The sequence below is a fragment of the Mobula birostris genome, chromosome 9 (genome assembly GCF_030028105.1).
Source record: "Mobula birostris isolate sMobBir1 chromosome 9, sMobBir1.hap1, whole genome shotgun sequence".
Lineage (NCBI taxonomy): Eukaryota > Metazoa > Chordata > Chondrichthyes > Myliobatiformes > Myliobatidae > Mobula > Mobula birostris.
This window is the reverse complement of record NC_092378.1, coordinates 2471790-2532737: the sequence shown is the minus strand read 5'-3', so window position 1 is coordinate 2532737 and position 60948 is coordinate 2471790. Positions and strand designations below refer to the sequence as shown.

The following is a 60948-nucleotide window of genomic DNA, read 5'->3' as shown; positions in this document are numbered from 1 at the left end:
TATGACCATTCGATCAATCTGTGTATATAAGCTAACTTATGTATTTATATTGATTGTGATTTTTATTATTATTGTGTTCTTTATCTTATTATTTTTTGCTGCATCAGATCTGGAGTAACAATTATTTCGTTCTCCTTTACACTTGTGTACAGGAAAAGACATTAAACAATCTTGAATCTTGAATTCTGAATACTAAAAGTTTGGATTGCATATCACCAGGCTCAAGGACAGCTTCTATCTCACAGTTATAAGGCTCTTCCACAGACCTCTTGTACGATAAAGATGAAGTCTTGACCTCCCAATCTACTTCGGTGTGACCCTATTGTCTATCTGCACTGTAACTGTAATACATTATTCTACATTCTGTGTTCCTTTTGTTCTGTGTTAATGTGCTTGTATTTGAATGATCTGCCTGAGTGGCTTGTAAATGAAAGCTTTTCACTGTATTTGGTACATGCAACAATAATAAACCAATTCCAATTACCACAACGTTGGAATATGCCAGCTAGGGCATGGATTTCGAGGCCTAGTGTTTCGGGTTCCACCCTTGGTTAGTCCAGACCTCAACAGACATCCCACCCTGCAAAAACTCATCTCAGGGAGGTAGCACCATCAATTTGCGGGAGACTCCTGGGAGAGGTGGGATGTCTGCAATAGAGTAGCTCCTTAGCAGCCAGCCAGCTAGTTTAAATAACATTAGCTATGCTAATGAACGAATGACACCTGTTAAACTCACCTCAACATGTCTTTTACAGTCTTAACCCACCATGGGCAATAGAAAAGTCACTGTTGCAAACAGTGCAGCAAGCAACACTGTCATTATTTTTGACCCCTATTAGGGAGGTGTAACCTTAGGGTAGTCTGGGGTGACATACATTTTATATTTTCTTTTTTTGGAACACTCTGCCATGGTGTGTGCTCTCTCTCTCTCGTGATCGCTCTCTCGCTCTCTCTCGTCGCTCTCGTTCTCTCTCTCATCGCTCTTGCGCTTGCTCTCTCACTCTCTCACACTCTCCCTCTCTCGCTCTCTGGCTCACTCTCAAAAAAATTGATTTCCGTGATATTGTATATAATTTGCGGGCATCAGGGAGCCACTATTAATATGCGGGAGACTCCCGGAACTTCCAGGAGAGGTGGAATGTCTGCCTCAAGGCCGCGTGTGCTGGGATCAACGCCGAGGACTGAGGCCCTAGAGTTGAATTAGACATTCACATGTCAAGGTCCGTGGGCTAGAGGAGAGTCAGCGAATCTCTGCAAGTCCGCTGGGGAAGTAGAATGCCAACGTCTGCGAATCTGAGTCTAAGTATGTTTCCTCTGGAGGCTGGAGCCGAACAAGATGACCTTTCCTGGAGCTGGAAAACTGTGTATGTGCGTGCGTTGGAACAGGCTTGTTTTGTTGTTGTTCTGCCAAGCATTGTGGCCTTAACAGGTTGGGTGCCCGAGTGTGTGGCAACACCTGTGGAATTCCCCCAAACACAAACGATGCATTTCACTGTACGTTTCGATATACCCCTGATAAATAAACCTGAATCTTGAGACAGCCAAGGTATTCATGACTTCCTTCTGTGTGACACACCCGCCACGCAGGAGTGAGTTAGATCGGCTGGTTAGGTAGTGTCGTAACAACAGCCATACATTCAATGTCAGCAAGACCAAGGAATTGGCTGTGGGCCTCAGACAGGGGAAGTCAGGAGATCACACACAGTGCTCATTGAGGGGTCAGCAGTGGAAAGGGTGAGCAGGTTCAAGTTCCTGGGGCACCAACATCTCCAAAGATCTATCCTGGGCTCAATACATTGATACAATCATGGAGGAGGCTCTACGTTGTGAGGAGCTTGAAGAGATTTATCGTCACCAAAGACTCCTACAGGAGCTCAGTGAAGAGCACTCAGACTGGTTGCATCGTCGCCTGGTAAGGAAGCTCAAATGCACGATATTGCAAGAGGCTGCAGAAGGTTTGTAGACTCACCCTGCCCGATCACGGGCACAATCCTTCTCACCATTAAAGACATCTTCAAGAGGGAGCACCTCAACAAGGCAACATCCATCACTCTGGACCCTCACCAGCCAGGACATGCCCTCTTCTCATTTCTACCACTGAGGGGGAGGTACAGGAGCCTAAAGACCCCCATTCAATTGTCCAAGAACAGCTTCTGAACAGACAGAAGCTCTATATATTCCTTTTTGTAATTCAGTCATTTTATATCTTTGCACTGTAATGCTGACACAAAACAACACACACCATATTATATCGTCAGTGAAAATGAATCAGATTTTGACTTTAGAGTACACTTTATTTTCAGAGCTTCACCACCATCCCAGGAGCTGAGAGATGGTCCCACTACAATCTCACCACATTTGTGTACTCACCCGAACAGAGCTCAAGGAGGAGGACCAATACCTCATACTTCATCTAGGTAGCCTCCAAACTAATGGTGTGAACAGTGATAGCTCCTTCCAGTTTTTGAAATTATTTTTTAATTTTTTCCTCTTCCTCTTCCCTCTTCTTCTATTCCCCACTCTGGCCTCTTACCTCTTCTCCTCACCTGCCCCTGGTGTCCCTATTTCTTCCCTTTCCCCCATGGAGCACTCTCCTCTCTTATCAGATTCCTTCTTCTCCAACCCTTTACTTTTCTCACCCACTTGACGGTGGTTCACCAACAAGAGAAAATCTGCAGATGCTGGAAATCCGAGCAACACACACAAAATGCAGGAGGATCTCAGCAGGCCAGGCAGCATCTATGGAAAAAAGCGCAGTCAACGTTTTGGCCAGAAACGTTGATTGTACCTTTTTCCATAGACGCTGCCTGGCCTGCTGAGTTCCTCCAGCATTTTGTGTGCCTTGCACCTGACTTCACCAATTACTTTCTGGCTTGTACTCCCTCTCCTCCCACCACCTTTTTATCCTGGCATCTTCCCCCTTCCTTCTGAGTCCTAATGAAGGGCCTCGGTCTGAAACATCGACTGGTTATTCATTTCCACAGATGCTGCCTGAACTGCTGAGTTCCTCCAGCGTTTTGTTGCTCTAGATTTCCAGTATCTACGGAATCGCTTGTATTAATGATAAAGTAATCCTCTTTGTGGAGCACAGAGTGGATTACGTGTTTTAAAGTTAATTCTCAAGGTGCTCACAACTGGACTCATTAATCCCTGCCTTGGGTACATAAAATGCACATTCCACCCAAAGGGAGTGCAGCAAGAGGACCATGGGCCAGGCTGCAGTGCTTCCCCCCCGGAGGAAGGACACCTATATCTTGGAACTACACATATGGTACAGGTAATCTTTCAAAGAGCTTACGAGCCACTTTGTTCAAGTTCAAGTTTTAGTTTACTGTCATTCAGCCGTACACATGTATACGGCCAAACGAAACAACGTTTCTCCAGACCAAGGTGCACAACGCATTACCTATAGCTCACACACAACACATAAAGTAATATTACCACAAATAAATTAACAAGTAATAAGGTGCATTGGTTCTCTTTTTGAGTACAGTATGAGACTCTGAATTATACGGAAAGGTGCTGGAAAAGGGCCAGTAACATCATGAAGGATCCCACCTTCTCTGCTCATTGACTGTTTGTCCCACTCCCATCAGGGAGGAGGCTACGTAGCATCCACGCCAGGACAACCAGACTTAAAAACAGTTACATTCCTCAAGCAGTGAGGCTGATCAACACCTCCACCCACTAACCCACCCCTCCACACCCCCAACCACCACTACTTTATCATTTCCTGTCAGTCACCTTATGTACAGACACTCCTGTGCCTAGCGTCACTTTATGGACATACTATCAATGTATATATATATATATAAGCTATTTTATGTAGTCATATTCATTGTGGGATTTTTACTATTATTGTCTTCTTTATGCTTATTGTGTTTTCAGTGCTGTTTTGGATCTGGAGTAACAATTATCTCATTCTCCTTTACACTTGTGTACTGTAAATGACATTAAACAGTCTTGAATTTGAAACAGAAGATATGAAACACTTCAGGACACACTGATTTGCCATTGTGCTTTTCTATTTGACAAGAAATCCTTGCATACGTACACCTGCCCTGTACAGGATACGGGAAATGTAGTTGTTGTGTTCTCTGTTGGGACTTTAACAGTTACAGTCACCCATTAGTCAGACAGCATCTCCGGAGGGGCATTTGGAGTACATTAATCTGGAGTATTATGTACAGTTCTGGTCACCTAACCTACAGAAAAGAAATGTTTATTTATTTAGAGATATAGTGAGGAACAGGCCCTTCTGGCCCAATAGGTCACGCTGCCAGCAACCTGTCGATTTAACACATTGGTCAATTTACAAGGACCAGTTACCTACTGCCCTGTCCATCTTTGGAATGTGGGAGGAAGTGGGAACGTCCAAAGGAGGAAACCCACACGCAGATGGAAAGAACATGCAACCTTGCTTACAGACGACACCAGAACTGAGCTCTGAATTCTGAAGCCCCAAACTGTAATAGTGTTGTGCTATTCACCACAGTTGCTTCATGCCCATGGCATTCCTTCTATTGATTGAAAGAGTACAGAGAAATTTACAAGGGTATGGCTTAGACTTGGGAACCCGAGTTATGGGGAACAGTTGAACTGGTTAGGACTTTATTCCCTGGAGTGTAGGGGAATGAGGGGAGATTTGATAGAGGTACTGTATACAAAATCATGAGGGGTGTAGATAGGGTAAATGCAAGCAGGCTTATTCTACTGAGGTTGGGTGAGATTAGAACGAGAGGTCATGGGTTAAAGGTGAAGGGTGAAATGTTTAAGGGAACCTGAGGTGCAACTTCTTCACTCAGAGGGTGGTGTGAGTGCGAGGTGCCAGCAGAAGTGGTAGACGCAGATTTGATGTCAACATTTAAGAGAAATTTGGATAAGTACATGGATGGGAGGGGTATGGAGGCCCATGGACTGGGTGCAGCTCGATGGGACTCTGCAAAGTAACAGTTCAACATGGACTAGATGGGCCAAAGTGCGTGTTTCAGTGCTGTAGTGTTCTGTGGCTCTAAATGTCTCCAGTATTTCTGGACATAATTGATAGTCATTTCTGAGTTTTATTTTTATACATTGAGATCACAATTGATCAACAAGGAAAGGTGATTACATACAACTTGTATAACTGCACTGGAAGAGAGATAAGGTGTTGTTTCAGACTATCAGCAGGATTAATTTATCTGCTTCCTCCAGGCGGAAGCCCGGAGGAAATCAGTGCTGCCAGCACATTACTGTTTCTGCTCGCCTGGCTGCAGAGATTGTCAGTCAACTCCAAGTGGGATTTGAAGGTCAGTGACAGACATAAGTGTTGGGAAGTTCCAAGAGGCAGTTACAAGAGCAATTCCCTTATCATTAGTATCTAACGTCTTCACATGGACCTTCAAACAAATTAGTAACAGCATGGGTGATTTTACAGGATTCATGATAATTCGCAGCATAATTCATAGGATCATTCACAAAGTTCAAAGTACATTTATTAACAAAGTACATACAGTGGATTGCAGTTAATTGGGACATATTGGAACCAGTACATTTTGGCCTATGTAAGTGGCTGTCCCAAATAGCTGAAGTTTCATGAAAACAGTTAAAAATGTATAAAAAAGACAAACTGAGTAACAACTTAAGTACTTACTTGAAATACAGAACAAATTAGGGCACTATCGATGCTACTACAGTACTATAAAACTGTGTATTAGTTCCAAATTTTTACCAACAATAGACCGCCGAGTTCTTTTAATTGACTGTAGATGAACAAAATCAACACCGACACCCAGCGTAGATAATGGACTGCTTTCACACAGCACATCCTCCAAATCTTCATCTTCACTGTAACATTCAAGATGATTGTCAATACCTTCAAATTCTTCACAGTGCCTTAACTTGTGAAGTAGTGAAGTCGCCTCATTTTCAATCTCAGCTGTTTCTGGCATCGTTAAGCTTTGAATGCTTGAAACTGGCAGCGAGCAGAACAGTATTGTCTTACTGCTCATTTCTCTCCAGCTATCAGTGACAAAAATCACTGTTTTTTTTTAACACAAACACGTAACTGATCCGATTTAAAAGCTGTTTTCTTTAAGCACGGTGTAGTGTCCAAAGACCATAAAAGTGCATGTGACTGACACCAGCTGGAAACTTCAGCAGCAGTCTCCTGTCCCAATTAAGTGGCATAAATGAAACTGAATCGAAGTGCTTGGATTTTCTCGCAGTTAGCAATAAGGCTATTTTACATGCCATTTTCTGAAATGAATGATGATTATTTATTTATCTTGTATGAAGGAATCCACATATAGTTTGATAATGATTTAGTCAACTCTACCGTCAGTGCAAGCACAGCAGACTATCTGCATTTGTGGGGTAAAGTAGGCAGGAAAACAGATATGGCCATTGAAACATAGACACAGAATTAGTCATTTGGCCTATCGAGTCTGCTCCACCATTCAATTATGGATCAAGATCATGGACCATGAGACACAGGAGCAGAACTCAGCCATTCAGCCCATCAACTTTTCTCCAGCCGTTCTACCAGGGCTGATTTATTATCTCTTTCAACCCATTCTCCTGGCTTCTCCCCATATCTGACCAATTCTCTCCTGACGAATCAAGAATCTACCATCCTCCACTTTAAATATACTCAATGACTTGGCCTCCGTGGCCATCTGTGGCAATGAATTCCACAGTTTCACTGCCATCTGACTAAAGAAATTCCTCCGCTTTTCACGAATGGGGTTAAGAGAGATAGTAAATTAGCCATGGTGGAATGGCAGTGCAGACTCAATGGGCTGAATGGCCTAATTCTATTCCTATAGGTTATTGGTCTTCTAGCCAAGGTTGTCTAGACGAGTCTCTTTTTGAGGAAATTACAAGCAGGGTAGACAAAGGAGATGTAGTAGATGTGGTGTACTTGGATTTTCAGAAGGATTTGACAAGGTGCCACACAAGAGGCTGTTTAGCAAGATAAGAGCCCATGGAATTACAGGGAAGTTACTAGCATGGGTGGAGCATTGGCTGGTTGGCAGAAAACAGAGGGTGGGAATAAAGGGATCCTATTCTGGCTGGCTGCCAGTTACCAGTGGAGTTCCACAGGGGTTGGTGTTGGGACCGCTGCTTTTTACGATGTAGGTCAATGATTTGGACTACGATATTAGTGGATTTGTGGCTAAATTTGCCGATGATACAAAGATAGCTGGAGGAGTGGGTAGGTTGAGGAAACAGAGCCTGCAGAGATAGTTAGATAGTTCAGGGGAATGAGTGAAGAAGTGGAAAATGAAATACAATGTTGGAAAGTGTATGGTCATGCACTTCGGTGGAAGAAATAAACGGGCAGACTATTATTTATATGGGGAGAGAATTCAAATGCAGAGATGCAAAGGGACTTGGGAGTCCTTGTGCAGGATACCCTAAAGGTTAACCTTCAGGTTGAGCTGGTGATTCAGAAGGCAAATGCAATGCTGGCATTCATTTCTAGAGGTATAGAATATAAGAGCAGGGATGTGATGTTGAGACCACACTTGGAGTATTGTGTGCAGTTTTGGGCTCCTTATTTTAGAAAGGATATACTAACATCTGAGAAGGTTCAGAGAAGGTTCACGAGAATGATTCCAGGAATGAAAGGGTTACCGTGTGAGGAACGTCTGGCAGCTCTTGGGCTGTATTCCCTGGAGTTCAGAAGAATGAGGGGGGATCTCATAGAAACATTCCGAATGTTAAAAGACCTGAACAGATTAGATATGTCAAAGTTATTTCCCATGGTAGGGGAGTCTAGGACAAGAGGGCACGATTTCAGGATTGAAGGACATCCATTTAGAACTGAGATGTAGAGAAATTACTTTAGTCAGAGGGTGGTAAATCTGTGGAATTTGTTGCCACAAGCAGCAGTGGAGGCCAAGTCATTGGGTGCATTTAAGGCAGAGATAGATAGGTTCTTGTTTAGCCAGGGCATCAGAGGGTATGGGGAGAAGACAGGGGAGTGGGGATGACTGGAAGAATTGAATCAGCCTATGATTGAAAGGTGGAACAGACTCGATGGGCCGAATGTCCTACTTCTGCTCCTTTGCCTTGTGGTTTTATGGTCTTATGGTCTCTATGGGAGATAGGCAGATCACGAATATCAAAAAGTCAATGTTTGGAGCTGAGCTTCGCCAAGTGGATGGAGATAGTGAGTGAGGGATACCCACTTGTCCATCATCACCAACTCACTGCAACCTCTGCTGCTGGTTAACTCACTCAGTGGAGCTTTCGTGGTCTCCATGCCACCCTTAAATTGGAGGTGCAACCCCTCATATTCTGTCCGGGTAGCCTCCAACCAGATGGGATGAACAATAATTTCTCCAAATTTGGCTAAATTTTAACTGTCCCTCTTCCCTCTTGTCCATTTCCCTACTTTTCCTTATACCCTCCTCTTCTCCTCACCTTTCCATCACCTCCCCCTGGTGCCCCTCCACCTTCCCTTTCTCCCATGGTCTATTCTCCTCTCATCAGATTTCTTCTACTTCTCTAGCCCTTTGCCTTTTCCACCTCCTAGCTTTCTTCATCCCCTTCCCCCACCCACCCGGCTTCAGCTATCACCGTCTGGCTTGTCTTCATTCCCTTTCCCCTCCTTTTCTATTCTGGCAGCTTCCCCCTTCCTTTCCGGTCCTGATGAAGGGTCTCAAACTGAAACGTCGGCAGTTTTTTTTCCACTCCGTAGATGCTGCCTGACCTGCTGAGTTCCTCCAACATTCTGTGTGTGTTGCTCTGGATTTCCAGCATCTACAGAATCTCTTGTGTTTAAGACTTTTCTTCTAATTGGCTTTTTGGATATTGTATCAAACTCCAGCTTTCTGTCGATCAATAGGATCATGTTCCCCTGGAGCACGATTAATTACTGAAGATGAAGTGTGCAAAAGACTCGAATGATGAAATAACTGAGAAACATTGCAAGATATATATTCTCAGCAAGCGGACCTGATAGCAGAACACACCTCTGACAGGCGCTACTGGCACAGGACGACTAGTTCGAAGATGGTGGAGAGGTGTTAAATTGGACTCTAGTACCCAGAGACCAGTGCTGTTAACGGGGAGGCAGCAGACACAATAGATAACCATTGGAAATCAGTTCAAGAAATGAAACAAAATGTATTTACTTATTATTTATTTAGCTATACAGTGTGGAATTGGCCCTTCGAGCCCACATCACCCAGCAACCTCCCAACTTAGCCCCAGTCTAATCGTGGAACAATTTACAATGACTAATTAACCTACTAACCGGTATGTTTTTTGGACTGTGGGAGGTGTTAGAGTGGGTTTCTTTTGGGTAGATGATTTGTTAACACTTAAATCACTTTGGCCATCAGACTTCTATTTTAACTGTTTGACAAAGGACTGTGGATTGAGTCCACCACAATGGGCTTCCTAAAAGGTGTAAATACCAGATGCTTCTGTTAGTTTGACCTGATACTGTAGTTTCGAAGGCAGTATCACCTATACATTATAAATATTAATTGTCTTCTATGTTAGCACGGGAAATGCCAAATAAATGTATCATAGACTTAACTTACATTCCTAAAGGCTGTGGATACCAACCCAGACATGCTCGCGTCAGGAGGAAAGGATGGTGTGATATTTTGTATGTAGCTTCATTAGAAAGCATTGTCTATGCATTGTCTATAACTTTTAAGTAGCTATTGCCTTTGTGTTTAGCATATAAATATCGAGCCCACATTTAGCTAGCAGACCTTTCTGCGGAAAGCGTCTCCGTACGTAAGATGCCTACTGTACCTTGTTGTGTCGAATAAAGAAGCTGCTTTGTATCTACCAGTGACTGTCTCTCCGGTAATTTCATCCACGCTACAACAGGAGGAACCTGTAGCAACCGGCGAGAACTCCTGCAGTCCATGGGGAGGATGTACTGACTCCTTACAGAAGTCACCCTAAGCAGTAATAGTGTTGCAGTGATCACTGCACTACTGTATAATGCAGAGTTTAAAAATGTCATTTACAGTGTTCTTGTTCATGAATCTAACCAAGGGTAAAACCAGGCCAGGATACAGGAATAGCATTTCTACATTTCTGCAAAAGAAGTCAGCAGTCTCTACATCCACTCCAGAATGGGTGGAGTCTCAGAAAATGAACATCAGAAATCTGCAGACAATGGAAATCTGAAATAAAAACAGAAAATGCCAGGAACACTCAATAGGTCAGGCAGCATCTGTGGTGACAGAAACAGAGTTAAATTTCATGTCATTAGAGCATAGAACAGAACAGCAGAGGAACAGACCCCGGCCCGCATCTCCTCCATTTCCCGCACTTCGGCTCTCACCCCATCCTCCCGCCACCACAACAGGGACAGAGTTCCCCTTGTCCTCACCTACCATCCCACCAGTCTCCAGATCCAGAACATTATCCTCCGCAACTTCCGCCACCTTCAACAGGACCCCACCACTAGGCACATCTTTCCCTCTCCACCCCTCTCTGCTTTCCGCAGGGATCGGTCCCTCCGTGACTCCCTGATCCACACGTCCCTCCCCACGGATCTCCCACCCGGCACTTATCCCTGTAAACACAAGTGCTACACCTGTCCCTACACCTCCTCTCTTGCCACAATTCAGGGCCCCAATCAGTCCTCCCAGGTGAGGTAACACCTCACTTCTGAGTCTGTTGGGGTCATCTATTGCATCCGGTGCTCCCGGTGCGGCCTCCTCTACATCGGTGAAACCCGACGCAGATTGGGGGACCGCTTCATCGAGCACCTCCGCTCTGTCCGCCGAAACAGACAGGATCTCCCAGTAACCACCCACTTCAACTTTGCTTCCCATTCCCATTCAGATATGTCCACACATGGCCTCCTCTACTGCCATGATGGGGCTAAACTCAGGTTGGAGGAGCAACACCTCATATACCGTCTAGGCAGACTCCAGCCCCTTGGTATGAACATAGAATTCTCCAACTTCAGGTAATTCCTTCCCCCTCCCTTCCCCTATCCCTATGTCACTTTGCCCCCTCCCCCAGCTGCCTATAACCTCCCTCGTGGTTCTGCCTCCTTCTACTACCCATTGTGTTTTCCCCTATTCTTTCTTCACCTTTCCTGCCTATCCCTTCCCTGCTTCCCCTCCTCCACCCCTTTATCTTTCCCCTTACTGGTTTTTCACCTGGAACCTACCAGCCTTCTCCTTCCCACCCTCCCCCCACCTTCTTTATAGGGCCTCTGCCCCTTCCCCCTACAGTCCTGACGAAGGGTTCCGACCCGAAACGTCGACCGATCGTTTCCACGGATGCTGCCTGACCTGCTGAGTTCCTCCAGCGTGTTGTGAGTGTTGCTTTGACCCCGGCATCTGCAGATTATTTTGTGTCCCGGCCCACAATGCTGTGCTGAACCAATTAAATTAGTAATCAATTGGCATCTAAACTAATCCCTTCTACCTACACAATGTCCACATCCTTCCATCCCCTCACATTCAGGTGCCTGTATAAACATCTCTTAAAAGTTCCTAATTTAGATTCAACTTTATTGTCATTGTGCTGAGTACAGATACAAAGCCAATGAAATGCAATTAGCATCTCACTAGAAATGCAAAGAATAATGTTATTTACAAAATAATATATCTGCTCCTACCACCACCCCAGGCAGCACATCCCAGACATCCACTGCTCTGTGTGTGAAAACATTTCCCCCTCACATCTCCTTTGAAATTACCCCCTTTCATCTTAAATGCAAGCCCTCTGGTATTAGACATTTCAACCCTGGGAAAAATCAATTAAAAACTGATATCCAGACAGAAATTCCTGGGAGCCAGTGTAAGCTACAATGAAAGGGATCTAGAGTGTGAGTGTGCTACATGAGATTCCTCGTTCATCGTGTGTGTTTTCTTGTCTTTCTGATGTTTCTTTCATACCTGTTGTATTTGGGTGCCACAGTAATGCTGCCGATGATGCGACACAAGTTCAGGATTCAATTCACAAGAGTTTGCATGTTTCTTGCGTCACCGCGTGGGTTTCCTCCCACAGTCCAAGGACGTACTGGTTGATAGGTTAATTCATTTATCCTTCAGGTAAAGTTATTTGCTATCCTTTAAACTTGGGCGCCATGGTAGTATAGCAGTTAACACACCGCTAATCCAGCACAGGGCATTCTGGAGTTCAGAGTTAAATTCCAGTGTTGTTCTATAAAAAGTCTACATACATTCTCCCTGTAGAATGCATGGGGTTTCTCCGTGTCTTCCGGTTTCCTGCCATAGTCGAAAGACATACCATAAGACCATACGACATAGGAGCAAATTAGGCCATTGAGGCCAAGGGGGAGTCTGCTCTGCCATTTTATCATGGCTGATCACGAATCTCATTCAACCCTATACACTACCTTCTCACCATAACCCTTGATCCCCCCTCAGGACTTGGCCTCGACCGCAGTCTGTGGCAGAACATTCCACAGGTTCACTACTCACTGGCTAAAAAAATTCCTCCTTTCCTCTGTTCTAAAAGTTTGCCCCCCTCAGTTTTGAGGCTGTTCCCTCTGAGTTCTGGATGCCTCACGTCCTCTCCACATTCACCTTATCTACATTCGGTAGGTTTCAATGAGATCCCCCCTCATTCTTCTAAATTCCGGTGAGTACAGGCCCAAAGCTGCCAAACGCTCTTCATATGTTAACCCCTTCATTCCCAGAACTATCTTTGTGAACATCTGGACTCTCTCTACTGACAACACATCTTTTCTGAGATATGGGGCCCAAAACTGTTGAAAATATTCCATGTGCGGCCTGACTGTTGTTTTAAAAAGGCTCAACTTTTTCCCTTTGGTTTTGTATTCTATTCCCCTTGCCAGTATCTTTCCTGTAATTCCATAGGATTTTATCTTGCTAACCAGCTTCATGTGAGGCACCTTATTAAATGCCTTTTTAAAATCTAAGTAATTGACATCCACCGCCTCTCCTTTGTCCACCCTGCTTGCTACTTTCTCAGAGTACTCATTTGTCAGGTTTGTCAGGCAAGATTTCCCTCTACAGGAACCATGGTGACTTTGACTTATTTTATCATTAGTCTCCAAGTAACCTGAAACCTCAAGCTAAATAATAGACTCCAACACTTTCCCAAACACTGAGGTTAGGATAACTGGCCTACAGTTTCCTCTCTTTTGTCTTCCTCCCTTTTGAAAGAGTGATGTGACATTTGAAATCTTCCAGTCCACCGGGACCATGCCAGAATCAAGTGATTCTTGAAAGATCATGATCAGTGCATCCGCTATCTCTTCAGCAACCTCTCTCAGGACTCTGGGATGTAGCCCATCTGGTCCAGGTGACTTATTCACCTTAAGACCTTTGAGTTTGCCTGCACTTTTTCCTTTGTAATAGCAATGGCACTCACTCCTGCTCCCTGACACTCTCAGACCTCTGGCACACTGCTAGTGTCTCCCAGAGTGAAAACAGATGCAAAGTACCCATTAAGTTCATCTGCCATTTCTTTGTCCCCCATTACTACCTCACCAGCATCATTTTCCAATGGTCCAATATCAACTATCACCTCCCTTTTACTCTGTATATAACTGAAAAACTTCTGGCATCCTGCTTTATATTATTGGCTAGTTTGCCCTCATATTTCACCTTTTCCCTTCTTTTAGCTTTTTTTGTTGCCTTTTGGTGGATTTTTAAAACTTCCCAATTATCCAACTTCCTACTCACTTTTACTGCCTTATTTGCTCTTTCCTTGGCTTTTATGCTGTCCTTAACTTCCCTTGTTGGCCACGGTTGTCAAGCCCTGCCACTTAAGAACTTCTTCTGTGGGACATATCTATCCTGCACCTTATGAATTATTCCCAGAAACTTTAGCCACCTCTGTTCTGCCTTCATCCACACCAGTATCCTCCTCCAATCCACCTGGGTAAGCTCCTCTCTCATGCCTCTGTAATTCCCATTATCCCATTGCGATACTGATACATGTGAGTTATGCTTCTCCATCTCACATTGCCTCTCAAATACCGGGTAGGTTAATTGTTCATTGTAAAAATTGCCACCTACCACCCCACCAGCCTACACGTCTATTACATAATTCTCTGAAACTTCCGCTAACTCCAATGAGTTCACATCTTTCCCTCCTCCCACAGTCTGCTTTCCACAAGGGTCACTCCCTAAGCGGCTACCTTGTCCATTTGTCCCTCTCCACTGATCTCCCTCCTGGCACTTAACCTTGCAACCTGAACAAGTGCTACACTTCCTCCCTCACTACTATTCAGAGCCTTATACAGTCCTTCTAGGTGAGGTATGTTGGGGTTAGTTACTGTGTCCGGTGCTCCCGGTGTGGCCTCCTGTATATCGGTGAGACCTGATGTAGACTGGGAGACAGTTTCGCCGCCTCAAAAATCGGGATCTCCCAATGGCCACCCATTTTAATTCCACTTCCCATTCCAATATGTCACCTCCACTGTCGTGATGAAGCCACGCTTATGCTGGAGGAACAATACCTTATATTCCATTAGGGTAGCCTCCAACCTGATGGCGTGAACGTCGATTTCTCAAACTTCTGGTAATGCCCCCCACAACCACTCTCCTTCAGCATTCCTCATCCCCTTTTCCCTCTCTCATCTTATCTCCTTGCCCACCCATTGCCTCCCTCTGGTGCTACCCCTCCCTCTTTTCTTTCTTCCAGCACCTTCTGTCCTCTCCTATTAGATTCCTCCTTCTCCAGCCCTGTAACTCTTTCACCAACCAACTTCCCAGCTCTTCACTTCATCCCCTCTCCCTTCAGATTTCACTCATCACCTTGTGCTTCTCTCTACCCTCCCCCCACCTTTTAAATCTATTCCTCAGCTTTTTTTTCTCCAGTCCTGCCAATACTATACTCTTTTCCTATAAGCTGCCTGGCCTGCTGAGTTCCTCCAGCATTTTGTATACTCCATCTATGCCTCTCATAATCTTATAAACCTAAATCAGATCTATCAGTTTATCATTGATAAACTTTAACTCTGTTTCCCTCTTCATAGCTGCTGGCTGACCTGCTGAGTGCTTCCATTGTTTTCTAAGCAGTATAAAATTCTAAAGGGATTGGACAGGCTAGATGCAGGAAGATTGTTCCCGATGTTGGGGAAGTCCAGAACGCGGGGCCACAGTTTAAGGATAAAGGGGAAGCCTTTTAGGACCGAGATGAGTAAAAACTTCTTCACACAGAGAGTGGTGAATCTGTGGAATTCTCTGCCACAGGAAACAGTTGAGACCAGTTCATTGGCTATATTTAAGAGGGAGTTAGATATGGCCCTTGTGGCTAAAGGGATCAGGGGGTATGGGGGGAAGGCAGGTACAGGGTTCTGAGTTGGATGATCAGCCATGATCATACTGAATGACGGTGCAGGCTGGAAGGGCCAAATGGCCTACTTCTGCACCTATTTTCTATGTTTCTATGTTTCTGGATGGGATCTCAGTTTAACGTCCTGAAGATTGTCACAGGTTACAATGGGACATTGACAGGATGCAGAGCTGGGCTGAGAAGTGGCAGATGGAGTTCAAACTGGAAAAGTGTGAAGTGATTCACTTTGGAAGGTCAAACAAAGGCAGAATACAGGGTTAATGGCAGTATTCTTGGCAGTGTGGAGGAACAGAGGGATCTTGGTATTCATGCCCATAGATCCCTCAAAGTTGCCACGTAAATTGACAGGGTGGTTAAGAAGGCTGTGGGGTGTTGCCCTCATTAGTCAGGGAATTGAGTTTAAGAGCTATGAGGTAATGTTAGAGTACTATAAAACCCTAGTTAGACCACACCTGGAATATTGTGTTCAGTTCTGCACACCTCATTATAGGGCGTGCAGAGACAATCCAAAGGAAGATATTTTGAATGAGCTAGATCTTTTCTTTTTGACCAGGAAGATGAGAGGTAACTTGATAGAAGTGTTCAAGATGTTAAGAGGTATTGATAGGGTAGAAAGGCAGAGACTTTCTTCCTAGGGCAGCAATGGCAAATACAAGTGTGCAAAACTTTATGAGCAAAGTATAGAAGGGATGTCAGAAGCAGCTTTTGTTTACAAAGAGAGTAGTAGGTACATGGAAGACATTGCCAGGGTTGGTGCTAGAGGCAGAAACATCAGGAACATTGAAGAAACTTTTAGACGGGCCTGTAGATGATAGAAAAATGGGGTGGGGTTCATTTGAGAGGGCAGGGTTAAATAGATCTAGGAGTAGGTTAAAGGGATGGCAGAGTATTATGGGCTGAGGGCCTGTATTGTTCTGTGTACTCTATCTATTAACTGCTCAGTAAAAGGTCATTTCCTGGAGGAGGGGTGCTCCTCAGTACTGCAGTGGAAGCCGTTCAAAGACACGAGAGATGCAACTGGGTCACAGGTCACAGGTCACTGCTCACAGGAGAGTTTATTAACCTGGAAGCCTCTTTGTTCCAGAAAATTCATCAAGGAATGTCCCAGCGGGCTGATCACCCTCCATGAGTTCCGGAGACACTTTTGTGATGGGACAGTGGGTCCTGGATCTTCAGAGTACGCTGAGCAAATCTTCAGAACCTTGGATGATAACAGGGTGAGACGTACATGCACTGTGGGTCTGGGTCTTTCTGCTTTCGTTCTCTTCCAAACCTGTATGACTTCTCCACGATGGGATCCATTACTCAGTGAATTGTCTCCGTAACACGGCTGAGGCCCAGCCTTGGCCACCGATTCAAGTTCAGATTTATTCACTACGTCAACATTGAAACATAGAGTGACGAGCAGTGTCTGTGTGAACAACCAACACACCAGGGATGTGCAGGGGGCAGGGGGCAGTTCACAGGCATTGCCACAGGCCCCATGGTAGTGCAGCAGTTAGTGTGACACTGTCACAGCTCAGGGCAAAGAGGCTGGACACCAGTCCTGGCATCGCCTGTACATTCCTTTCCTGATGTGCGTACATTTCCTCTGGGTGTCCTGGTTACCTCCCACAGTCCAATTACATACCCATACCGCTCAGCAGGTCATCAAGTCATTGTACGTCATCCTGTGGTTAGGCTGCGGTTAAGTAGGTGCAGCCACTCGTTAGCTTGGAAGGGTCTGTCTAAATAAAAGTGAGAGCACAATGCTCCACAGAAAAACGCAAGCAGCAGAAACAAGATGAAAACAAGACTAGATCTTTTTCCAACAGTCCGAACCACTCCCTCATACACTGACACGTCACAGATCACTCATACACACTCATACACACCCCCTCGCTCACTGACACCCCTCACACACTGACACGTCACACGTACCCACCCCTCGCACACTGAAATGTCACACGTTCCCGCTCGGGGGCAGGTCGTCCTTGATAATGTGGATGATCGTCGCAATGAAGATGGTGAACAAAGTTGGGGCAATCACACATCCCTGTTTTACTCCTGATCTAACTTGAAAAGGCTCTCAGTAATGTTGCTGACCATGACTGTGGCAAGCATGACATTGTGGAGGAGTCTCAGGATTCGAATGTACTTTTCAGGTCATCCACAGGTGGATAGGACATCCCATAGGAGTTCTCTTGATACCAAGTCAAAGGCTTTGGTGAGGTCAATGAATGCCATGTACAAAGGTTGAAGTTGTTCACGACATTTTTCTTGTAGTTGTCGCCTCGCACACTGACATGTCACTCGTACCCACCCCCTTGCACACTGGCACATCACATACCCACCCCCTCGCACACTGAAATGTCACACGTACCCACCCCATCACACACTGACATGTCACACCTACCCGCTCTCTCGCCTCGCACACTGACTCGTCACTCGTACCCACTCACTCGCACACTGAAATGTCACTCGTACCCACCCCCTCGCACACTGAAATGTCACTCATACCCTCCCTCTCACACACTGACCCACCACACACCACACATCACATGGGAACAGACAGTGAAATCCATTGTCTGTATCAACGACCAACACAGGCCCATTTTATACCGGGGCAGCTCGTGAGTGTCGTCATGTTTCTGCCGTCAACATTGCGTGCCCACGTCACAAACCCTGACCCATACGTCTGTGGAATGTGGGTGGAACCGGTGTGAACTCACACAGTCGTGGGGAGAAGGTACAAACTCCTTACAGATAGCGGTGGAAATTGAACCCTGAATGTTGGCACCGTAAATCTTTACTCTAGTTGCGGTGCTATCATTTGCCCCACATTCCCTCGTTCTTCCTTTCCTTCTCCCCGTCAGCGCCGCACTTAGTGAGACACTACCACAGCTCAGGATGTCAGTGTGTGGAGTTTAATCTTGGCACCTCTGCCTGCCATTGCACAGTCACCCATTCTGGCTTCGTCAGGAAATGTAGGGGAGGCTTGACTCAAGCACTGAGCAGCAGTAAATGAGATTTTATCAGAATCAGGCTTACTATCACATGCGATACATAATAATAAAACTATAAATGATATAAAATTACAATAAGTTTCTACAGTGTCCATAAAAAGTATTCACCCCCCCCCCCCCGGAAGTTTTCATGTTTTATTGTTTTACAACATTGAATCACAGTGGATTTAATTTGGCTTTTTTGACACTGATCAACAGAAAAATAATCTTTTGTGTCAAAGTAAAAACAGATCTCTACAAAGTGATTTAAATTAATTACAAATATAAAACACAAAATAATTGATTGCATAAATATTTACCCCCTTCAAGTCAGTATTTATTAGATGCTCCTTTGGCAGCAATTACAGCATAAAGTCCTGACGAAGGGTCTCGGCCTGAAACGTCGACTGTACCTCTTCCTAGAGATGCTGCGTTCACCAGCAACTTTGATGTGTGTTGACAGCATAGAGTCTGTGTGGATTGGTCTCTGTCAGCTTTGCACCTCCGGACACTACAATTTTTTCTATTTCTTCTTTACAAAACTGCTCAAGCTCTGTCAGATTGCATGGGGATTGTGACTGAACATCCTTTTTCAAGTCCAGCCACAAATTCTCAATTAGATTGAGGTCTGGACTCTGACTTGGCCAGTCCAGGACATTAACTTTGTTGTTTTTAAGCCATTCCTGTGTAGCGTTGGTTTTATGCTTGGGGTCATTGTCTTTCTGGAAAATAAACCTTCTCCCAAGCCGTAATTCTCTCGCAGACTGCGTCAGGTTTTCCTCCAGGGCTTCCTTGAATTTTGCTGCATTCATTTTACCCTCTACCTTCACAAGCCTTTCAGGGCCTGCTGCTTATGCCAAACGTAGTGTTCAGTCTGATGGCCAAAAAGCTTATTTTTGGTTTCATCAGAGCATAGAACTTTCTTCCAGCTGACTTCAGAGTCTCTCACATGCCTTCTAGTGGAAACCTCTAGCTGAGATTTCACGTGAGTTTTTTTTAACACAGCTTTCACTTTGCCACTCTCCCAGAAAGCTGCAACGGGTGAAGCACCCGGGCCACACTTGTATGCACAGTCTCTCCCATCTCAGCCACTGAAGCTTGTAACTCCTCCAGAGTTGTCATAGGTCTCTTGGTGGCCTCCCTCACTAGTCCCCTTCTTGCACAGTCACTCAGTTTTTGAGGACAGCCTGCTCTAGGCAGATTTACAGCTGTACCATATTCTTTCCATTTCTTGATTATTGACTTAACTGTACTCCGAGGGATATTCAGTGACTTGGAAATGTTCTTGTATCCATCTCCTGACTTGTGCTTTTCAATAACCTTTTCGCTGAGTTGCTTAGAGTGTTCTTTTGTCTTCGTGGTATAATTTTTGCCAGGATACTGACTCACCAGCAGTTGGACCTTCCAGATACAGGTGTATTTGTACTACAATCAATTGAAACACCTTGACTGCACACAGTTTTATATATAGATAGGACACTTTAATTAATTATGTGACTTCTAAAACCAATTGACTGCACCAGTGATAGTTTGGCCTGTCTTATTAAAGGGGTGAATACTTATGCAATCAATTATTTTGTGTTTTATATTTGCAATTAATTTAGATCACTTTGTAGAGATCTGTTTTTACTTTGACATGAAAGAGTCTTTTTCTGTTGATCAGTGTCAAAAAAAATAATAAATAGTACAAAAAAGGGAAAAAATAGTGAGGTAGAGTTGTAGGCTTCATGGGTTCATTGTCCATTCAGAGATTTGATGGTGGAGGGGAAGAAGCTGTTCCTGAAACACTCAGTGTGTGTCTTCAAGCTCCAGTACCTCCTCCTTGATGGTAGCAATGAGAAGAGGACATGTCCCAGGTGGTGGGTCATAAACTGCAACAAAACACTGAAGCAGGATCCTTCATTGTGTTAGTCTAATGCAATAACCAATGCCTCAAATGAACAGCTCAGGTTACTAAGTACAGAAGCTCACTAAAACAAGCAATAAACTCATCCCCTAATACCAGGAACACTAATTACTCGCCTCTCTGGGATCTTCTCTTTAAGAACGAGGATTCAGCGCTAAGCCATTAACCCTCTTGCACAAAGTTCCTCCGGGCTCCTTCCAGTGTCACTTACTCTAATTGACTTAATGCTTGCATTAAACTAAGAATTGTACGGAGGCACTTGGAACAAGATTACAAAGTGTTTATCTGAGCAGAAGGCAGGTCACTATGGGAGGTGAGCCAAAGTGTGGGAACACTGTGGGAACTCGCTCACAAGGAATACAGTATTTGCACTGTCTCCTTCTTCTTCTCTGCGAGTCAGAGCCTGGAAACCAGCCATTCACCCCTTCCTCTGTGACACTGGGTCTGTTCCACACCAGCTCCTTCCCACTTCCTCCCTTGACCGACATCACTAGCTCTTTCTCTTCACCTCTGCCACATTTCACCAGCTCCAGGTATTCAGACAGAAAGGAGAATCCAGAGCAACACCGACAAAATGCTGGAGGAACTCAGCAGGTCAGGCAGCATCTGTGGAAGAGAGTAAATAGTCGATGTTTAGGCTGAGACCCTTCATGAGGACAAATCACTCCCTTCTGTCCCACCCGTCTTGGTTTCCCCTTATCCCTGTGACCACATGCCCACTTCTCTTCCTCCGTCTACACCCTCACGCCCTGCCAAACACCAACACTACTGTCTGGTCCCCCTCTCTTCCTTGGTCCACTGTGTCCCCTGCTATCAGATTCCTTCAAATTCAGTCATTATCTCTTTTACCTATCACCTCCCAGTTTTTCACTTCATCCCCTCTCCCCAACCCACCTACCCATCACCTGCCAAGTTGTACTCCTCCCCCTCCTCCCACCATTTTACTCTGACTTCTTCCCCCTTCCTTTCCAGTCCTGAAAGGTCCCAGCTCAAAACATTGACTTTATTTCTCTCTACAGATGCTGCCTGACCAGCTGAATTCCTCTAGCATTGTGTGCAAAGTTCTCAATATACTATATTTTAATGTTCTTTTTTCTTGGTCACTCCATCGTTTTGTGTCTTTTGCTTCTGGAATCCAACCGCCTCATTCCAGGCACCTGCTCCCTCTACCCGTCTCTAAACTCTGACATTCTCTCACAAAACTTTTCCTTCCCTCTCTCCCCTCCTGAAAAGCACTTTCGTCGTCGTGGCTATCCCTCGAGGTCGAGGACGATGGTCTTTGTTCTGTTGATCTACCTATGGGCTCTCAAGTGGCTTATGAGTCCAATCTTGGCTTTGAAAGTTCTTCCACATTCAGGACGGGTAGTTCCAGATGGCAGATCGGGCTTTGGTTGTTGCTGCCTCTCTTTCCATTTTCTTCTCTTTTCTTCTAATTCTGCACATCTGTTGGCTTCGAAAATTGCTGTTCCTTCTCGGATGATGGCTTGCAAGTTTCCTGTCCTTGGCATTGGTTTCCCAATTGTTGATGTCGATGTTACATTTCTTCATGTTGGCTTTTAAGACGTCTTTGAATCTCTTCTGTTGTCCACCTCTTTTACGTTTGCCTTCTTTAAACTGGGAGTAGAAGATTTGTTTTGGCAGACGTTCCTCTTTCATCCGACAACATGACCTCTCCATCTTAGTTGGTTCTTGATGATGTAGGCTTCAATGCTTGTTGTTTTTGCTTCATTTAGCACACTGACGTTGGTTCTTCTATCTTCCCAGCTGATATTTAAGATGTTTCGAAGACAACGTTGATGGAACTTTTCAAGTGCCTTCAGATGTCGTCGGTATGTTGTCCAGGTTTCTGATGCATACAGGAGCGTTGGGATTACCACTGCTTTGTACACTAACATTTTGGTGTCTGTTCGGATGTCACGATCATGAAAGACTCTTGTTCGGAGATGTCCAAAAGCTGTTCCAGCGCATTTAAGACGATGTTGGATCTCGTCATTAAGGTTGATATTGGAGGAGAGGTGACTTCCAAGATATGGAAAGTGGTCCACGTTTTCCAGGGTTATTTCGCCAAGTTGAATTGATGGTTTTATCCGATTTGTTTCAATTGGTGACGGTTGATAGATGATCTGAGTCTTCTTGGAATTGATGGTAAGTCCAAGTTTGTGTATGCACGGTTCAAGGCAGTCAGGATCTGTTGTAGGTGGTCTTCTGAGAGAGCTGCAACACTGTTGTCATCTGCGTATTGGAACTCGATGAGGGAACTCGTGGATGTCCTCGTTTTGGACTTGAGATGGGTAAGATTGAAAAGTCTGCCATCTGTACTGAAGACAATTTCGATTCCTGGGGGTAGGTCGTCCTCGATAATGTGAATGATTGTCGCAATGAAGATGGTGAACAAAGTTGGGGCAATCACGCACCCCTGTTTTACTCCTGATCTAACTGAAAAGACTCACAGTTACTGTTGCTGACCATGACTGCGGCAAGCATGCCATCATGGAGGAGTCTCAGGATTCGAATGTACTTTTCAGGTCATCCATAGGTGGATAGGACATCCCCTAGGAGTTCCCTTGATACCGAGTCAAAGGCTTTGGTGAGGTCAATGAATGCCATGTACAAAGGTTGAAGTTGTTCACGACATTTTTCTTGTAGTTGTCACACCGCGAAGATCATGTCGATTGCTCCACGTGATGGTCTAAAACCAGCTTGTGTATTAGGTCAGACCATGGTCCTGAAGTGACCCTTTGACCCATCATTTCCAGGCTGACCATTGTACTAGATATGATCTTCTATGCCTTGATGATTCAGACATTTCCCCAGCTGGTTTACTGAGGCTCTGCCTCCTCTATATGCCTTGAGGCACAGGACCAGAGCAATACTTGTGGTTCAATTCCTGCTGCTGTACGTACTCCCCGTGACCATGTGGATCTCCTCTGGTTGCTCCGGTTTCTTCCCACATTCCAAAGACGCACAGGTCAGGGTTAGTGAATTGTGGGCATCCTACGTTAGCACAGAAGCACGGTGACATGTTAGTGAGTTGTGGCCATCCTACGTTGGCACAGAAGCACGGTGACATGTTAGTGAGTTGTGGGCGTCCTACGTTGGCACAGAAGCATGGTGATATGTTGGTGAGTTGTGGGCGTCCTACATTGGCACAGAAGCATGTTGATATGTTAGTGAGTTGTGGGCATCCTATGTTGGTACAGAAGCACAGTGATATGTTAGTGAGTTGTGGGCATCCTATGTTGGCACAGAAGCACGGTTTGACATTTGCGGACTGCCCCAAGCACATCCTCGAACTGACGGTCATTGATGCAAGTGTCACATTTTACTGTATGTTTTGAGATTTTGATGTACTGTGACAAATAAAGCTTTTAAAAAATCTTTAAATATTCAGCCAGTAGGTCCCTGGATCCAACCATTGAAAAATGCCCTCTTCAGATTGCTATTAAACGTCCCACCTCTCACCTTAAACCCATGCCCCCTTTTCCAAGACATCCCACCCTGGGAAGAAGATTCTTATTGTTTACCCTTTCTAACCCCCTCAATCTTATACACCTGTAGCAGATCACCCCTCAAGCTTCTTCACTCCGGAAAAAGCCAACCCAATCTATCCAATTTATCCTTCTAACTTAATTGTTCCAATCCTGGCAATATCCAAATGAAGTTACTCTGGAGGAAGCACAGAGACCAACACAGTCCAAAGACACGCTGGGTTAGCCCACAATTGTCACCATGGCTCCGGCACCAACTCACCAACCCTAATCCAAACTAGTGCGTCTTTGGAATGCGGGAGGTAATGGGAACACCCGGAGGAAACTCACGCAGTCACGGGGAGAACATACAAACTCCTTACAGACAGCAGCAGGAACTGAACCTCGGTCACTGACAACGGGCACTGCAAGGTGTTACGCTGACTACTACAGCAGTGTGTTGAGGCATTTCACAATGTTTCACTACACAGTACAGTGCGAGTGATAAATAAAATTAATCTTAATTTACCTGCCAATTTCTTATCCCACCCTCCCCCACCCACCTGGCTTCACCTATCACCTTCTAGCTTGTCCTCATTTCCCTCCCCCTCCTTTTTATTCTGGCACATTCCCCTTTCCTTTCCAGTCCTACTGAAGGGTCTAGGTCTGTTCACTATCTTCTACATCTCTACCAAGTCACCTCAGCCTGCTCCAAGAGCTCACACAACCTATCCTCATAATACATGCTCTCTAATCCAGGTAGCATACTAGAGCAGTAGATGTAGTGTATATGGATTTCAGCAAGGCATTTGACAAGGTACCCCATGCCAGGCTTATTGAGAAAGTAAGGAGGCATGGGATCCAAGGGGACATTGCTTTGTGGATCCGGAACTAGCTTGCCCACAGAAGGTAAAGAGTGGTTGTAGACTGGTCATATTCTGCATGGAGGCTGGTGACTCAGGGATCTGTTCTGGGACCCTTACTCTTCGTGATTTTTATAAATGACCTGGATGAGGAAGTGGAGGGATGGGTTAGTAAATTTGCTGATGACACAAAGGTTGGAGGTGTTGTGGATAGTGTGGAGGGCTGTCAGAGGTTACAGCAGCATATTGATAGGATGCAAAACTGGGCTGAGAAGTGGCAGATGGAGTTCAACCCAGATAAGTGTGAAGTGGTTCATTTTGGTAGGTCAAATATGATAGCAGAATATAGTATTAATGGTAAGACTCTTGGCAGTATGGAGGATCAGAGGGATCTTGGGGTCTGAGTCCATAGGATGCTCAAAGCTGCTGCGCAGGTTGACTCTGTGGTTAAGAAGGCATACGGTGTATTGGCCTTCATCAATCGTGGAATTGAATTTAGGAGCCAAGAGGTAATGTTGCAGCCAGCTATATTGGACTCTGGTCAGATCCCACTTGGAGTACTGTGCTCAGTTCTGGTCACCTCACTACAAGAAGGATGGATTGGGGAGCATGCCTTATGAAAACAGGTTGAGTGAACTCGGCCTTTTCTCCCTGGAGCGACGGGGGATGAGAGGTGACCTGATAGAGGTGTATAAGCTGATGAGAAGCATTGATCATGTGGATAGTCAGAGGCTTTTTCCCAGAGCTGAAATGGTTGCCACAAGAGGACACAGGCTTTAAGGTGCTGGGGAGTAGATACAGAGGAGATGTCAGGGGTAAGTTTTTTACACAGAGAGTGGTGAGTGCAGAGAATGGGCTGCCAGCAACGATGGTGGAGGTGGAAACAACAGAGTCTTTTAAGAGAATTTTGGATAGGTACATGAAGCTTAGAAAAATAGAGGGCTATAGGTCAGCCTAGTTAACATCAAAGGGAGGAACATGTTTGGCACAACATCGTGGGCCGAAGGACCTGTATTATGCTGTAGGTTTTCTATGTTTCTTTGTCCTCTCACCCTCTCTGAAACTTCCACATCTTTTCTTTAAATCAGTGACTAAAACTGAGCACAATATTGCAAGTGTGGTCTGACCAGAACTTGAAGAGCTGCAGTATAACAGCCGACTGTTTCTCCAGCATTTTGTGTGTTCCAGCATCTGGGGTGCTTATCAGCCAATGTTGTGTTGTGTTGTGTCTGTGCTGAAGGATGGGTTGGTGGACTACCGCGAGTATATGACGGCTGTCAGTCTGCTGACCCAGGGCACGGCCCGGGAGAAGCTGAAGTGGTCCTTTAAGCTCTACGACAAAAACAAGGATGGAGCCATCAGCTGGTCGGAGATGCTGGAGATCATGCAGGTCGGCCTCTGGGTCTCAGCTCACGGCAGAGGGGGGGCAAAAGGGCCAGGAGGGGAGTAATTGTGGCAGTGAGGGAGGGGAATCAGAGTCACATGAAGGCTAGTATGAGGGTAGAGGAGGAGGCGAGAGCAAGGGACGCAAAGAGTGAGGGGGAGGCAGGGGTGAAGGCAAGGGGGAGGTGGGTGCGAGGGGGAGGCAGGGGTGAGGGGGGAGGCGGGCAAGAGAGAGTGAGGGGTGAAGGAGAGGGGAGGGTGGGTGGAGGGTGAGGGGGAAGCAAGGGCATGGGCAGTCAGAGTGCCAGGAGGTGGAGAGGGCATGGGTGGGAAGAGGGCAAAGGCAGGGGTGGGCAGAGAGTGAGGGGGAGGTGAGGGCATGGCAGAGAGTGGGGCAATGGGGAGGGATCGAGGGGAGGTGGGGCAAGGGTGGGTGGATGGGGAAGGAGAGGTGAGTGTGAGGATGAGTGGAGAGGGAGGGTAGGTGGAGGGTGGGCAGAGGGTGTCCAGCAGCTCCTCCCTGAGTCATAGATCCAACCTGCAAGGAAAAAGGCCATTCGGCACGACTGATCCCGACTGACCACAATGGCCATTCAGCTTGTCCCCCTCCTTCCGATATGTATTCCTGGGCAAGAGCTTTTGAAATATTGTTAATGTACCGGCATCAATTGCTTCCCCTGGCAGCTCATTCCTCTGTGTGATGCGGTTCTCCTTGGGTCCCTATTCAATCTCTCTCCTATGCCCTCTGGTTCTCGCACTCCCTACCTTGGAAAAAGACTGCGTACATGCCCCCCGTCTATACCCACTTCCCCAATGACTTTCTATATCTCTATAAGATCATGTCTCAGTCTCCCACACTCCAAGCAAAATTATCCCAGCCTGTCCATCCTCTCTCCATAACTAGTCCTGGCAACATCCTTGCAAATCTATATGCACTATTTCCAGTTGAATAGCATCTTTCCTGTACCAGGATCTCCAATCACAATAGTCTGAACACAGTGCAGCCTCACCATCATCCTGTACAACAGCACTGTGACTTTCCAGACTCTCTACTCAGTCCCTGACTGTTGAAGTCCTGCACTAGTGGACAGGGTGATGAATCGGCTTTTGGGGAACCATGTACCAGAACTCTATGGTCCCTCTGTTTTACATAAGACAGTAAGATCAAAAGACATAGGAGCAGAATTATGACCATTCAGCCCATTGAGTCAGATATTGTGACTCATTTATTATCCCTCTCAACCCCATTCTCCTGCCTTCTCTCTGTAACCTTTGACGACCTGACTAATCAAGAACCTATCAACCTCCACCTTAAATATACTCAATGACTTGGCCTGCACAGCCGTCTGTGGCAATGAATTCCACAGATTCATCACCCTCTGGCTAAAGAAATTCCTCTTCAACTCTGATCTAAAGGGATGTTCCTTCTTTCTGAGGCTGTCTACTGCTGAGTTGCTGAGGCCTCTGTCAGTCAGGGTTAACCACGGATGTTGCAAGCCAGGGCAGTAAAACATGGAGAGCAAGCTGTTGCCCATGTAACAAGCTCCCCCTCTCCACACATCTGATGAACCCAAAGGAACAGCAGAGACCACAGTTGGCATCAGCCGTGTCGCAGGAGTTGCCGGTCAGCATTGAACTCAATGTAGGACTGCCTTGGGGGACTCCAGCTCCAGATTTTTTCCTCTGGGTTCACTCCCGAAGCCATGAGGGAGTATGGCTGCAAGTCAGCAGAGGTTAGAGATCAGAGTTTTCCTTCTAGATAAGCTGCCAACATGGCTGATGACCTCCATCTGCCCGAAGCAACTGGTTTTACGGCACCAGTAACCCACCTTTGCCCCTTCTCCTGTTTGCAGAAACGGTTCCCCCAGGCTTAGTAGCTAAGCCACAAGTGAAAGCCAGGAGCTGGACTTGGTGCCAGAGGCTATTTGAGGTGACATTATTGGGAGCATTTAATAGGTAGTGGGACCATTACTACACCCAGCTACAACACCTTAAGAAACCTCTGGTCCTACACTCACCCACTATAGAAATCATTCTCATATAGCACTCCCCAAGGGTCCTGCTATTTACCGTGAAGGACCTACCCTAGAAAGATTCAAAGAATATTTATTATCAATGTATGCAGTGTACAACCCTGAAATTCATCTTCCCACAGACAGCCACGAAAGAAAGAAACACCATGGAACCCACTCAAAGAAAACATCAAACACCAAACGTGCAAAAAAAGTACGAATCATGCAAACGGCAAAAAGTGAGTGAATAACACACAGAATATTAAATATCAAACTGCAGAATCTTTGAAACAACACACACAAACAATGCTGGTGAACACAGCAGGCCAGGCAGCATCTCTAGGAAGAGGTACAGTCGATGTTTTGGGCCGAGACCCTTCGTCAGGACTAACTGAAAGAAGAGATAGTAAGAGATTTGAAAGTGGGAGGGGAAGGGGGAGATCCAAAATGATAGGAGAAGACAGGAGGGGGAGGGATGGAGCTAAAAGCTGGAAAATTGATTGGCAAAAGGGATACGAGGCTGGAGAAGGGAGAGGGTCATGGGATGGGAAGCCTAGGGAGATATACTGCATCCGGTGCTCCCGATGCGGCCTTCTATGTATTGGTGAGATCCGATGCAGACTGGGAGATCATTTCGCTGAACACCTACAGTCTGTCCGCCAGAGAAAGCAGGATCTCCCAGTGGCCACACATTTTAATTCCACATCCCATTACCATTCTGACATGTCTATCCACGGCCTCCTCTACTGTCAAAATGAAGCCACACTCAGGTTGGAGGAACAACCCCTTGTATTCCGTCTAGGTAGCCTCCAACCTGATGGCATGAACATCGACTTCTCTAACTTCTGCTAATGCCCCACCTCCCCCTCGTACCCCATCAGTTATCTATCTATCTATCTATCTATCTATCTATCTATCTATCTATTTATTTATTTATTTATTTATTTATTTATTTATTTATTTATTTTCTTTCCCCCTTTTTTACTCTCTTTTTTTCTCCCTCTGTTCCTCTCACTATACCCCTTGCCCATCCTCTGGGCATTTCCCCCCCTCCCCCTTTCTTTCATCCCAGACCTCCTGTCCCATGATCCTCTCATATCCCTTTTGCCAATCACCTGTCCAGCTCTTGGCTCCATCCCTCCCCCTCCTGTCTTCTCCTGTCATCTTGGATCTCCCCCTCCCCCTCCCACTTTCAAATATCTTACTATCTCTTCTTTCAGTTAGTCCTGATGAAGGGTCTTGGCCCGAAACGTCGACTGTACCTCTTCCTAGAGATGCTGCCTGGCCTGCTGCGTTCACCAGCAATTTTTTGTGTGTGTTGCGTGAATTTCCAGCATCTGCAGATTTCCTCGTGTTCAAGTCTTTGAAACAGTTGAGTTCAGTTCAATTCAACCCTGCGCTGTTTGTTAACTGCAGGCAGCAGAGTCCTTCTGCATCAAAGTGCCCCAATCAAATCATGCAAAATAACAATAAAAAAGGAGTACTCAGAAACCAGAAACATATTTACCATGAACTGCAGAGTCCTCTAAAAATGAGTCCAAACCACAAACTGCACTGATTAAACCTCGCCCAAGACTCCTGCACCTCCCACCAGCAGCAGTTAGCGAGAGGGAGAGGGAGACTGGTCAAAAACAGGTAGTCAGTCCCGAATAACTGCTCGCCCTCTGCTCGTCCTCGTTGGTTTCAATCTTGCTGAACACTTCAATCGGTGATTAATGGAGCCGAGCATGGGATCGCACTCTGTCATTAGGCCACATGTTTGACTTCCCAAAATACAACACCTCACACTTACCTGAATCAAACTCCATTTGCCATGGTTCAGCTCAGTATCCAGCTGACCAAGTTCCACCCGTTATTTTTGATAGTCTTCACTTAGTAAGATCTATGGGAGCCTGCTGTACTAGGCTCTGTGGGAACCTGCTCTACTGCGTTCTGTGGGAACCTGCTGTGCTGGGTTCTGTGGGAACCTGCTGTACTGGGTTCTGTGGGAACCTGCGCTACTGCGTTCTGTGGGAACCTGCTGTGCTGGGTTCTGTGGGAACCTGCTGTACTGGGCTCTGTGGGAGCCTGCTGTACTGGGTATCACAGGAGAAAGGCCTCAGCTTCTGCTGGTCTCTGCTGGTCTCAGTGGACACTAGTTAGATAAATACAGCAAAGTCAAAGCCTCAAATCTCTTGAGTAACTGTTCATTTCAATCTCATTGAAACTTATTGAGTATCAAAAGGCCTAGATAGAGTGAACGTGGAGAGGATATTTTCTACAGTGGGGTAGTCTAGGACAATAGGGCACAGAGTCAGAATAGAGGGATGTCACTTAGAACAGAGATGAGGAGGAATTTCTTTAGCCAGAGGGTGGGGAATCTGTGGAATTCATTACCACAGACGGTTGTAGAGGCCAAGTCATTGGGTATATTTAAAGTGGAGGTTGATAGGTTCTTGATTAGACAGGGTGTCAAAGGTTACAGGGAGAAGGCAGGAGAATGGGGTTGAGAGGGATAATAAATCAGCCATGATGGAATGGTGGAGCAGAATTGATGGGCCAAATGGCCAAATTCTGCTCCTAGGTTTTATGGTCTGATCTTGACCTTGGGGAACAGTTTGTTAACTTGTGTGTAGAGGCTGTTTCTGTCTGTGCAGACGATTTACAAGATGAGCCTTGCAGTCTCACTCACCAAAGTCGAACCACAAACCCCTGAAGAGTGCACTGACCGTATCTTCAGACGCCTGGACAAGGACAGAGATGGTGAGTGCTGGGAAACGGTCATAGAATCATAGAGAAGCACAGCACAGAAATGCGCCCTTCAGCCCATCTAGTCCATGCCAAAACCATTTAAACTGCCTACTCCCATCACTCTGCACCGGGACCATAGACCTCCATACCGTTACCATCCATGTACCTATCCAAACTTCTCTTAAACATTGAAACTTTGTCTACATCTAACCAAAACTGCCTCATCAATGTCTTATAGAACTGCAACACAACCTACTCAGTACATTGATTTATGAAAGCCAAAGTTCCAAAAGTGTTCTTTATGACCCTGTCAACATGTGATACCACTTTCAATAAATTATGGACCTGTAGTTCCAGATCTCTTTGTTCTACCACACTCCTCAGTGCCCTACTGCTCACTGTGTAAGACCTACTCTGGTTGGTCCTACCACAGTGCAACACCTTGCACTTGTCTGCATTAAATTCCATCTGCCATTTTTAGCCCAGTTTTCCAGCTGATGCATACCCCTCTGCAAGCCATGATAGTCTTCCTCACTGTCCACTACACCCCTGATCTTGGTGTCATCTGCAAATTTGCTAATCCATTATCATCCTGACCATTTATATAGATGAAAAACAGGATTGACACAGCACCGATCCCTGTGGCACACCACTAGTCACAGCCTCCAGTCAGAGAGGCAACCCTCTACCAACACGCCACTCAAGACACACAAAATGCTGGAGGAACTCAGCAGGCCAGGCAGTATCCATGGAAAAAAGTACAGTTGAAGTTTTGGGCCGAGACCCTTCGGCAGGAATGGAGCAAAAAAAGCTGAATAGATTTGAAAGGTGGGGGAGGGGAGGGAGAAACGCCAGGCGACAGGTGAAACTTGGAGGAGGAGGGATGAAGCAAAGAGCTGGGAAGTTGATTGGTGAAAGAGACAAAAGGCCATGGAAGAAAGTGGGGGGGGGGAGGAGCACCGAAGCGAGGTGGTGGGCAGGCAAGGAGATAGCATGAGAGAGGGACAAGGACATGGGAAATGGTGAAGGTGGGGGGGGGGCATGGAGGCATTACTGGAAGTTAGAGAAGTTGATGTTCATGCCATCAGGTTGGAGGCTACCCAAACGGAATATAAGGTGTTGTTCCTCCATCCTAAGTGTGGCTTTATCCCAACAGTGGAGGAGGCCATGGATGGCCATATTGGAATGGGAATGGGAAGTGGAATTAAAATGGGTGGCCACTGGGAAATGCTGCTTGTTCTGGTGGATGGAGTGTAGTGCTTGGCGAAGTGGTCTCGCAATCCATATTGGGTCTCACCCATATACAGGGGGCCACACCGAGAGCTTCAAACAGAGTATGTAACCACAACAGACTGACAGGTGAAGTGTCACCTCACCTGAAAGGACTGTTTGGGACCCTAAATGGTAGTGGGAGAGGAGGTGTAAGGGCAGGTGAAGCTCTTGTTCCGCTTGCAAGGTTAAGTGCCAGGAGGGAGATCGGTGGGGAGGGATGAATGGACAAGGGAGTCGCATAGAGAGGGATCCCTGCAGAAAGCAGAAGGAAAGATGATTACTCTTCAACTACCACACTTCGGTTTCCCCATCAGAGCCAAGCTCTAATCCAATTTAACACCTCATCTTGAATGCCATACAACTGAGTTTTTTTGACCAATCTCCCATGTGGAACCTTGACAAATGCCTTGCTAAAGTCCACGTAGATAATACCCACTGCCTTGCCTTCACAAACTAGAGAAAATCTGTAGATGCTGGAAATCAAAGCAACACACCCAAGATGTTAGAGGAAATCAGCAGGCCAGGCAGCATCTATGGAAAAAGTAGAGTTTCTCCAGCATTTTATGTCACACTGTGGGAGGGGTGGTGTACTGAGGGAGGGTCACACAGTGGGAGGGGTGGTACTGAGGGAGGGTCACACTGTGGGAGGGGTGGTACCGAGGGAGTCACACTGTGGGAGGGGTGGTACTGAGGGAGGGTCACACTGTGGGAGGGGCGGTACTGAGGGAGGGTCACACTGAGGGAGGGGTGGTACTGAGGGAGGGTCACACTGTGGGAGGGGTGGTACTGAGGGAGGGTCACACTGTGGGAGGGGTGGTACTGAGGGAGAGTCACACTGTGGGAGGGGTGGTATACTGAGGGAGGGTCACACTGTGGGAGGGGTGGTACTGAGGGAGGGTCACACTGTGGGAGGGGTGATACTGAGGGAGAGTCACACTGTGGGAGGGGAGGTATCGAAGGAGGGTCACACTGTGGGAGGGGTGGTACTGAGGGAGAGTCACACTGTGGGAGGGGTGGTGTACTGAGGGAGGGTCACACTGTGGGAGGGGTGGTACTGAGGGAGAGTCACACTGTGGGAGGGGTGGTGTACTGAGGGAGGGTCACACTGTGGGAGGGGTGGTACTGAGGGAGGGCCACACTGTGGGAGGGGTGGTGTACTGAAGGAGGGTCACACTGTGGGAGGGGTGGTACTGAGGGAGGGCCACACTGTGGGAGGGTTGGTACTGAGGGAGGGTCACACTGTGGGAGGGGTGGTTCTGAGGGAGGGTCACACTGTGAGAGGGATGGTGCTGAGGGAGGGCCACACTGTGGGAGGGGTGGTACAGAGGAAAGGTCTCACTGTGGGAGGGGTGGTACTGGGGGAGAGTCTCACTGTGGGAGGGGTGGTACTGGGGGAGAGTCACACTGTGGGAGGGGTGGTACTTGGGGAGAGTCACACTGAGGGAGGGGTGGTCTTCAGATGTGGTATGAAACAGGCGTCTCAGCTGCCCTCATGTGGAGGCTCCCACTGAAGGGAAGGCAGCCCTGGGGTCGGTGTTTGCCCCTCAGTCACAGTGTCTGAGGGGGATTACTGTGGGTGGGGGGGGGACTGCTGTTATTTAGCACAGTCCAACAGCCACAATCCCACATTAGCTGTGAAGCTCACTTGGGTTAACTGGACACTGGAGAGGGTGCAGTGGAGATTCCCCTGGGTGTTACCTGCAGGTCAATTATGAGGAGAAACTGGAGCCGAGGAGGTTAAGAAACAGAGTCACAGAATAGGGAAACAGGCCCTTCAGTCCAGCTTGTCTGTACTAACCCAGGTACCACACCAGAAGAGGTGTATAAATGTACAGGGTAAGCTGCAGGAAGCATTTCCCTGCATAGGAGGCAGATAAAAGTGGAGGACACAGCTTTAGGATGGGGTGGAAGAGATTTGAGAGGTGACGATCTGGAACACTCTGCTGGAGTGTGTGGGGAAGCAGGGTCACTGATGGTATCTCAGTAGTGCCTGTTCGAGCACTGGAAACACCAGGTACAAGTCATCTTCAAGTTTACTGTCATCTAAGTCTAATCTAAATCTAAATCTAAATCTGACTGTAGATGTACCTAACTAATTGAAACAACATTCCTCAGACCATGGTGCACTCCAAAACATGTATCGCACAAAGCAAAATATTACCACAAGTAAGTTAATGAAATATAATTCAACATGTACTGCGCAGCACAGGCAAACAGTAAACAGCTCGCTGTCCCAGTGACGAGACCCGGAGGTGGCAGGGCATTCACTAGTCTCACAGCCTGGAATGGTAGAGAAACCATGGGCCAAGTATTGGGAGATGGGATTAATATGGGTGGCTGCCCACTGCTCAGAATGATTAGGAGGCTGTGAAAAGTGCTCTAAAAATGCATATCTTGTTGAGTCATACAGCACTTCAGCACAGAAACACGTCTTTCAGCCTATTTATAATATGCCAGCCTTATCTTTAGCCTAGTCCCATCTACCTGCATCTGCAGCATAGCCCTCCATACCCCTCCTGTCCAGGTACTGTTCCTATCCAAACTTCTCTTAAAAGTTACAATTCAACCCACATCCACCAATTAATTCTGTTGGCAGCTCGTTCTTGACTCGCACCCACCTCTGAGTAAAGAAATTCCCTCTCAGGTTCCCCTTTAGATACTTCAGTCTTTCATAACACATGGGAGCAGAATTAGGCCATTCAGCCCATCGAGTCTGCTCCTCCATTTCATCCTGGCTGATTTACTATCCCACTCAACCCCATTCTCCTGCCTTCTCCCCATGACCTTTGCTGCCCTGACTAATCAAGAATCTATCAGTCTCCACTTTAAATACACCCAGTGACTGGCCTCCACAGCCACCTGTGGCACAGATTCACCATCCTCTGGCTAAAGAAGTTCCTCATTTCTGTTCTAAGTCCCTCTATTCTGGGACTGTGCCTTCTGATCCTAGACTTCCCTACTATAGGAAACATCCTTGAGTATCCTCTCCACATCCACTCTATCTGCATACTTCAATAGTCAATAGGTTTCAATGAGATCCCCCCACTTATTCTTCCAAATTCTAGCAAGTACAGGCCCAGAGCCACCAAACACTCCTCAACTGTTAACCCTTTCGTTCCCCAGATCATTCTCGTGCTCCTCCTCCGGTGTTGTCCAATCCGAGCTTTATGACTCAATAAGTTCATACTTTACTATAAGCACCTTTCACGAGCTTATGGTACACAAACAGGCCATTCAGCCCACGCTACACGTCCTTTCTTAGGTATGGGGCCCAAAGCCCATAACCAGGTGCATAATTGTAGGGAAGTGTACGGTTATGAACCTTAGTAGAAGGAATAAAGGGGTAGAATATTTTCTAAATGGGGAGAAAATTTAAAAATCAGAGGCGCAAAGGGACTTGGGAGTCCTCGTGCAGGATTCCCTGAAGGTTAACTTGCAGGTTGAGTCTGTGGTGAGGAAGGCAAATGCATTCATTTTGAGAGGACTAAAATATAAAAGCAAGATGTGATGCTGAGGCTTTGTAAGGCACTGATCAGACCACACTTGGAGAATTGAGAGCGGTTTTGGGCCCTTTATCTTAGAAAATGCGTGCTGTTATTGGAGAGGGTCTGGAAGAGATTCATCAGAATGATTCAGGTAATTAAAGGGTTAACATATGAGGAGCATTTGATAGCTCTGGGTCTATACTTGCTGGAGTTTACAAGAATGCGGGGAGGGTACTTCATTGAAACCTATCAAATATTGAAGGGCTGAGATAGAGGGGATGTGGAGAGGATGCTTCCTGTAGCAAGGGAGTCTAGGACCAGAGGGCACAGCCTCAGACTAAAGGAATGTCCCTTTAGAACAGAGATGAGAATGAGTTTCTGCAGCCAGAGGGTGGTGAATTTGTGGAATTCATTGCCACAGATGGCTGCGGAGACCATATCATTTGGTACATTTAAAGCAGAGGGTGATAGGTTCTTGTTTAGTAACAATGTCAAAGGTTACGGGGGAAGACAGGAGAAGAGGATTGATAGAGTTAATAAATCACCCATGATGGAATGGTGGAGCAGACTCAATGGGCCAAATGGCCTAATGCAGCTCCTATGCCATATGATATTAAACTGCTCACAATACTCCAAATGGGGTCAGGTCAATGCTTTATAAAGGCTGCAGTCAGCAGTATAAAAGTTTGGTGGTACATTGGAACTCTAAGGGGCAGTCACCTTGATGTTCTCGAACTCCTCAGCTGTCATCAGCCAGCAGGAATTTATTGAGGGAGCGCTGGGCGATGCGTGGGTCCGGGCAATGCTGGAATGTGATCCAAACACCATCGAGGTTCCTCGAAGCGCATAACCCCCAACGTCTGACCTGATCCGAACACCAACGAGTTCCTCGAAGATCATAACCCCCAACGTCTGACCTGATCCAAACACCATCGAGGTTCCTCGAAGCTCATAACCCCAACGTCTGAGCTGGTCCGAACACCAACGAGTTCCTCGAAGCTCATAACCCCAATATCTGACCTGATCCAAACACCATCGAGGTTCCTCGAAGCTCATAACCCCAACGTCTGAGCTGATCCGAACACCAACGAGTTCCTCGAAGCTCATAACCCCAACGTCTGACCTGATCCAAACACCATCGAGGTTCCTCAAAGCTCATAACCCCAGCATCTGAGCTGGGCCGCAGCACTAATGCAAATGAAGTCCTGATGAATTCATGCGGAAGACCCCGCTCACTGCTCCTGTCCTGATGGAATGAGAATCAAATTTAATATTTGATTAATTTTATATCTAATGCAAAACATAATCATAAAAATCTATGTTAATTGAATTGAATTGACTTTATTTCTTACATCCTTCGCATACAAGGAGTAAAAATCTTTATGTTATGTCTCCAACTAAATGTGCAATCATAGTAATTTATAATAATTTATAATAAATAGAACAGTCAATGTAACATAGAAATACACTCAAATCAGCGTGAGTTCATCAGTCTGATGGCCTGGTGGAAGAAACTGTCCCGGAGCCTGTTGGTCCTGGCTTTTATGCTGTGGTACCATTTCCCAGATGGTAGCCGCTGGAATAGATTGTGTTTGGGGTGACTCGGGTCCCTACTGATCGTACAGGCCCTTTTTTCCCACCTGTCTTTGTAAATGTCCTGAATCATGGGAAGTTCACAACTACAGATGCGCTGGTCTGTCCACAGTGATGCAGCCAGTCAGGATGCTCTCAATTGTGCCCCTGTAGAAAGTTCGTAGGAATTGTGGAACCATACCAAACTTCCTAAAATTACAAAAATTCAAAAATTCCAAACTTTAATTAAATAATACAAAATAGTGAGGTATAGTTCATGGGTTCATTGCCCATTCAGCAATCTGACGGCAGAGAGGAAGAAACTGTTTCTGAAATGTTGAGTCTGTGTCTTCAGGCTCATGTACCTCCTTGCTGAGGGCAAATATGAGAAGAGGACATGCCCTGGGTGATTGGGGGTCCCTAATAATGGATGCCGCCTTTTCGAGGCATTGCCTTTTGAAGATGTCCTTGATGCTGGACAGGCTCGTGCCCATGATGGAGCTGGCTGAGTTTACAACTTTCTAAAACATGTTCCGATCCTGTGCAGTAGCCCCCCTATACCAGATGGTGATGCAACCAGTTAGAATGCTCTCCACAGTACATCTGTAGAAATTTGCCACTGTCTTTGGCGTCGTACCAATCTCCTCAAATGCCTGATGAAGCAGACGCTCTTGACAGCGAGCAGACACATAGAGAGCTCACAAGGACAGTGAGTGATAGGGGGCAGACTTCAACATGATATATAGCCTCACACCCTCATCTCCTCCGAGAACAAACATCTCCAGCCCTGACACTTTGCAGTAAAGATTCCTCTCAAGGTTAACAGAAATCAACAGGTTTTCTGAACACTAGGTCATAGAGCACTACAGCAGAGAAACAGGCCCCTCAGGCCATCTAGTCCACGCCAAACTGTTGTTCTGCCTAATCCACTGATCTCCACCTGGACCATAGCCCTCCATGCCTCTGCCATCCATGTCATTATCATCATCAGGTGCTGTGCCCAGTTTGAGCTTTGACTGCCATGGCCCACACACTCCTGTTTCGGGTCAAGTGGATCAATTCGTTGGTATTCATTTCCAGTTCTCTGGCTGCTGTCTCCATTATCATTTGTCTTTGCCTTCCTCTTGCTTTCTTCCCTCCAATCTTTCCCATAATTACCATGCATTCTAACTCCTCTTTCCTAATCACATGTCCAATGAAGTCACATTGCCCTTTCATGATCTCATACATTATTTCTCTTTTTGTGTTTTCCCTGTTCATGACATCCTCGTTAGATATTCGTTTCATCCATGATATTCTTTGCATCCTCCTCAAAAACCACATCTCTGCTGCTACAATTCATTTCCTCGTGTTACTAGATATTGTCCAACATTCTGATCCATATAGCATAACTGGATAGATGTAACATTTCAGTGCTCTGAGACGTGTTGTCATGCCTAGTTTAGTGTTGGTCAGTATACTCTTCATTCTCGTAAAGGTGTCTTTTGCCATCCCTATTCTTTTTTTGATGTCCATGTCGCACCTGCCATAGAACCATAGAACCATAGAAACTACAGCGCAGAAACAGGCCTTTTGGCCCTTCTTGGCTGTGCCGAACCATTTTCTGCCTAGTCCCACTGACCTGCACACGGACTATATCCCTCCATACACCCCCCATCCATGTATCTGTCCAATTTATTCTTAAATGTTAAAAAAGAACCCGCATTTACCACCTCGTCTGGCAGCTCATCCCATACTCCCACCACTCTCTGTGTGAAGAAGCCCCCCTAATGTTCCCTTTAAACTTTCCCCCCCTACCCTCAACCCATGTCCTCTGGTTTTTTTCTCCCTTTGCCTCAGTGGAAAAAGCCTGCTTGCATTCACTCTATCTATACCCATCATAATTTTATATACCTCTATCAAATCTCCCCTCATTCTTCTACGCTCCAGGGAATAAAGTCCTAACCTATTCAACCTTTCTCTGTAACTGAGTTTCTCAAGTCCTGGCAACATCCTTGTAAACCTTCTCTGCACTCTTTCAACCTTATTTATATTCTTCCTGTAATTTGGTGACCAAAACTGAACACAATACTCCAGATTCGGCCTCACCAATGCCTTATACAACCTCATCATAACATTCCAGCTCTTATACTCAATACTTTGATTAATAAAGGGCAACGTACCAAAAGCTCTCTTTACGTCACTATCTACCTGTGACGCCACTTTTAGGGAATTTTGTATCTGTATTCCCAGATCCCTCTGTTCCACTGCACTCCTCAGTGCCTTACCATTAACCCTGTATGTTCTACGTTGGTTTGTCCTTCCAACGTGCAATACCTCACACTTGTCAGTATTAAACTCCATCTGCCATTTTTCAGCCCATTTTTCCAGCTGGTCCAAGTCCCTCTGCAGGCTCTGAAAACCGTCCTCATTGTCTACTACACCTCCAATCTTTGTATCATCAGCAAATTTGCTGATCCAATTTACGACATTATCATCCAGATCATTGATATAGATGACAAATAACAATGGACCCAGCACTGATCCCTGTGGCACACCACTAGTCACAGGCCTCCACTCGGAGAAGCAATTCTCTACTTCCACTCTTTGGCTTCTTCCATTGAGCCAATGTCTGATCCAATTTACCACCTCTCCATGTATACCTAGTGACTGAATTTTCCTAACTAACCTCCCATGCGGGACCTTGTCAAAGGCCTTACTGAAGTCCATGTAGACAATATCCACTGCCTTCCCTTCATCCACTTTCCTGGTAACCTCCTCAAAAAACTCCAATAGATTGGTCAAACATGACCTACCACGCACAAAGCCATGTTGACTCTCCCTAATAAGTCCCTGTCTATCCAAATACTTGTAGATTCTGTCTCTTAGTACTCCCTCCAATAACTTACCTACTACCGACATTAAACTTACCGGCCTATAATTTCCCGGATTACTTTTCGATCCTTTTTTAAACAACGGAACAACATGAGCCACTCTCCAATCCTCCGGCACCTCACCTGTAGACAGCGACATTTTAAATATTTCTGCCAGGGCCCCTGCAATTTCAACACCAGTCTCCTTCAAGGTCTGAGGGAACACCCTGTCAGGTCCCGGGGATTTATCCACTTTAATTTTCCTCAAGACAGCAAGGACCTCCTCCTTTTCGATCTGTACAGTTTCCATGATCTCACTACTTGTTTCACTTAGGGATGAGGTCCTGAAAGGAGAATATAGGGAACTAGGAAGGGAGTTGAGAAAAAGGACCGCAAAGGTAGTAATCTCGGGATTACTGCCTGTGCCACGCGACAGTGAGAGTAGGAATGCGATGAGGTGGAGGATAAATGCATGGCTGAGGGATTGGAGCAGGGGGCAGGGATTCAAGTTTTTGGATCATTGGGACCTCTTTTGGCACAGGCGTGACCTGTACAAAAAGGACGGGTTGCACTTGAATCCTAGGGGGACCAATATCCTGGCAGGGAGATTAGCGAGGGCTACTGAGGTGACTTTAAACTAGAATGGTTGGGGGGTGGGAATCAAATTAAAGAGGCTAGGCGTGAGGAGGTTAGTTCACTACAGGGGGATGGGAACCAGTGCAGAGAGACAGAGGGGTGTAAAGTGAGGGTAGAAACAAAAAGTACTATGGAGAAAAGTAAAAGTGGCAGGCCGACAAATCCAGGGCAAGCATTAAAAAGGGCCACTTTTCAACATAATTGTATAAGGGCTAAGAGAGTTGTAAAAGAGCGCCTGAAGGCTTTGTGTGTCAATGCAAGGAGCATTCGTAATAAGGTGGATGAATTGAAAGTGCAGATTGTTATTAATGATTATGATATAGTTGGGATCACAGAGACATGGCTCCAGGGTGACCAGGGATGGGAGCTCAACGTTCAGGGATATTCAATATTCAGGAGGGATAGACATGAAGGAAGGGGAGGTGGGGTGGCGTTGCTGGTTAAAGAAGAGATTAACGCAATAGAAAGGAAGGACATAAGCAGGGAAGATGTGGAATCGATATGGGTAGAGCTGCGTAACACTAAGGGGCAGAAGACGCTGGTGGGAGTTGTGTACAGGCCACCTAACAGTAGTAGTGAGGTCGGAGATGGTATTAAACAGGAAATTAGAAATGTGTGCAATAAAGGAACAGCAGTTATAATGGGTGACTTCAATCTACATGTAGATTGAGTGAACCAAATTGGTAAAGGTGCTGAGGAAGAGGATTTCTTGGAATGTATGCGGGATGGTTTTTTGAACCAACATGTCGAGGAACCAACTAGAGAGCAGGCTATTCTGGACTGGGTTTTGAGCAATGAGGAAGGGTTAATTAGCAATCTTGTCGTGAGAGGCCCCTTGGGTAAGAGTGACCATAATATGGTGGAATTCTTCATTAAGATGGAGAGTGACATAGTTAATTCAGAAACAAAGGTTCTGAACTTAAAGAGGGGTAACTTTGAAGGTATGAGACGTGAATTAGCTAAGATAGACTGGCAAATGACACTTAAAGGATTGACGGTGGATATGCAATGGCAAGCATTTAAAGGTTGCATGGATGAACTACAACAATTGTTCATCCCAGTTTGGCAAAAGAATAAATCAAGGAAGGTAGTGCACCCGTGGCTGACAAGAGAAATTAGGGATAGTATCAATTCCAAAGAAGAAGCATACAAATTAGCCAGAGAAAGTGGCTCACCTGAGGACTGGGAGAAATTCAGAGTTCAGCAGAGGAGGACAAAGGGCTTAATTAGGAAGGGGAAAAAAGATTATGAGAGAAAACTGGCAGGAAACATAAAAACGGACTGTAAAAGCTTTTATAGATATGTAAAAAGGAAAAGACTGGTAAAGACAAATGTAGGTCCCCTGCAGACAGAAACAGGTGAATTGATTATGGGGAGCAAGGACATGGCAGACCAATTGAATAATTACTTTGGTTCTGTCTTCACTAAGGAGGACATAAATAATCTTCCAGAAATAGTAGGGGACAGAGGGTCCAGTGAGATGGAGGAACTGAACGAAATACATGTTAGTAGGGAAGTGGTGTTAAGTAAATTGAAGGGATTGAAGGCAGATAAATCCCCAGGGCCAGATGGTCTGCATCCCAGGGTGCTTAAGGAAGTAGCCCAAGAAATAGTGGATGCATTAGTGATAATTTTTCAAAACTCGTTAGATTCTGGACTAGTTCCTGAGGATTGGAGGGTGGCTAATGTAACTCCACTTTTTAAAAAATGAGGGAGAGAGAAACCGGGGAATTATAGACCGGTTAGCCTAACGTCGGTGGTGGGGAAACTGCTGGAGTCAATTATCAAGGATGTGATAACAGCACATTTGGAAAGCGGTGAAATGATCGGACAAAGTCAGCATGGATTTGTGAAAGGAAAATCATGTCTGACGAATCTCATAGAATTTTTTGAGGATGTAACTAGTAGAGTGGATAGGGGAGAACCAGTGGATGTGGTATATTTGGATTTTCAGAAGGCTTTTGACAAGGTCCCACACAGGAGATTAGTGTGCAAACTTAAAGCACACGGTATTGGGGGTAAGGTATTGGTGTGGGTGGAGAGTTGGTTAGCAGACAGGAAGCAAAGAGTGGGAATAAACGGGACCTTTTCAGAATGGCAGGCGGTGACAAGTGGGGTACCGCAAGGCTCAGTGCTGGGACCCCAGTTGTTTACAATATATATTAATGACTTGGATGAGGGAATTAAATGCAGCATCTCCAAGTTTGTGGATGACACGAAGCTGGGTGGCAGTGTTAGCTGTGAGGAGGATGCTAAGAGGATGCAGAGTGACTTGGATAGGTTGGGTGAGTGGGCAAATTCATGGCAGATGCAATTTAATGTGGATAAATGTGAAGTTATCCACTTTGGTGGCAAAAATAGGAAAACAGATTATTATCTGAATGGTGGCCGATTAGGAAAAGGGGAGGCGCAACGAGACCTGGGTGTCATTATACACCAGTCATTGTAAGTGGGCATGCAGGTACAGCAGGTGGTGAAAAAGGCGAATGGTATGCTGGCATTTATAGCGAGAGGATTCGAGTACAGGAGCAGGGAGGTACTACTGCAGTTGTACAAGGCCTTGGTGAGACCACACCTGGAGTATTGTGTGCAGTTTTGGTCCCCTAATCTGAGGAAAGACATCCTTGCCATAGAGGGAGTACAAAGAAGGTTCACCAGATTGATTCCTGGGATGGCAGGACTTTCATATGAAGAAAGACTGGATGAACTGGGCTTGTACTCGTTGGAATTTAGAAGATTGAGGGGGGATCTGATTGAAACGTATAAGATCCTAAAGGGATTGGACAGGCTAGATGCAGGAAGATTGTTCCCGATGTTGGGGAAGTCCAGAACGAGGGGTCACAGTTTGAGGATAGAGGGGAAGCCTTTTAGGACCGAGATTAGGAAAAACTTCTTCACACAGAGAGTGGTGAATCTGTGGAATTCTCTGCCACAGGAAACAGTTGAGGCCAGTTCATTGGCTATATTTAAGAGGGAGTTAGATATGGCCCTTGTGGCTACGGGGGTCAGGGGGTATGGAGGGAAGGCTGGGGCGGTGTTCTGAGTTGGATGATCAGCCATGATCATAATAAATGGCGGTGCAGGCTCGAAGGGCCGAATGGCCTACTCCTGCACCTATTTTCTATGTTTCTATGTTTAATTCCATAGACTTCATGCCAGTTTCCTTAGTAAATACAGATGCAAAAAACCTATTTAAGATCTCCCCCATTTCCTTTGGTTCCGCACATAGCCGACCACTCTGATCTTCAAGAGGACCAACTTTATCCCTTACAATCCTTTTGCTCTTAATAGACCTGTAAAAGCTCTTTGGATTATCCTTCACTTTGACTGCCAAGGCAACCTCATGTCTTCTTTTAGCCCTCCTGATTTCTTTCTTAAGTATTTTCTTGCACTTCTTATACTCCTCAAGCACCTTATTTACTCCCTGCTTCCTATACATGTCACACAACTCCCTCTTCTTCTTTATCAGAGTTGCAATATCCCTTGAGAACCAAGGTTCCTTATTCCTATTCACTTTGCCTTTAATCCTGACAGAAACATACAAATTCTGCACTCTCAAAATTTCTCCTTTGAAGGCTTCCCACCTACCGATCACATCCTTGCCAGAGAACAACCTGTCCCAATCCACGCTTTTTAGATCCTTTCTCATTTCTTCAGATTTGGCCTTCGTCCAGTTAAGAACCTCACCCCTAGGACCAGATCTATGCTTGTCCATGATCAAGTTGAAACTAATGGTGTTATGATCACTGGAACCAAAGTGCTCCCCCACACAGACTTCTATCACTTGTCCTAACTTGTTTCCTAACAGGAGATCCAATATTGCATCCCCTCTAGTTGGTCCCTCTATGTATTGATTTAGAAAACTTTCCTGAACACATTTTACAAACTCTAAACCATCTAGACCCCTAACAGTATGGGAGTCCCAATCAATATATGGACAATTAAAATCCCCTACCACCACAACTTTATGCTTCCTGCAGTTGCCTGCTATCTCTCTGCAGATTTGCTCTTCCAATTCTCGTTGACTATTGGGTGGTCTGTAATACAATCCCACTAATGTGGCCATACCTTTCCTGTTTCTCAGCTCCACTCATAAGGACTCAGTAGACAAGCCCTCTAATCTGTCCTGCCTGAGCACTGCTGTAATATTTTCTTTAACAAGCAATGCTACTCCCCCACCTTTCATTCCTCTGCCTCGATCACATCTGAAACATTGGAACCCTGTAATATTAAGCTGCCAGTCCTGCCCCTCCTGTAGCCAAGTTTCACTAATTGCTATAACGTCATAATTCCACGTGTCAATCCACGCCCTCAACTCATCCGCCTTCCCTGCAATACCCCTAGCATTGAAATATATACACCTCAGAAGATTTTTGCCACCACTCACAACCTTTCTATTAGCAGATTTGCTTGAACTTTTAACATCATTTATTTTCACCCCAGCCACACTGTCAGCTCTGGTACTGTGGTTCCCATCCCCCTGCAAATCTAGTTTAAAGCCTCCCCAATAGCATTAACAAACCTCCCTGAAAGGATATTGGTCCCCCTGTAGTTCAAGTGTTCCCCGTCTCTCTTGTGCAGGTCCCACCTGCCCTAGAAGAGGTCCCAATGATCCTGAAATCTGAAACCTTGCTCCCTACACCAGTTCCTCGGCCACTTGTTCATCCTCCAGAGCATCTTATTCCTACCCTCACTGGCACGTAGCACAGGTAGCAATCCTGAGATTACCACCCTCGAGGTCCTGCTTTTCAACTTCCTACCAAGCTCTCTATACTCACTCTCCAGGACCTCCTCACTCTTCCTTGCTATGTCATTGGTACCGATGTGCACCACGACATCTGGCTGGTCACCCTCCCACTTCAGAATGTCATGCAGGCGATCAGAGACATCCTTGACCCTGGCACCCAGGAGGCAACAAACCATCCTGGATTCTCTGTCACAACCACAGAACCTCCTATCTGCACCTCTAACTATCGAGTCCCCTATCACTACCGCTCTCCTCTTTTCCCCCTTCCCTTCCGCACTGCAGAGCCAGACTCAGTGCCAGAGATCCAGCTACTGCAGCTAGTCCCAGGTAAGTCATCCCCCCCAACAGTATCCAATGCGGTATACTTGTTGTTGAGGGGAATTGCCACAGGGGAACCCTGCTCTGCCAGCCCTTTCCCCTTCCCTTGCCTGACAGTGACCCAATTTCCTGTCCTCTGCTCCTTTGGCGTAACTACCTCCCTGTAGCTACTATCTATAATCTCCTCATTCTCATCTGATGTCACCCAGCTTCCTAAGTAGCAAAAGTTCTGTACTTGTTTTATGTCTTCCCCGTTTATTCTCAGCCTGCAGATAGGATTCTCCTTCTTTTTGGATATCACCATACATTCTGTCTTTTTGCAATTGATATATAGATCCATTTTTGCACTTCCTTCAACAATTATTACAATTAAGTTTTGTAGTTCTACCTCCGTACTTGCAATTAACACAGTGTCATCTGCATATCTGAAATTACTGATGTTTTCACTGCCAACTTTGATTCCCAAGATGTCTAATTTTTTGTAATATTGTTTCACGGTACACATTAAATAAATCAGGGGAGAAAACACACCCTTGTCTAACGTCTCTCTTGATTTTCATAAACTGACTCACTTCTCCATCTATTCTTACAGTGGCAGTTTGTTCCCAGCACAGATTTCCGATTAGGCAGAGGTCTTTCAAATCTAGATCTAGTTTCCTGTAATATTTCAAATAACTTATTGTGTTTCACTTTATCAAATGCTTTTGTGTAGTCGATAAAACAAACAGACAAGTCTTTTTGCACTTGAACAGCTCATCCATGTACTTATCCAAAATTCGCCTTGTAGAGTGGAATGCGTTATTTTTTGTCAAATCAAATCAACGAGGGTTCTGCTGGGGAGAGCACTCCTTTGTGTTGCTTGAGGTGTTTAATCCGTGTCCCTTAATACATATCTCTGTCAATTGTGTGAAAATTAATAAAACTGTGTGCTAAACCATCCTGGAGTCAGATGGAGTCATTAACAACATTGTTTGGAAGATTACCATCATGGTTCTGTCCCGTACTCTCACACAGTTCTGTGTCATAATCTCTCTCTCTCACACCGCTATGTGCTGTACTCTCATCCTGGAGTCAGATGGAGTCGTTAACAACATCAGATCGAAGATTACCATCAGGGTTCTGTCCCGTATTGTGCCGTGGGCCTAAGGCCCACCGTTGAGACAGGGACGCAGAACTCTGATTGCTTTTCAGTGAAGTGTGACAGAGTGCAGCACTCTCAGGGATGTGTTACCCCGCTCTCCTTACCTTCGTCTGGAAGCCTGCGAGAAGCCAGCACTTTAATTTAGTTACTTTTGTTCATTTAGAGCTACAGCATGGAACAGGCCCTCTGGCCCAATGAGCCCAGTAGCCCATCTATTTAACCGTAGCCTAATCACAGGACAATTTACAATGACCAGTTACCATACTAACCGGTTCATCTTTGGGATGTGGGAGGAAACCAGGGCACCCGGAGGAAACCCACGCATTCATGGGGAGAACATACAGACTCTCTCCAAGCAGTGCTGGAATTGAACTCTGATCTCCGGAATGCCCGGAGCTGCAATAGTACGACACGACCATGGTGTCCAAGGGCACCCAGGCGATGTTGTGAGCTGGTAGGCATGTGGATCCACCAGAAATGGGACAGTATTTGATCCAATCTTTGGGAACGTATCTGGGCAGGGGAAGGGAGTGAGAGAATGTTATCACCAAATTTTGAAGTTTTCAAGTGGTTGCACCGCACTTGGAATATTGCGTTCATTTCTGGCTGCCTCATTGGAAGGATGTGGGAGCTTAGAGAGATTTACCAGGACCTGCCTGGATTAGATAGCATGTTTTAAGAGGATAGCTTTTCTCTTTGGGGTGAAGGAGGATAGAGGTGGCTTTGTTAGAGGTGGACAAGATGATAGAGGCACAGATTGAGTGGACAGGCAGAGACTTTTTCCCAGGGGGAAATGGATAAGACAAGAGGGGATAAACTTAAGGTGATTGGAGGAATGTCAGAGGAAAGTGTTTTTTAAAACACGGAGTGGTGGATGTGGTGAACACTTTGCCAGGGGTGGTGATAGAGACAGATACATCAGGGACATTTAAGAAATTCTTAGACAAGCACATGGATGATAGAGAAATGGATGGCTAATGGGAGGGAAGAGTTAGATTGATCTTTGACTAGGTTAAAAAGTCCAACGAAGTGGGCCTTCGGTGGGGGGTTGGGTCTATCTTCTCACCAACTGGAGGGACATTAGAAAGGGGCTGGTCAAATTCACATAATGTAGAGTGCCAAGCTGCCTGCACAGAATGGTGTTAGGTCACATTACTAAATCTGATAAACACTGCAAGTTCACAGATGCGCAGGGTTATCTTTAGTAACTCTAAACAAGTCGTGGTGAAGAAGTCACAACTGTATGGAAACAGCCCACTCAACTTCCTTCCCATCAAATGTGCACGACACTGGGCGTCAGCTGTAGCAGAGCGTAGAGAGTCCCAAGTGAGGTGGGGATGTGGCTTGGCTTCCTGCTCACCAGAGGGGACTGCTGGAGTTTGACACTGGTGTGCGGTTTGGTGTAGCTTCCTGTCACAATACAGTATACAAAAACTACAGTGAACTGTCAGTCATTGGCAGCAGTCTACCATCACAGCATGACTTGTATGCATCCAGGATAAAGCATCTGGCAGGAAAAATGATTGTGGACACGACCCACCCTGAAAACTGCCTTTTCCAAAAGCTCCCTTCTGGAAAGTGCTGAAGGGCTATGAAAACAAAAACTTCTCACCATCTTAAAACTGGCAGTTAATCTGATCACTCATTCTAGTTAGTCCGCAACCCCACCTCCCCTATTTATAACATCCATCAAACCACTTTTAGAATACTGGATACATCGTAAATTCAATCTGATATTTCTGTTTATATACATTTTATTCCATATCCGTATGGTAACATCTAAATTTATTTTTATGTAATTCTATATAATTGTTGAAAGTTGTTTTTTTGTTGCATGCCATGTCCTGACCAACTCCCACAGCAGGTCCTAAAAGCCCCTCCATTCCATCACTCCTCCACTCTCCTCCACTCCATCATACCCTCACTCCATCACTCCTCCACTCCCCTCCATCACACCCTCACTCCATCACTCCTCCGCTCCCCTCCACTCCATCATACCCTCGCTCCCCTCCACTCCATCACACCCTCAGTCCCCTCCACTCCATCACTCCTCCACTCTCCTCCACTCCATCACACCCTCACTCCATCACTCCTCCACTCCATCACACCCTCAATCCATCACTCCTCCACTCCCCTCCACTCCATCACTCCTCCACTCTGCTCCACTCCATCACACCCTCCACTCCATCACACCCTCACTCCATCACTCCTCCATTCCCCTCCACTCCATCACACCCTCACTCCATCACTCCTCCACTCCATCATACCCTCGCTCCCCTCCACTCCATCACACCCTCACTCCATCACTCCTCCACTCCCCTCCACTCCATCACACCTCCACTCCCCTCCACTCCATCATACCCTCGCTCCCCTCCACTCCATCATACCCTCACTCCCCTCCACTTCATCACACCCTCACTCCCCTCCACTTCATCACAGTCCCCTCCACTTCATCACACCCTCAGTCCCCTCCACTCCATCACTCCTCCGCTCTCCTCCACTCCATCACACCCATACTCCATCATACCCTCACTCACCTCCACTCCATCATACCCTCGCTCCCCTCCACTTCATCACACCCTTGCTCCCCTCCACTTCATCACACCCTTGCTCCCCTCCACTTCATCACACCCTCAGTCCCCTCCACTCCATCACTCCTCCACTCTCCTCCACTCCATCCATCACTCCTCCACTCCTCACACCTCCACTCCCCTTCAATCCATCACACCTCCACTCCCCTCCAGTCCACGCCCTCACTCCATCACTCCTCCACTCTCCTCCACTCCATCACACCCATACTCCATCATACCCTCACTCACCTCCACTCCCCTTCAATCCATCACACCTCCACTCCCCCCCAGTCCTTCACGCCCTCACTCCATCACTCCTCCACTCTCCTCCACTCCATCACACCCATACTCCATCATACCCTCACTCACCTCCACTCCATCACACCCTCACTCCATCACTCCTCCACTCCCCTCCACTCCATCACACCTCCACTCCCCTCCACTCCAACATACCCTCGCTCCCCTCCACTTCATCACACCCTCAGTCCCCTCCACTCCATCACTCCTCCACTCTCCTCCACTCCATCACACCCTCACTCCCCTCCACTCCATCACACCCTCACTCCATCACTCCTCCACTCTCCTCCACTCCATCACACCCATACTCCATCATACCCTCACTCACCTCCACTCCATCACACCCTCACTCCATCACTCCTCCACTCCCCTCCACTCCATCACACCCTCACACCCCTCCACTCCATCACTCCTCCACTCCCCTCCACTCCATCACTCCTCCACTCCCCTCCACTCCATCATACCCTCGCTCCCCTCCACTCCATCACACCCTCACTCCATCACTCCTCCACTCCCCTCCACTCCATCACTCCTCCACTCTCCTCCACTCCTTCATACCCTCGCTCCCCTCCACTCCATCACACCCTCACATCCCTCCACTCCATCACTCCTCCACTCCCCTCCCATCACTCCTCCACTTTCCCCCACTCCATCATACCCTCGCTCACCTCCACTCCATCACACCCTCACTCCCCTCCACTCCATCACACCCTCACTCCATCACTCCTCCACTCCCCTCCACTCCATCACACCCCCACCCCATCATACTCTTGCTCACCTCCACTCTATCACACCCTCACTCCATCACTCCTCCACCCCTCACACCTCCACTCCCCTCCACTCCCCTCCAGTCCCTCACACCCTCACTTCCCTCCACTCCATCACACCTCCACTCCATCACTCCCCCACTCCACTCCCCTCCACTCCATCACTCCCCCACTCTCCTCTCCACTCTCCTCGCACTCCGCCTGAGAAGTGAGACAGTGAAGCTGAGCCAGGAGCCCAGGGACTGCTGGTCAGTCAGAGAGTCAGCCCAGGGCTGAGGCGAGAGACTTGGTCCACGAGCCCCATGACTGCAGGTCGCAGTCACAGCGCCAATTCAGCCACGAGCTGAGTCAAGCCGGCCCTGGACCCTGGACCCAATGACCGCAGGTTACAACCACAGAGAGTTAACTCAGTCTTAATGAAGGTGACCATGCAGGGGTCTCCGGTTTGCACTGCCCAGTCAGTGAAAAGGTTCTCCTGCAGATCCCCCAGATCAGAGTCACACAGCATTGACATTGGGCCTTCAGCCCTACTGATCCCTTGCCCATCCACGCCAGACACCTGAGCCTGCAGATGCTGGAATCTGGAGCAATAAACAACCTGCTGGAGGAACTCGGTGGGTTGAGCAGCATCTGTCGGAGAGCAGGGACTGTTGACATTTCAGGCCAGAACCCTGAATCAGGACTTCAGTTGGGTTTCTCCAGCAGACTGATTGCTTACTATAAGACCATAAGACAGAGGAGGAGAATGAGTCCACTCTGCCAATCCATCCTGGCTGATATATTAACCCTGAGTAATCAAGAACCTATTGACATCTGCTATAAATATACCCCTTCTCCGTGGGTTGTCACCTTGTCGTGGTGGAGAAGCTTGTGTGGCCCTGTGATCCCGAGAGCAATGCCGTCTGCAGCTATGCTCCTGGTAGGGTCACCCGTGGCAGTAAGGTTGAGGGTCAGGTCCCTGACAAAGAACAATCCAACCAAGACCTCAACGTGGAACAGGCGAACGAAGTTTCTTCGAACTCAACGGCTGTGAAGGCGGATGAAGGCTGCAACAAATCCATCAGCTCCAATCATCGTGGTTTCCATGCCATTGGAACCAGTTGGTTGATTTGTGAAGTATCGTGTGCTTCTTGGAGTGCAACATCAAGTACACCTTAAACAAATACACGCACAGGCGTCTTTGCTCTGTGGGCCACTTCTTCAAGTCCTCTGGCGATCGGGGGAGGGTGACAGGAGCAGGCAATGTGATGGCTGGAAGCTCCTAGTCAAGAGCCGGCACAAAAGCAGTGAATACTTGATTCAATCGCTCAACTTTTGGACAGAAGCAGGAAAGTTGTTCGGTAGCAGTATTCACATCTGAGCAGCCCTATTTAGGATCCACTCTGCTCACCCTGAACTGGGAAGGGGCTAGAAAAGCTGCCCTACAAATAGTCTGCTTCACCCCATCCTGTCTGGAAAGCCACGTCCAGAGGGATCACCATCATGCAGTCGAAAAACATCGAGAAGTGAAACTATGAAATTTGGAACCTGAAATAAAGGAACTCTGATAGATAACCCAAACTCAGACCGACCAGAGAGGAGAACTGCCTTTGTTGCCCAGGAACTCCAAAAATTTAACTTTGACATTGTTGCTCTGAGACCTGCAGAGCTGGAGAAGGGCAACTGAAGGAAGAGCAAGGCTGCAGTCCAGAAGAGCACCTGAAACCTGAAAAACCAATGGTGGAGGAAGAAAGCTCAGGAAATTCAACAACTAGCAGATGCCAACAACACTCGAGACTTTTTCAACACAACTAAAACTATTTTTGGCCCATCCGCTCATGGTCAAGCCCCTCTTAAAAGCAAAGGTGGTTCAACCATCCTGAACAGCAATGCTAACATCAATTCTAGATGGAGGGAGCACTTTGAAGATCTTCTAAATCAAACCGTCTCATTTGACAGGAATGTGATTAACAACATTCCAAAACAGCCCGTTGACGACTTCCTAAGCAAAATACCAACACTTGAAGAAGTCAAGGAAGCCATCAAAACCTTGAAAAACAACAAGGCCGTTGGACTCGATGGAATACCAGCCGAGGTCTACAAAATTGGAGGTAACCCGCTTCATTATCAACTGCATCAAGATCTGGATAAATGAAGATGTACCAGCAGACTTTAAAGACTCAGCAATTGTTACCATCTACAAAAGGAAAGGCAATCAATCCGAATGCGAAAACTATTGTGGAATTTCCCTGTTAGCAACAGCAGGAAAGATCCTCACCCACATCACGAACAACCAGCTCAAGCCTTTAGCAGAGAAGATCCTTCTGGAGACACAAGCTGGTATTAGGCCATCACGTGGAGCAATCAACATGACCCTCACGATGTGACAACTACAAGAAAAATGTCGTGAACAACTTCAACCTTCGTACATGGCATTCATCAACCTCACCAAAGCCTTTGACTCGGGATCAAGGGAACTCCTATGGGATGTCCTATTCACCTATGGATGCCCTGAAAAGTACATTCGAATCCTGAGACTCCTCCACGATGGCATGCTTGCCACAGTCATGGTCAGCAGCAGTAACTGTGAGTCTTTTCAGTTAGATCAGGAGTAAAACAGGGATGCGTGATTGCCCCAACTTTGTTCACCATCTTCATTGCGACAATCATTCACATTATCAAGGACTTCCTACTCCCAGGAATCGAAATTGTCTACAGAACAGATGGCAGACTTTTCAATCTTGCCTGTCTCAAGTCCAAAACGAAGACATCCACGAGTTCCCTCATCGAGTTCCAATATGCAGATGACAACAGTGTTGCAGCTGTCTCAGAAAACCACCTACAACAGATCCTGACTGCCTTCAACCGTGCATACATGAAACTTGGACCTACTTCAGTATTCGATAGGTTTCAATGAGCTCCCCCTCATTCTTCTAAACTCCCACAAGTACAGGCCCAGAGCCACCAAACGCTCTTGATACATTAACCCTTTCATTCCCAGAATCATTCTTGTGTCCCTCCTCCAGAACCTCTCCAATGCCAGCACGTCATTTCTTAGATAAGTGCCCAAAACTGCTCACAATATTCCAAGTGTGGTCTGACCAATTCCTTATAAGGCCTCAGCATTACATCCTTTCTTTTATATTCTAGTCTTCTCAAAATGAATGCTAACGTTGCAATTGCCTTCCTTACCCCCGACTTAACCTGCAAATGAACCTTCACAGAATCCTGCACCTGAACTTCCAAGTCCCTTTGCATGTCTGGTTTTGGATTTTCTCCCCATTTCAAAAACAGTCCACATCTTTATTCTTCTACCAAAGTGCACGACCACACATTTCCTGACACCGTATTCCATCTGCCCCTTCGTAGCCCCTTCTCCTAATACAAGTCCTCTTGCAGATTTCCTACTTCCTCAACACTACTCCCCATTCCCCTAGCAGTGTGCCTGATGTTCCAGTGTGTGAAGGGAGAGAAGTGGGTGCAGTTACTGTTACAAGTGAGAAGGTGCTCAAAAAGCTGACTGACCTAAAGGTGCACAAGTCACCAGAGGAACTGCACCCTGGGGTAATAGAAATAAATGTGCAGACTATTTTCTAAATGAGAAGAAAATCCAAAAATCTGAGATGTAAAGGGACTTGGGAGTTCTTGTGCAGAGCACCCTAAAGGTAGAGTCAGTGGTGAGGAAGACAAATGCCATGTTAGCATTCATTTCAAGAGGTCTAGAATACAAGAGCAGGGATGTGATGCTGAGGCTTTATAAGGCACTGGTGAGGCCTCACCTTGAATATTGTGAACAGTTTTGGGCCCCTCATCTTAGAAGAGATGTGCTGGCATTGGAGAGGGTCCAGAGGAGGTTCACAAGGATGATACCAGGAATGAAAGGGTTATCATACGAGGAACGTTTGATGGCCCTGGGTCCGTACTCACTGGAATTCAGAAGGATGAGGGGGGGATCTCATTGAAACCTTTTGAATGTTGAAAGGCCTAGACTGAGTAGATGTGGAAAGGATGTTTCCCATGGTGGGGGAGTCTAGGACAAGAGGTCACCACCTCAGGATAGAGACATTCTTAATCTCTCCCTCTCCCAGTGCAGAGCGCCCTCCTGCTTTGAAATATCCACCATTGTCCCTGTACCTAAAAAACCAGGGTAACAAGTCTGAACAACTGGCACCTCAATAATAAGCAAATGCTTTGAGAGTCTGGTCAAGGGCTACTTCTGCAACACACTACCACCCACACTGAACCCCCTACAATTGGCCTACCGACACATCCGATCGACAGATGACACAATAGCCGCAGCTCTACGCACCGTCCTTACACATCTGGAAAAGAAGGATGCTTATGTGAGAATGCTGTTCTTAGACTACGTTCCGCATTCAACACCATTATTCCCTCCAGGCTCAACAAGAAGCTCAGAGACCTCGGCCTTCACCCTGCCTTGTGTAGCTGGATCCTGCACTTCCTGTCAGATCATCGGCAGGTGGTAAGAGTGGGCTCCCTCACCTCTGACCCTCAACACAGGTGCCCCTCAGGGCTGTGTACTAAGTCCCCTCCTTTACTCACTGTGTACCCATGACTGTGTCACTACCCAGAGCTCCAATCTATATTTAAATTTGCTGATGACACTACACTGATTGGCCTAATCTCAAATAATAATGAAGCAACCTACAGGGAAGTCATCACCCTGACACAGTAGTGTCAGGAAAACAACCTCTCCTTCAATGTCACAAAAACAAAGGAGCTGGTTGTGGATTACAGGAGGAATGGAGATAGGCTAACTGCCATAGACATCAATGGATCTAGGGTTGAGAGGGTGAACAGCTTTAAGTTCCTCAGCATACACATCATCGAGGATCTCACGTGGTCTGTACATACCAGCTGTGTGTACAACAGCGTCTTTCACCTCAGATGGTTGAAGAAATATGGTTTGGGCACCCAAATCCTTGGAACTTTCTACAGGGGCACAATTGAGAGCATCCTGACTGGCTGCTTCACTGCCTGGTATGGGAACCGTACTTCCCTCAATCGCAGGACTCTGCAGAGAGTGGTGCGGACACCCCAGTGCCTCTGTAGGTAGGACCTTCCCACTATTCAGGACACTTACAAAGGCAGGTGTGTAAAAAGGGCCCAAAGAACCATGAGGATCTGAGTCACCCCAACCACAAACTGTTCCAGCTGCTACAATCCAGGAAACAGTACCACAGCATAAAAGCCAGGACCAACAGGCTCTGGAACAGCTTCTTCCACCAGGCTACCAGACTGATTAATTCATGCTGATACAATTGCATTTCTATGTTATATTGACTGTCCTGTTGCACATAATATTTATTATAAATTACTATAAATTACACATTTAGATGGAGACATACTGTAAAGGTTTTTACTCATGTATGTGAAGAATGTAAGAAATAAAGTCAATTCAATTCAGTTCAACTGCCAGCTTCTCGTTCTCCTGGTCGAGCACCGGCTTCTCCTTCTCTGACTTGTCCGCCGGCTCTTTCGACACCCCAGCCAGCTATATCGATTTATCTATGCTGTAGTTTTCTATGACACCGTAATTGTTGCACGTTTGAGATGAGCATCTTACCACGGGAATGACTGAACTGGCCCCAGTCTTGATGTTAAGGCAGAGACCTTCAGTGGACCCGAGAGCCGCTGGGCTTTAGCTGAGGAGCACGCTGCCAGCCAGCGGAGTTGTTCCAACACTTCCCTTGTGCTGTTCCAGATTTCCAGCATCTGCAGAGTGTCCTGTGCCCCAGCAGAGGGCACCCACGAGCTGAGGCACAATTCACTCCAGCATCTCCCCAGCATTCTTTCACACAAACTGCAAACTCTGATGCCCTGAGCTGGAAGCGTGTCGTGCTATCTCTACTCTTCTCTGGCACTCACGGTAGTTGGTTGGTTGGGTAATGGGAACTCGCGTTTCTCTCACTCTGTGGTGACGGGCATTTCTTGAGCCAGGCTGGAGCACTACAATCTCAAACATTAATCCTGCCTCACTGTCTGCAGATGCTGCCTGGCTTGCTGAGCGTTTTAGTGTTTTCTGTCTTTATAAAGACCGTTAGTGCAACACCCAACAGCTTGGGGCATCGGGGTTCAGAGTTTGATCTTGGTGTCCTCTGTAAGAAGATGCGTGAGTTTTTTCTGGGTTCCTCCAACAGTCCAAAAACGTACTGGATAGTTTAATTGAACATTGTAAACTGTCCCGTGATCAGGTTAGGGTTGAGTGGGGACTGTCAGGGGTGGCTGGGTGAGTGGAAGGGCTGATTCTGCACTGTATTGGTAAATAAATACAGTAAATCCATGAACTGGGAGCATGTGCATGAGAATTCATAAATGAAACTCATCCATTTATTTTGGGGAATGGGTCAGTGTTAAAGTACCTTTCAAACACTTTGCATAAATTTGCATAATGGATTACCATTTTTCACACTTCTATTCATAAAATTAAACCTGCCTTTTTTAGGCATTATAATTATGTTCATTTACATTCACAGTAACACTGTGACATTTAATTAGTTGACAACTTCCTTTGAAGTATTCGATCATTAATAGTGGCGCTACAGAGACCTGCAGCAATGTGTGAGGACTGACTTAGTTGGCAAAGTACGCAGAAAGCCATTTAAAAGCGGCAGGTTTTTGCTCTGGATTGGGATAGGCAGTGTGAGGATAAATATTTAGAAACAATTAACCTTTATATTTTCAATCTTTACTGCATTCTGTTAAATTAGAGATAAAATAATGTGCCTTGTGTTCAAACAGGAGAATGAAATGTTGGCTCACAGGCCCTGGAAGGGGAAGGCCTCGAAGCTTTGTTACGCCTCACACCACCACAGGCTCCCCCGTTCCCTGTCTCTGCTTTTGCCCGGGACTCTCTGTGATCAGACCCCACTCTCGGGTGGAGCCCTCACACCACCACAGACTCCCCCGTTCCCTGTCTCTGCTTTTGCCCGGGACTCACTGTGATCAGACCCCACTCCCGGGTGGAGCCCTCACACCACCACAGACTCCCCCGTTCCCTGTCTCTGCTTTTGCCCGGGACTCACTGTGATCAGACCCCACTCCCGGGTGGAGCCCTCACACCACCACAGACTCCCCCGTTCCCTGTCTCTGCTTTTGCCCGGGACTCACTGTGATCAGACCCCACTCCCGGGTGGAGCCCTCACACCACCACAGACTCCCCCGTTCCCTGTCTCTGCTTTTGCCCGGGACTCACTGTGATCAGACCCCACTCCCGGGTGGAGCCCTCACACCACCACAGACTCCCCCGTTCCCTGTCTCTGCTTTTGCCCGGGACTCACTGTGATCAGACCCCACTCCCGGGTGGAGCCCTGTGAGCTGGGCGTTGCAATGATTTTAACTGACCAGGAAAAACCTAACCTAGTTTCAGGGAGAGGGGGAAAGAGACAGAGGGAGCAAGTCCAAGGGAGCAGTGAGTGAGAGACATAGAACAATAAAGAGAACAGCACAGGAACAGGCCATTCGGCCCACAATGTTGTGCTGAACCGGCCAAAATGCAAATCTCAACACCCAAACACTAATCCCTCCTACCTGCACCATATCCATATCCCTCCAATCTCCTTACATCCATGAACCTATCCAAACATCTTCTCAAAGCCTCTGATGTATTTGTCTTTACCACCGTACCAGGCAGTGCAGTTCAGGGATCTGCCACTCTCTGAGTTAAAACACTTACCGCTCTCACCTTCAGTGTATGCCGTTTGGTATTAGACATTTCAACCCTGGAAAACAGATATCGCTATCTACGCCTCTTATAATCTTGTAAACCTCTATCAGATCTCTCCTCAGGTCCCGACGCTCCAGAGAAAGCAACCTCAGTTTATCCAGCCTCTCATGATAGCTCATGCCCTCTAAACCAGGCAGCCTCCTGGTGAACCTCTTCTGCACCCTCTCCAAAGCTTCATCAACCTTCCAATAGTGAGGTGACCAGAACTGTATGCAATACCCCAGAGTTCAATAAAGTTGTAACATTATCGCCTGACTTTTGAACTCAATGCCTCGACTAGTAAAAGCAAGCATTGCATAAGGCTTCTTAGCCACCTGATGGACCTGTGTAGCCACTTCCAAGAGCTATAAACTTGGATCCCAAGATCTCCCTGCACAGCAATGCTTTAAAGGACATTGCCCATATTTCCTTACATTTGCCCTACTGAGGTGCAACACCTCACATTTATCTGGGTTAAACTCCATCTGCCATTTCTCAGCCCACGTCTGCAAATGCTGTATTCTTTACTAGTCTTCTACACTATCCACACCTCCACCAGTCTTGGTATCATCCATAAATTTGCTAACTCACCCACCTACGTTTTCATCCAGGTTATTTATAAACAGCAGACGTCCTAGCACAGAGTTCCTGCAGAACTCCACTAATTACAGACTCCCAGCTCGAGTAAGTCCCTTCAACCATTACCCTCCGTTCTTCCATATGCAAACCAGTGCTGAATCCAAACACTCAATTTGCATCTTAATCTTCTGGATTAGCCTCCCATGAGAGACTTGTTAAACACCTTACTAAAATCCACGTAGACGGCTCTCATCACCTTGTCAAAAATCTGAATCAAGTTGGTAAGGCATGACCTGCCACACACAAAGCCATGCTGGTTCTCCCTAATTAGGCCATGGGCTCCCAAATGCCCATATATCCTATCCCTAAGAATGTTCTCCAGCAATTTCTCTACAACTGACATGAGATTTAACAGTCTATATTTCCCAGGATTTTCCCCTGTTCCTTTCTTAAATAGAGGTACATTAGCCACTCGCCAGTCCTCCAGGATTTCTTCTGTGGCTGGAGTGGACACAAAGATACTTGTCGAGGACCCAGCAATCTTGTCCCTTGCCTCCTTCAATAACCTGGAGTAAGTCCCATCAGGCCCTGGGGACCTAGCCTCCTTAATATTTAATGGATGTGGAGAGAATGTTTCCTTTAGTGAGAGAGGACACAGCCTCAGAATAGAGGCAAATCCTTCTAGAACAGAGATGAGGAGGAATTTCTTTAGCTAGAGAATGGTGAAACCATGGAATTCTTTGGCAAAGGCAGCTGTGGAGGCCGTCTTTATGTATATTTAAGGCAGAGATTAATAGGTTCTTGATTGGACAGGACATGAAGGAATATGGGGAGAAGGCAGGAGATTGGGAATGAGAGGAAAATTGGATCAGTAACGATGAAATGGCGGAGCAGACTCAATGGGGCAAATTGTCTACTTCTTCTCCTATATCTTATGGTCTAATGTTCTTAAAACTCCTTAGGAGGCCCACCATTTCCCCTCCTTGGCTTCTAAATGCCCTGACATATTTATACATTCTGGACTGATCTCCTGATACTCCTTGGTGAATACTGAAGTAAAGTACTCATTAGATACCTCACTCACATTTTCTGCATCCAAGCAAATGTTCCCTGCCCTTTTTCCTTGAGTGGTCCCATCCTCTCCCTAGTTATCCTCTTGCTCTTGATGTATGAATAGACTGCCTTGGGATTCACCTTGAACATACTTGCCGAGGACTTTTCGTGGCCTTTCCTGGCTTTCCTAATTCCCTTCTTTAGATCTTTTCTGGCTTCTTTATACTCCTCGTGTGCTCTGTTTGATCCTGGACTTCTGAAGCTTTACATACTTTTTCTTTTTCTTCTTGGCTAAATTCATCACCTCCCTGGATATGCAAGGTTCTCTTATCTTTCCATCCCTATCCTTCTAGCAGGAACATACGTTTCCTGTACTCTGTGCAATTGATCTTTAAACACCCTCTACATGTCTGACGTGAACTTGCCAGAGAAAAGGTGTCCCCAATTAACACTTCTTAGTTAGAAACATAGACAACTTGCAGCACATTCTAGGCCCTTCGGCCCACAATGCTGTGCCAAACATGTACTTACTTTAGAAATTACCTAGGGTTACCCATTGCTCTCTATTTTTCTAAGCTCCATGTACCTATCCAGGAGCCTCGTAAAACCCTGTTGTATCTGCCTCCAACATCACTGCCGGCAGCCCATTCCATGCATTCACCACTCTGTGTAAAAAACTTACCCCTGACATCTCCTCTGTATCTACTTCCAAGCACCTTAAAACTGTGCCCTCTCGTGCTAGCCACTTCAGCCCTGGGAAAAAGTCTCTGACTATCCACACGATCAACGCTTCTCATCATCCTATACACCTCTATCAGGTCACCTCTCATCCTCCATTGCTCCAAGGAGAAAAGGCCAAGTTTACTCAACCTATTCTCAAAAGACATGCTCCCCAATCCAGGCAACATCCTTGTAAATCTCCTCTGCACCCTTTCTATGGTTTCCACATCCTTCCTGTAGTGAGGCGACCAGGACTGAGCACAGTACTCCAAGTGGGGTCTGACCAGGGTCAGAACATTACCTCTCAGCTCTTAAACTCAAAGCAGCAACTTTGAATGTCCTGTGGACTCAGATCCCAAGATCCCTCTGATCCTCCACACTGCCAAGAGTCTTACCATTAATGCTATATTCTGCCATCATATTTGACCTACCAAAATGAACCACCTCACACTTATCTGGGTTGAACTCCATCTGCCACTTCTCAGCCTGATCTGCATCCTATCGATGTCCCGCTGTAATCTCTGACAGCCCTCTACACTATCCACAACACCCCCAACCTTTGTGTAATCAGCAAATTTACTAACCCATCCCTCCACTTCCTCATCCAGATCATTTATAAAAA

At 46.4% G+C, this 60948-nt stretch overlaps 1 protein-coding gene across 1 annotated transcript; it reads left to right on the top strand.

Moving 5' to 3' along the window:
* Nucleotides 1-1807: 1807 nt before the first annotated feature.
* Nucleotides 1808-36219, top strand: LOC140203266 (guanylyl cyclase inhibitory protein). Its single transcript, XM_072269281.1, has 7 exons — nt 1808-1955; nt 5194-5288; nt 15821-15831; nt 16352-16484; nt 25728-25877; nt 30519-30624; nt 36113-36219. Exons 1-7 carry the CDS (start codon nt 1808-1810, stop codon nt 36217-36219), a joined length of 750 nt encoding a protein of 249 aa, XP_072125382.1.
* The last annotated feature ends 24729 nt before the right edge of the window (nt 36220-60948 follow it).

Coding starts and splice junctions, on each gene's coding strand:
- LOC140203266 (XM_072269281.1), top strand. CDS start 1,808: ATGGAGGAGGCTCTACGTTGTGAGGAGCTTGAAGAGATTTATCGTCAC. Junction 16,485..25,727: donor GAACCTTGGATGATAACAGG/GTGAGACGTACA, acceptor TCTGTGCTGAAG/GATGGGTTGGTGGACTACCG. Junction 25,878..30,518: donor AGATGCTGGAGATCATGCAG/GTCGGCCTCTGG, acceptor CTGTCTGTGCAG/ACGATTTACAAGATGAGCCT.